Source organism: Dreissena polymorpha, chromosome 1 (assembly GCF_020536995.1).
Source record: "Dreissena polymorpha isolate Duluth1 chromosome 1, UMN_Dpol_1.0, whole genome shotgun sequence".
NCBI classification, from domain to species: Eukaryota; Metazoa; Mollusca; class Bivalvia; order Myida; family Dreissenidae; genus Dreissena; species Dreissena polymorpha.
Window position 1 is genome coordinate 133,281,257 of NC_068355.1, and position 72,089 is coordinate 133,353,345.

A 72,089-nucleotide genomic window follows, 5' to 3' on the forward strand; every position below is an offset into this window, starting at 1 on the left:
AACCGGCTGCCATTTGGGTTATGCAACGCCCCGGCAACGTTTCAACGACTCATGGAACATAGCATGGGAGACCTGAATTTGAGAGACTGCCTTATATACTTAGATGAAATCATCATTTATAGCTCTGGTGCTGAGGGCCACCTGGATTGTCTTGATGCTTTTCCACGCTTAGCGGAATACAACTTGAAAATCAACCCTAGAAGGTGTGAATTTGTCCAGCAGGAAACCACATATTTGGGACATGTAGTATCTTCACAGGGCATTAAAGCAACATTGACATGGTTTGAGTAACTTTAATGATTCGTTTCCTAGGACAAAACACTAAATGTCGACGTAGCTCAGTCGACATGTATTTATTTCGTATTGGATTCTTAATTGCTGATGAGTGATAACTGAAAGCAGTTATATTTATCAAAGATATTTATTTCATAGCAACAATCCGACCGTCGTATACAAAATATAAAAGGCAAATGCAATCATATATTAACGCGCATAATGGTAATTATAATATATTGCATAAACAATAATTGGAAAATACAATAAATACAATAAATGCACTAACCCGAAAGCATTTATATATATATATATATCAAAGATGTTTATTTCACAGCAACGATCCGACCGTCATATACAAAATATAAAAGGCAAATGCAATAGGTATTGCATTTGGTGATCGGTCGTGCGTAAAAGGTGAGTTGTTATTATGGAATAAATAACTGATTAGATGAATGTAATGAATGTAAGTGATAACTGGTCATCAGGGAAGGCTGTCAACTGTACAATAATTTATTAAAGCAACACTGACATGGTTTGAGTAAACTTAATGGTTTCGTCTCATATGACATACTTCCCCTGCTCATATTAAACGTCCCCTGACTCTTATGTACTCTTACTTTTAGATGCAAAAACATAAAGAGGAATTAATAAATATAAGAAAGTACGGATAAAAAATAGCTTATGTTATGTGCATGTTTGCTAGTCTCCAACTCAATATGTTAATGTTTCCTAATGTATCGAATACCATAGGCTATATTATTTAACATTTCAATATCAGAATATATGTGCTTAGTAAACACGCTCTATTTATTGAAAGATAAAAATACTTGAAGACTTGACATGTCGCATTTCTATCACAACAATAAGTACCAGTATACACGGTGTACACTAAAGTAATGCAAAACAAAATAAAGAGATATAATTTTAAAATATTGAATAACAGTTCATAGTAAAAGTAAAAATTTAGCACAATCACACTCAACACTCCAGTAATTGGTTTTAAAATATCCATCAAAGTCCGTATATCTATACTTCACAATCAACTAGAATTCAAGTTTTCCAATCACCACTTGTCAGCCATTTTGGTGGTCTGCGGTTCCTTTCGGGTCTCAAAAAATTTGACTGGTTTTAAACCCGTTGGTTTCGCATCGCAGGGATAACATATGGACCCACTTGACCGTCAGATGTGCCATCACTGTTCGAATGCTCCACAGTTGTTCGTGTATCTTCACCAGCATGTATATCATGCATGTACGATGTAAATCTAAATTTAGTTATACGGATCATTTTTAGTTGTGAGCGTTAGCTCACGACTAATGTAGCGAGGCAGTTGTTCAAGTCAGTCTGCAGTTAGCTACGCTAGGAACGATAACCGCAAGTCAGTCTGCTGTTAGCTACGCTAGGAACGATAACCACTGCCTGTTTATACTCCACCACGTATACACTGCTGCAGACAGCCTGTATGTAATCAATAGGCTTAAGAGCTTTTGCGACGATATTGGCCAGTCTAGTATTTATAACAGCTTGTGCGACGACATTAGCCAGTTTATCATTGAAATCTGTACATATTGGCTGCTTTCAGGGAAAACGGGGCTTAATGCTGCATTAAAAGTATGTAATGTGGGCAAAATTGTTGCTCAATAATTAAAAAAAAAATAGATAAAGTATTAGAAACACATAGCACAACACTTACATTATTATAGGCTTGTTATTCTTTAGCAAGGCAACACATATTCTAAAGATGGTTGCCAGTGCAGCAACCAATTGTGACAAAAAGAGACATATTGTTGTTATTTTTTCTTAGTTATCTCTATAACATAAATATAATGATAAACAGTGCATACACATCTCGACCTGTGCTTTAAGACACACTCTTCATAAATTTGAATGGGTTTTGTTCATTTCAAACTTGCGATATAAAAAGCTATTACATAATTTTGAAAACTGAGTTGCGTCTAAGATTATGCAATAGCCAACAACTTCAATGCCTTCAGCGCTTTGATTAAAAAATGCTGCACTATGCGCATGTTAGAACTTACGAATTGAGTGTGTCATTGGCATTTGCCCAAATCGTGAAACACTTTCTCCACATGAAAAACATTTATGGACAAATATTTTAAAAGGCCACAAGGAACGATGAATTTACAGTCCGGAAGAGCAGTTAAATGGCAAAACCATTGGCATTTCACTCAACAGTCAAGCGGATCGATGTAGACGTCGATCGACCCGACACCACTTGAGTGTTATTTTCGTTCGCCAGGGTTTCGGATTTGCGTTTTCAAAAGTAACTGTTAAATAATTCAATGTTATTATAAACTACTTCAACAGATTACCCTTAAGGCCGTATTGTTTAACAATCAAATGATGCAGATCGTGGAATGTTGAGTTTAATGAATGTAGATTCGAAATTATACAAGTTTAAAACATAAAATACAGAAAACGGACAGTCCGACTTGATCCAAGTGTTGCGAATGTGCATCGAAATTCGGTGTCACAGTAAATTAAAGGCATTTATTAAACGTACATTTAATTTGCGGCATTAACCGAAATACACGAATCTGGATTCGCTTACACTAATAATGTCACGATATTCAAAACGAACGTCTAGGCTCTGCTTTCGCTAAGTAACGGCTACGTTATGTAGCCTACATATTGAAGTATCAAACACGGAGTTCGTTTTATATGATAATATGATAACAGGTGCTACCTTATTTACGGGAAAAAGCTTATTTGATAACCATGGAATGTAATAAAAATTTGGACATTATTGTGTATGAAACATCATAATAGATTCAATACAAAAATAATGCATCTAAACAATTCAATCTTATTTTTTGATGGATGAAGCGTTTTACATCTACCAAGCTTTTAAATCTAATATTTTATAACGGTGTGCTTATTTATCCTCTGGAATTCAAAGATAGTTCCGCGGCTGCGGCTTAGTGGATATGGTGTCCGCTTAGCAACTCGGAGGTCTCGGTATTGATCCTTTAAGTGGAATCGTTCTTTAGATCAACCTTTAGAAACAAAAACTGGTCCTACAATGGAAACAGATTGTTTGTAGTATATCTCAATTCAACTGAAGCTGTTTATTCTTGTATAACCCGATTAAACAACGGTTATCAAAATAATGTTATGTGTCAAAACAGTTTTTATTGTCAGGATTATTAATGTATAATGATATAGAACTGAGGGACAGCATACTTGTATTGAATTGAAATAGTTCATACATATAAGTATCTAACAGGTTTTTCTATTGCAAACTTGTGTTGCCTTATTCAAAATCTGTCTAAAAAAATATAAATGTTAAAGCAATTCATAAATCACAGTCTTAACTGCATACACTTTGTTTGTAGCAGTATATGAAAGATTTGAATGCAAACAAATATGATTTTTATGTCAGTCATTGTCTTTCTATGATTAGCCGCTAGCAAAAGCATGTAAATAATGTATATATATTTATAAGATATATACAAACTTATATGGTAATGTATGGCTCTACAAAACACTTCACATAATTTATTTGAATGTAAAAGAATAGTAACACAATACAAAATACTAAATCACTGTCATCAACGTACACTAATTTTTACGAACATGTGCTTGCAAAGTGATAATGTATTTTGAAGAAAAAAAAAGAGGAATTAATTAATTATGTATTATAAACGATTCATTTCATGTATGAAAAGCAAGTATAATACAGCATAGCATGCAGTAAGTTCAATACCATATGGTAAAAATTGTGTTTCCTTTAAAATAATAAACAATGCTGCTTTCGTACCAGCATTTATTATACATTTATCATGGAACAACAAGTAACAACAAAACTATGTATTTCATAATAAACAGGAAATCATATTAATAAATTAATTTAACAATCTTGTTGCTACTGTACACTTTCATACTTAAAATGATCACAACACAATGCTTTTACATACTTGTCGAAAGTTTTTCATTACTAATTTAACATTTATTTGCAGGCACTGGTCGACATACAGACTAAATTTGCATGAGAACAATCGTTGTTTGTCCTCAAATCGTTAATTAAACAACCCGTTGACAATGTTTGAACATCTGATCTTTATAATTCCATAGCTGATTTTGTTTACAGACAGACACATATACGCTCTCTAAAAATCGATGCAAGTTCACATATCTTTAATCGAAGTAAACCAACAGAACCAATATATAAGATCACCATGGCTACTATCTTTATTCCTTTGGAAACTTTGAGTTCAGGAACTTCTCCTTTTTATCCCACTTTTACAGCAAATTCGGTTGACTAAAGCCCCGTTGATTAAATTTCATCTATAATCAACGGCACGTGCTATGTTGTTAGGCTACGTTGTAAACAAATGTAGTTCCTTGTATATAACAACTAAATGTTATATTGATGTTATAAAACTTTTAGATTTGCAATTCAATATGAATAAAATTGTAATAAATAACGCACGACTCTTTGTCACAGAACGATATTCTGATTTTAAAAAATTGTTCAGTGGTTATTTTTGGAACGCGGAGTAATACACGGACCTTGGTTACACTACAGTCATTATCAAAGTACGACAAACACGCATGCACTCGATTTTTTTAAATAAAAAGGTTTACTGAATAAACAGTGGGATAAATAGAATAATAGATTAGTGTTGATTATAGATCAGGTTTATCATGCTCGGCACGAAAACGAAAAAGCACTTGTCAAGGCTCGTGATAAATCTGATCTACAATCAACACTTACCTATTTTTCTCAATGTTTTTTTTTTATGGAAAAAGAATCGGTCGGTTTTTCTCAACAGTCTCAGAGTGGCTTGTGTGATGCCAAGCACTATGCAGAGTAGCTTCTAAGAAATGAAAACACACACAAAATCTTAAAATTTGATAAATGATGCAGAAATTTTTTGTTAATGTCTTTAATTTAGCGGTTTAAGGCCTAATATTTATATAGTGATATGTAACCTAACAGCTAATCGGCTAATTGCGAGCAGACGAAGTGTAAACAAGTTGAAAATAAGCTAAAATATTGAAAGATTAATTCAGAATATTGATACATTTTGTAAATAAACGTGTTACTGATGGATTTAAACCACAACTTACTACTATATCGCTCATTATCACATGTAAACTGCTTCTTAGAGCGAATGGAATTTGGGTCACAGAATCTGACATGTAAACAGCCCGTACAGCATAGTGGCGCAATTGCAAAACCGCAGGAAGTGCGATACACGCGAATACATATGCCGACTTTAATGTTTTTTTCAGATCATTGTATGAAACAAGCGTCAACTTATTTACGAGGAAAATAATAAAGCAATTAATAACGAATATATTGAAGCAAATAAATTCAAAATAAATCGGTAATCATGCTATACATTTAAGGCGGGTTATATTTACTAAAGTTGTGTTTTGAAAAAGTTATCGCGATTTGTGGTAAACCAGTATGTGACTATGGCTTATTCCCTTAATTTAGGCCGGGAAACAGAAAACAGGAAGCAAATCAAATGAGAGCAAAACGTTGTAGTTTGGCGCTGAAAACCTATAATGCAAGAAGATAAAGAACAATGCGCTACAAATAATGACTTTCATCGCGGAATTTTTCCCGAGGTATGAATATACGTGTGATATAGCATTTGATGGAGTGTCTATGTAGTTCAAGTGGCATATGAATGCATGGCGGAAATATATGACGCTGGCAGACAATTTTCGACTCTGATCCCCTGATTCATAAGCCTATATTGTTTTAGCAGAAAACCGATACAAATAACGGGCAATCCGATGTCGGGCGCACGCCGGGCGATAACCGTTCGTTGATCGTCCGATCTTTTTTCGATCTCAACTCGATTCCTTCCCGGTCCCGATGTCGGGTAAAACAAACTGTGATATAAAAAATTAATCCGGACGCCGCCCGATGCTACAAAATGACCCGATGTGCGTGCGATTATCGGCCGGCGCCAGCCCGATGAGCGAAAAAAAAAACGTCGGCCGCTGATCGGACGGTGATCGGTGTCTATTTGTGACTGAGGTTTTATACTTTGTCACTCATCGGACGGCGGACGGCTCCGACGTGTCCAGTCTTCCCGATGCCTGGAGATCGGACACATCGGCCCGCGACCGGATTATTTGTGACTTAGGCATTAACTATATAAAGCGATCAATTTTTGGTGCATATGGTTGAAAGGGCAGTAAAGTATGACGTCAGGCAGATTTTGGTTTCTAACAGTTACGACGCCTCGCGTATTTGGAGTAGGTTCGTATCAGCCGTTTGGTCAGCCTGCCATGAAAATATGTAAATAACAAATTATTAAACAGAGTTGAATAACAACTACATAAAGTGACTGGAAACTTGTGCTGCGTGTGTTACGCGCAATAAATTACCCTACGTAAGCATGTTGTGCTTATTTTGGCTATTTACGTGCTTTGATAGTAGTGCATAAATATGAGATCTAAAACACAATGATGGTTGCAATCTAGCATCGACTTTACTTTCGCATGGTATCATCAGTAACTGCGCCTAAACGAGCGACTGAAAAACTATAAATGTATAACCCATATAGCCTCTGTTATGCCTACAATTATATCACAAAAGAGAGTGATTAAAACTTTATGTTGTCTTCTTTTTGTAAAGAGACCAGTGAGCTGTTCTAGATTTATTACACATATAGTCTCCGATTTTAAATTTATGAAAACATCGAACTATTTCAGCATGATCACTCGTTGATAGTACATAATTCAGATAATACTCCTTAAATCAATCTCATAATGCCACCCAAACGTTTGTATATGAGCATGTATCAAAGACCAGCAGGCCATTCAAAGAGTATTAAGCTTGTCCCTACACTGATACATATTTCTTTTTATCCTACAGCTAAATGATTTTATAGAACAAATACGACTCATAAAGAAAAGATAAGGTTTTTTTATTGATATTTTTAGATCCGGTTTATAGCAGTTATTTTTAGAACATTACGTAGGGACTAGTTTTTTTGGCCTTTCACCCCTGATTGCGTCATTTAGGTCATTGGGTACGCAGTCGTTTAACGAGTTACGAGTGACGGTGTGTGTGTTTATGATGGATTACTGTAATATTATGAATGTGAAAAACACAGAGTTTGGATATAAAACTGGTGAGACTGCATTTTCGATTTAGTTCAAATGTCGAATGTACTCAAATAACGCGATGTTTTGTTGAACAATTGATGGATTAAATTTAAGAAAAGTGTCAGTGAATTGACCTTTCGACAGCTAGAGTGAAGCCACGCCCACCGATTTCAAGGGGGGTCACTCCGCCGAAGTCCGTCATAAAAATGGCTACGCGAATCGGCCGCATAAGTGAACCAAAAAGGCCTCATGGTATACCAGAAAGGCCATACAATAGTTTTTATTATCATTGAATAGTGGTGCTGAATATAACTATCATATCTATTAAATAGTCAAAACTTTTTTATTAGTCTACTTAAAAGCCGTTAAATTTATCATCAAAGTCGGCAAAATTATCGCCAATTATCGCATACAGTATGAATTGTTCGTTAGTCACAATATTTTTCCTTGAGTAATAGATGTTTCAGTTTTTTAATTAAAAGCCGTTAATTTTTGCAACCGATGGCAACATCGCAAATGTGGCACAGGTAAGTAAATTTATTATAATAGAAGACGAAGAACGTTTTTATTGAAATCCGATATAACACATATCTACAATGCGTTTGGTCAAAATGACCCATGAGCATTGTTATAATCGTAAAACATAGTCAAAGTCGTCAAAAAAGTAACATACACAATATATTATTATATATTATTATTTCCTCGAAAACTATCTTCTGCAATATTTAAAATATAAAAAGTTGAAAGAATTTTCATGTACAAAAAACTCGCTAATCAGACTGGGTTTTCAAAGGGTCATTCACGGTTTGCGGCATCTGTTTTGATAACGGATTAGTAGAAAGCCCACATATGGTGTAAAATGACACTTATTGGCCCCTATTGATAATTACTTGCGCATTTTAAAATAGTTTCTTAACTTACATTAAATTTGGAAGACTTAAACCGAAAGAAATAAAAAATGTTTTATTCTATGTGATATTATTAAAAATAATTACTGTTTGTCTTTATAATTACGCATTTCATTAGCATTTAAAAAACCTAGCAAAGTTTATAATGTCTTATTTATTTGCCGACTGCATTAGAATGTCAAATTTATTTAACGTTGGCCACCTTTGAAAAATGGTTTTAAATGTTCCTTTCTAATTTGTCTATATAGAGGATAAACAAGTACAAAGTTATACTCTTTTTTATAACGTGTCCGTTGCAAAACTTACATTTTCTATTTTCGCGTAGTATCTTTTTATAACGACTGTGTTTTGCTTTCGGGCGATCGCTTAATATGTTGAGATTAAGCTGTTCGTGTGGACGACCACAAAGACGAATCCAACGTTTGAATTTTTCAAGATTAGTACCCGGTTGAGGGAACGGAAAAAACGTACTTCCATCTTTTAACCATTCTGGATACCTTATGTCTGAATAACAAGTGCCATAACAGCACCTTTCAACCATTTTCTTTGTTTAAAACACAGAATTACGTATAAGCTTATGTGTCGGACAACGGCGAGTTTGACGGACAAAATGGCGGATAGTAACGGGCCTAATCTATGCTGTAATCTGATTGGTTAATAAGCCTGTCAATCAATCGGCTGTCGAAAGGTCAATTGTTCTTTAACTTTTCGAAGGAAATCGATGTCGAAATAAAATGGTAATTTCTTTGATGGTTTAGTCGTTCCTTTGTCAGTCGATCAAAGAATGTCTATCCACAAAGAATTGCCTGCTTACATCCAGTGCTTTAAAATGGAAAAGATGGATGGCGATGAAGAAATTTGTCTAGAATTTTAACTCGTCATGGAAGCAAATTAAACATTACAAAAATAAACATGGACGTGGTTATTATACAACTTTGGTGAGTAGAACAATAATTTTATGTAAGTAAGTATAAAGTGTGTAAAAAGAAGAGTTGTTTAAAGACTAAAATTAACAATATCGGCGGGAATAAATGCTGAATCAAGCTTCACGTAGCCACGGTATGTGTCTACACATTTTGTAAATTTCAAAATGGCAGGAGCCATGTTTGTTTTTTGGTTTTTTACAGTGGTGAAACAAGAATTGTAGTTTGAACACAACCGTCTGTGTTCTACTTGAGTGTGTTACATTTGGAACGCTTATTAAATTTGAATAGAGGCGTATAGCGATATTTTGTCTCGTTACTTTTCTTTTGCGTGGAATTTTTAAGGACTATTTCGATTTCCGTAAACAGGAAAGATCACAATAAATATTACTACGCATTGTTAGATTCAGTTAATTTAATGTGTTTTTGCTTTTATTTTAGGAATAAATTAAATAAAACAATATTGTAGGATAAATAGAATACTATGTAAGTGTGATCGTGTACTTAAATTTATCCCACTCGTGTCAGAAAGGCTTACAAGGCTCGGCAAGCCTCGCCATGTAAACCTTTCTTCACTCGTGGGATAAATTTAAGTACACAATCACACTAACATAGTAATCTCTATTACTTAACTCGAGAAAGTTAGGACGAAGTTTGAATTATAGCTGCAATGTTTTGTGTTTAAACTGAAAGATATATAATTTTTATGGTGTGGACTTCTTTTTGTGGGAAATCGGAGTACCCTGAGAAAATCCTAACTGTCCGGTATTGTGCACAGCGACCCTACCATCGTGGTGCCGTTAACAGGGATTGAACCCGGGTCGCCTATGTTGCGCTTACCAGACAGACACACAAAAACGGACAAACTGATTTATTTCTAGCGTTTTTTTGTTGTAGCATTTATAAAACAAAACAAAAAAGAAACATATTTCCTTATTCATATTTTGTTCAAGTATTGTATTAAGATTATATCATTCTTAAGAAAGTCAATGAACGAGAAAATAGACTGTTTTATGATTTCAACGAAACATAATTCAAAAATCAATACATATTAGTTCGTATTCCCATTTTCAAATAACACAAACTACTAGCTTTCCGTTTATGCTTTGATAAAACGGTATACAAAAAGGCGAGTGGCGTTATTGTCTTGGGAGGGGAGATAACTTAGGACAAGCATGTCACTTGCTATGAGGAAAATGTCACTTAACATCCTTAAGCGTGTTCCTTGTCCAACAGCAGGTAAAGTCTTCGCGCTCCGATTGCCCCCCCCCCCCCGCCCCCCCCCCGGAATAACGGATAGGTTTCGTGAGAAGAGTGTGATAAGTCAAAACTGGTTGGCCTTCTACAAGGTTTACACTATAAGCAGCAAGCTGGTCTTCTACCGACAGGGTTCACACGATAAGCAACACGCTGGTCCTCAACTGACAGGGTTCACACGATAAGCAACACGCTGGCCCTCAACTGACAGGGTTTAAACTATAAGCAACACGCTGGCCCTCAATTGACAGGGTTTACACCATAAGCAACACGCTGGTCTTCTACCGACTGGGTTTACACTATCAGAAACACGCTGGTCTTCTACTGGCATGTTGACACTATAAGCAACACGTTAGTCCTCTACGGACAGCGTCTACACTGTAAGCAACACGCTTGTATTCTACCGACAGGGTTTACATTATGAGCAATACGCTGGTCTTCTACCGACAGGGTTTACATTATGAGCAATACGCTGGTCTTCTACCGACAGGGTTTACATTATGAGCAACACGCTGGTATTCTACCGACAGGGTTTACACTTTAAGCAAAACACTGGTCTTTTACCGACAGGCTTTACACCATAAGAAAAGCGCTGATCTTTTACCGACAGGGTTTACACTATAAGGATAACGCTAGTCATCTACCGACTGTGTTTACACTATAAGCGATGTGCGTGTCTTCTGTCGACAGGGTTAACACTATAAGCAACACGTTCGCTGGTCTTCTACTTGACACTAGGAAATATGCCATACTCTTAAACAGTTGTTATAATGAATTTAAAACGTTATAGGGTCTTTATGAAGCCTTAATTGTTAAATTCTGAAATTCGTTCAGAAAAAGATAACTAATTTGTTGAAAATAGTTTTAAAAATACAAGTTACCAGTTATAACATTTTGCTTTCTGTTTAGTTTGTTAATCAGTGTTTGTTGTTCAATACGCTATTAGCACATTTAGAGCAATGCTAGGCCTCGGGAACTATCCATAGTAGCAGACAAACAGCTGTTTTGAAAAAAGTCAAATACTTCCTTTTAATTTGCTTGATTTAGGAATGGTAGAGTTTTGGGATGGAAAAATACAACAATTTTATCAAGGTTCTAATAAATAATGATATTGTATACCGTTCTTATTGTTGATTTTATATTCTATCAATGTGTTGTTGCATATGTAAACAAAGTGTGTGCGCGCTTACTAGCTTCGGGTATAAAAAATGTATTTCCGTGACTGATCGAAAAAGGTGGTTATAGAAAAACGGCAGTGGGGAATACATGTATGTTATATCATATTCATGTCGATCAGTCACTGAGTATAGTCAATGAAAGTGAATTTTTATATAAAATGCTCTATAACTTCAGTCTCTGAATACAGATAAAAACACCAGAATGCAGGATTTAACTATTCATTTTCAAAATTTTCTAGGGGAAGGATCTCCAAACCCCCCGATTGCAGGAGGAGACAACCCCTCCCCCACCTACCGCTTCGCCACTTCGTTGCTCAATAACAATCGTTGATGGGAAAATTCGCATCCCCCTTTTCAAAACTCTGGCTAGGGGCATGGTACTTGAGTCGTACTTGTTGCATTAAGTTGTGTATTAACATCGGTACACGACATTATTTAAAAAGCTCTGTCTTGTTATACTATTTACACATTACAACGAAAAACACATTAATTTATCGTCATGATAAAACTTATCTCATCACAGGTGACGGTGATTAGCGTCTGGCTACGATATTAATTAGTGAAAACATCATTTTGAATGATAAATAATCATATTATAGCGAAAAATCAACTTTTCTGAAAAAACAATTTTCACTATCAAATATACATATTACAAGGTATTCAACTCGAATTCACCCCAAAACAGGGTGCATCACTTTGAACAGCCATTACTTCATCAATTTTGCAGCGATTTTCACGATCTCGGTCTTATTCAACGTATAAATGAATTTCCTTTCTGGAAATGTACATGTCTTGCAATAGTTTTACAAATACTCGGTCAACTTTTAAGAAATAACATGATACACAACTCGCGTAACCCACTTGATATCGATCAGACATGATTTTAGACTGAAATCTTCAAAGAGTAAAGGGCATTTTCCCTGCAAAGTTCACGGACCTCGATACCATAATTCAATAAAACGTATGAAAAAAAACATTCTTACCGTGCTTGCGTTGCATTATGCATCAAAACTAACTGTCCAGCGCCGTTTTAAACCTTTGTTTACATACATTTCAACTAACTGACATTTTAAACACACGAGTGATTTGGTTAATCCAATGCAAGGTGTGTCTTTAAAACTGGAGATTTCATTCATGAATACTGTCTGATCGCCTTCAAGTCGGTCAAGCGAATTGTTTATTGTTTTATTTCTTAAAATTTGACCCAGCATGTGTAGAAATATAACAAGATATATACATTTCTAAAAAGGAAATTCATTTCTGCGTTGAATAAGACCGGGTTCGTGAACATCGCTGCAAAATTGATGAAGAAATGGCTGTTCAAAGCGATGCACCCTGTTTTCGGGTGATTTCGAGTTGAATACCTTGAGATATATATATATATATATATATATATATATATATATATATATATATATATATATATATATATATATATTTGATAGTGAAATTATTTTTTTCAGAAAAGTAGATTTTTCGTTATAATATGATTATTTATCATTTAAAATGATGTTTTCACTAATTAATATCATAGCCACTCGCTAATCACCTGTGGCCTGTATCTTGTTAGCCTACATTAGCGTAGCGACATGCTAATTCGCTGGGAACTAAGTCAGGCACGATGAAGCAATTATAACAAACGAAAACATACTCTTTTAAATATGTTCACACGCTTTACAATCGAATCCCGGGTATTTTCAGTTTTTTACAATGACAGTGCACGCTTTGCAGCAATGAAACGAAATGATGACATACTTGCTTTGCATATACTAGTACATGTATTCAAAAACGTTATTATCGAATACATGACATTAAAAGTATAAAGCACTCAAAGCTCACAATATGCAACCTAGAGTATGTCTTGTTACATGAAATCTTTATAAAAAAAATACGCCATAATAGCTGATGAGTCTATGGTTCGGTTTGTTCTTTGACTGCATCGTATATAGACCGAAGTAAACACTTCACAGAAAATCGTTAAGACATTGTAAATTCTCAATTTTTCTCACGATTGGTTTCACTTTATATCTTTAAAAAAAGTACACTAGTTCCGAACATAGCTGCATACAACGTGAGATGGACACTGTCGAATATTGTATACTTTCCTGGTCGATCTCTCTATGAACATTAAAAAGTGTTTCAACGCGAAACGATTGAATAATTTGAGTTGTGTTGTTGTCGTTGTATTTTGTGACACTACAAGGATTGATTATATAAAGTATAAAATTCATCATTCATTGTATGAACACGGATGGCCGAATGGCCTAAGTGTTAGACGTTTACTCAAGGGGTCAGGGGCTCGAGCCCAGTTTAGGGTTACTTTTTTTTCTTTCTTTAATTTTATTCTTTTTTTAATTGGAGCTTTTTAAATCCAATGTTTACATCTATAAATATAATATACGTGTATGTATTATTGCTTTATTTATTGTACTTTGACAATGAGCTGTATATGCTTATGTCGTAAATAAACTATCTGTTCTGTTCTGTTCGGTATAAAGCATTTGGTGACATATTTTAATACATGACAAAATCTGTTAAAAATTCCTCTCAAATAAGTCCAACTCATTTTAACATATTAAGAAAAGGTAGACCATTATCCACTTTCTTTATTTATTGTCGATTTTGCATTCTCTGATAATTTTATATTATTTTAAATACAAAGAATGTTAGAGATATACTTACACGAAATAACACAATAAGGATATGTTTGATAATAACTTACAATTAGAACTTTTCATTCTCACAATCGTATTTGGTTTAATGGCAAACACAACTCGAAAAAGGTAGTTATGTAAAACATTTTTTAATATATATTTTTAGATTAAATAAATCTAGAACAGTAAAAACTAGAATACTTTACTTCATGTTTTAAAACAAATAAGTATTTATGTATATGTAAAAAACTTCTATAATTATAACCCTTATCCAGAAAATACGAGACTGGTTGCAATGAAATAATTGCATAATTCACTTAAGGTAATCAAATAACTATTATTAAATTAACAGAAAAATGGTTATATTATTAAGCACATATACCAGTAATAAGTAAAATAAAAATACATGCATTGATGTTAAATGGTATAGCTGATGCCAGGAAAGTGAACTTATCGGTACATATATTAAGTGTCGGCGACTCACTATGTATGCTCGACCTTGTTAGCTGACGTGCCTTGTGTGCGTTATTACTTTATAAACTGAGATCAAATATCTTCAAAAAGTTATTGTTTTACAATTAATAACTCATAACCGTGCACTAAAGCAGGAAGAGCCTCTTTCCGCTGAAAGGTCTTTCAGTGAACGGAAATTGATTCGTTTAATTTTTCAACATTCTAAAAAAAGTTATATAATTTATTTGAATATTTTCATTGTATAAATGTCACCATCCTCATCAAGAATAAATGACTATGTAAAGGATTTTCCTGGCTGAAGAAGGTTAGGGCATTGGCCGAACACAATGGACAGGTATTTTTTGTATCAAACGTGAAAGGCGCCTTTACGTAAAAGAGCTTTCAGTGTCAAAAAGGGGCGACATTCATGTGCGTATTGTTAACATATTATGTTTTCAATGAGAATCGGTAATCAGTACATCGCATTTGGTATAATTAGACATTATGATTATTTCCAGATCAAGGCATTCATAAACTAAATATTTTAAACATCAAATTTTGTCAAATAAGTATTAGTTTGCACATATGTATGAGTGTTCAAAAGGTAATATGAATGGGGAAAATCAAAACGGAAAAGGGTTTGACAGTTCACTCCAGAAACATATTAGTAGACCTTTCTACCCCGGTATGCTTGTAGTTCGTAGGGAAGGGAAAGGATGTCGCTTTCGATCAAATGAATTGTATTGTTAATTAAGAAGAAATCCTGGCCTTTGTACATGAAATAACGTGTTTGCCATTCTAAGTATTAAACTAAATACATAATTATTCAATATTATTTATAAAATCTTGTTATCCTTTATATTTTTTACGAATGTTACTGATTTGCTAGTGTTTTCTTGACGGAATTTGCATTTATTACAACATCTAAACTTAACAATAAACATTATGGGTTCTTTGCGTGTTTGCGAATGCAAACAAAACAGATGTCACTTTTGCGAATGCGCAATAAAAGAGGCCCGGAAAGTGTTACACGACCCGGAAAGTGTTACACGAACAACCGTCATTTTCATAAATTCCTGCAACGATATTTATTCATACGACACACGAACACTTACTCCGATCCTTATAAAAAGACGAATGCTTCGGTTATTGCAGGAAAATATGTACGAAATATCTTAGTCAGAATCGGCTCGGGGCGCTAATTTGTCTTTGCTGCATTCTATGAAATTCGTCTTCAATGTATAATTTTAATTTTTCTTGCCTATTTTGTGTTATTGTAACATATTTTTATCAATACATTACAATTGAACACATATAAAAATCGTCTCACTTTAAATGCACGGCATTTATGCATATATTTGAGTCGTGTTCTGAGAAAACTTTGCATAATGCATGTGCATAAAGTGTCGTCCCAGATACGCCTGTGTGGACTGCACAGGCTAATCTGGGATGACACTTTACGCAAATGCATTAAGCCCAGTTTTCTCAGAACAAGGCTCATTTCTTAAACATAAGCCGGTATTATTTGGTCGCCTGAGCCAATTGCGTTTTTCTTCTATCGGTTCCGTTACGATTTAATAACTGCAAGCGTTGCTACAAGTATCCGTCAGTATCCGTCAGGAACATGTTTTTAAAATAAAACCGTGTTATAACCATGTATAGTTTGATAATATCAACCAATATTTATCATCAAATCAAGAAACATTTGACTGTTGCGATCGTGGTATAACAATATTAATCAAAAAGGACAGTGAGTTTCGCGAATTTACAAAAAAGCTTTCATTCGTTTGTTGTGAGGTTGGGCATGGCGGAGGTCATTATCAATAAGATAAGGAATGCATGGATGTTTGAACGAATGAACGAACGAACGAAAAAAAACGAACGAACAACGGAATGATCTTCATTTTTGATGTCAGTTCACTATAATGCCCGCCCGCGAGAGCTTTGCCCCCCCCCCCCCCTCTTCCCTGCCCAAGACAGGCGCGTCTGGGTGTGCCCCTGTGTTATACGTAATCCATATCGGAAGTGTCAATCTCACAGCAGAGTTGTCTTACGGGCGCCTGACATCTCGCCCCAAATATATTTTACAACTCGATCGCCCTTATCGAAAGCCAAATTGCCCCAATTTATGTTCTTATATATTGTGTCGTTGCATTTTTTAATTACTTTACCTGCATATTATTGTAAAGTTAGCGAGGCATGTATGTATTATAATAAACGAATAAACGCGTATTAGATTAGTATTTTGAATAAATCTCCAATAAACAAAATATAGGTCGCGTGAAATGAATTGTTATATTGTAAATGAAATATTTGTAAAGTTTGTTGTATGTTATTCGTGATTCTTGTCAAGAAAATGTAGTTAATTGCTGGTTTTTTTTCCGTTTCATATAGAAAAACTTTGCGATAAATTAATTTCTTACATACCTGATTGCTTTTAATTATAAATTGTAATTAGCATTTATATAATCGTGTTTATTAAAATATGCGTCACTAGAAGTCACTGGACCGTTACATTTGCGTTTTAAGGTTTATGTACACCGCTAATAGACAATGTCTTCACCCGACAATTAATGAAGTCATTTTTGAAATCTAACAATAAGTTTTGATTAAGTAGGAAATAATTTCAATCACTCAAACAACAGTACACCTTCCATTTTAGACGGCTTATTGCCTTATGGAGCGTTTCAAAGGCGTCATGGGCATCCTCCATAACGAATCTAAAGTGAAGGAGTTCATGGTAGACGTTGAAGCCGAAATGTGTCAAGGTCTCCGGGAAGTGTTCGTGAATCCAGCAATAAAAGGATGTGCCTTTCACTGAATCAGGCTGTATGGCGTCACGTGCAGAGCTTAGGTCTAAGGGGTAATAAATACAATGATATATGTATATAAATAATTTTATGATTATGCTTATGAATAATTAAATTTTCGCCGAGATATAGAAAAAATTAACACAAACAAATGCCCATGTTACATAACATGCATAGTATTTCATTGATTATACAGGTCGCTTACAGTCAACGCGACACTGTATTCAAATTTGTACGCTAAATAGTGTCTCTATCGTTCCTGTCGGCGGAACATGTACAGTCAGCGTTTATGAGGTAGATAGCTTATGTGACAAATATGCCCCCCAAAAAAATCAATGGTCACCATTCAAACTAAACCAAATTAAAATGATTTTCCTAAATAGCATTGTAACCATTCTCTGCATAAATGTTTATATTTATTTCATTTAAAATGCAATAATTGATGCTTTGTATGTTTTCATCATAAAAATGTTTTATATTGAGTATGCAATTGTTATAAATTATGAATATAACACATTTCTATCGTTTTTTTTTTGTTTTCCCCAAGTATTGTTCGTTTTTGTGTATTCGGCATATCTTTTAAAGTCAAAATTGTTATTTAATACATTTCTCCCTACAAAGAGTCTTCTTTGTATAACAAAACAATTTAGGGCGGGTTGTCATTTTATTTAGGGCGAGTTGTCACAATTTGGGGCGACTTGACCATATTTTGGGGCGAGTGGTCTTGGGCGAATTGGCTTTGGGGCGAGTTGTCTAGCGACCTTTTCGTTCCACCTCTCCAACGAGCTCAATGACAAGAAATTAGTCTTAAAGAACAAAATGCATTGAAGTACATTTAATTCGTTTTTTATGAATTATAGTGTAGAAATAGAGCAACATATATTTTTAATTTACCATACGTCGACCCAAGCCTGGTAGTATTGATGCATATTTTTCTTGCTCATTTACGCAGTACGGATAGTTCTGTTAAATTTGTAAAAAATGTTATGTAAAAATCTTGCAAGAGATTGTGAAAGTGAATTAAAAACTTTCGAAATTTGGTGCTTTTTAACCTATACCAAAGTTGCCTTTAACCTATCATGTGCTTACTTAGACATGTGTGTGTTTTTATAAAACGATCGTTCAAGAAGACAGTTTAGAGTTTGTCATGGTATATATTCATTGAAGCTTTTATATGCATTAACTGTATGTTTCATTTTTTATGCCCCCGAAAGTGGGCATATAGTGATCGCATGTCCGTCCGTCTGTCTGTCTGTCCGTCACACTTTGAGTTTATGTTTCGAAAAATGCTCATAACTGCTATGTCGCTTCAGATGGAACCTTCATATTTGGTATGCATGTGTAAATGGACAAGACCTTCCATAGCACACAAATTTTGACCTTGACCTTGAACTTGGGGTCCGCGTTTAGGTTTCGAAATCGGTAATGTAACGACTCGCCCGTTTAACGACTCGCCCCATAACGACTAGTTGCAATAATTCAACTCTCAGCTTAGGCTGAGAGTTGCATTGCTCTCTCTTGTCCATGGGTGCAAAATGTTATCAACAATTTAAGGTTAATGAACACTGAAACTGCTAGAGCTAACTAAAATTTACCTATCTAAACCACAAACTCATCCAAATGGTACCATTAAAGCAAGAAATAATTGATTTGTATTGACTAAGGTTTTGTTTTGTACGCTGTATCCGCCGTAAGCCGTATTAGAAAAATTGACCCAATATGGGTCAGGTCGCATTACACCAATATTTTGTACGTCGCGTTATGTGTTGGAGCCAAAAAGTCGATAACGATGTGGTATTCGATACAGAATACACTGTTTCAAATTTAAACATAACAATGTCAGCAAGAAAAGTGTGTTGAAACATCGTCGTGTTTTTATCAGATGCATGCAAAGAATAGCATCCGTAGGTTTCCATTCAGGTAAATTTAACATGGTTATGAAGTTTATTAATTATTTTCCTCAATTTGTCTCAAACGACCTCTGTAACTCTTTTTAGTGAAGCGCACGGATTCCGTGCGCTGAACTGCATTCATGTGTATGAAGGAGTGCATATGGACTCCCAGAGCCACCATAGCAAAAATTATCAAAGGTTCTGGGAGTCCGTTTATATGGACTACATAACGACTCGCCCCATGTTTTATAACGATTCGCCCCACCTATATAACTACTCGCCCCACATATATAACAACTCGCCCTACAAAAATAAAATGTTATAATATATATGGTAACATAAATGAAATCAATTCAGAATATGAATTTAAGGTTAGGCAAAGTTTGATAACCATCGTGATTCGGTTTAACACCATTTTCAGCCCTATATTAACTTAAATATATATTCATTATTGAAATTCTAGACACACTGTTAAGATCGCTGTATTCATCATTAAGATAAAACATATGTGGATAAAGCATAAAAATATGGCATTGTCCATAACTTACAAAAATTGAATATGAACTTATGTACACGACATGTCTAGAGATTAAATATCTACAATTAATTTATTATTGTAGCGGTGCTTCTATGAAAATGCGAATCAAAATCTTCTTAAATATTCAATTTGTAGCAGGCGACACAACAATTCATGAGAAATCAATACTAAGCTTTATTTGATGTATTTTTATACATGTATGTACAGTAACAATATTAACAATATTAACATATAGCATGAATTTTGTGATACTTAAGGACGATTTGATATCGGCACATTATCGGCACATTTGTTTCATGTCATACTTTCCTTTATATTAATAAAAAGAAGCAAAGTCTTAGAGCATACCGACAATTAAAGATTCCCAGGTTTAATTACATAATAATAAGGGGATTATGGTTATAAAAGAGACCGATCAAATAACAACATAATTGACACGTACATTGCGGGTGATGGCAATAAACAATACATGTGTCCTAACCGCGAAAGCGTGATAACCTTGCTTCGTGGTGAAGATATTTTCAAATATACGGGTATTTAAATGCAATACAGGCAAGCGTCTATGCAAACTGACTAGCTAAGGTTTTCGACATATAAATTATTTTCCTATGTAAGCTTGAACATATATTAACATAGAAAAATCGTTGATATGCAGGTAATAATTTGCCAATTTTTATGTCCCCCACTATAGTAGTGGGGGACATATTGTTTTTGCCCTGTCTGTTGGTTGGTTGGTCTGTTGGTTGGTCTGTTTGCGCCAACTTTAACATTTTGCAATAACTTTTGCTATATTGAAGATAGCAACTTCATATTTGGCATGCATGTGTATCTCATGAAGCTGCACATTTTGAGTGGTGAAAGGTCAAGGTCATCCTTCAAGGTCAGAGGTCAAATATAGGTGGCCAAAATCGCTCATTTTATGAATACTTTTGCAATATTGAAGATAGCAACTTGATATTTGGCATGCATGTGTATCTGATGGAGCTGCACATTTTGAGTGGTGAAAGGTCAAGGTCATCCTTCAAGGTCAGAGGTCAAATATATGTGGCCCAAATCGCTTATTTTATGAATACTTTTGCAATATTGAAGATAGCAACTTGATATTTGGCATGCATGTGTATCTCATGGAGCTGCACATTTTGAGTGGTGAAAGGTCAAGGTCATCCTTCAAGGTCAGAGGTCAAATATATGTGGCCCAAATCGCTTGTTTTATGAATACTTTTGCAATATTGAAGATAGCAACTTGATATTTGGCATGCATGTGTATCTCATGGAGCTGCACATTTTGAGTGGTGAAAGGTCAAGGTCAAGGGCATTCTTCAAGGTCAAGTATATGGGTCAAAATTGCGCATGTAATGTCACTTCTGCAATATTGAAGCTAGCAATTTTATATTTGAAATACGTGTGTATCTCAAGGAGCTGCACATTTTGAGTGGTGAAGGGTCAAGATCATCCTACAAGGTCAGCATCATATAGGGGGACATTGTGTTTCTTAAACACATCTTGTTAAATTTATTTTAATGTCAGTTCAAATTTTACGAAAACAATTCTCCTGTAAGATTATTTTTTATTTATAATCTTAAATCTACCATTTATAATCTTAAATCTACCTATTTGTTACCTGTTGATCCGAATACACTTCACACGTGTATTTAACAACCTGATAAAGATCGTAAAACATGGCATAGCTGCGGGTGTGCTAGGCAATGGCTTCATTCAATAATGAATGAAGGGGTCAGAGTAATTGAAGAAAACAACATCTGTTTAATGCATAAGCAATGTGTATCACAACAGGAATAAATGTATGCTGTCAATTAGAATAAAAAATGTACCTTTGATTTCTTACAAAAGTAAATTGATAATTGTCTATGAAACAATAACAGTTTCGTTCATTAGTGTCAATTCATAAATCAATTATGTAATGTACAGCTTCCCTTATTTTGTAACGTAATTTATGATGAAATTTGCAAACACGTTGTAGGCATTTCCGCGACAGAAAAAAATGTTACTTTGATTGCCTTTGAAAATTAATTGATAATTGTCTATGAAACAATAACAGTTTCGTTCATAAGTGTCAATTATGATTATTATGTTATGATGATGATAATTATGATGAATTATATGATGATGATTATGATGATGATGTTATTGAACTTGTTAATAAAATGAACAATTTATGTGCAGTAAATACGATACTGTATTGTATTGTTAAGACGTGTGTATTCCTTTTTATAATAACTTTAGAATTATCCAAATATATGTTATATACATAAATTTATAGTTTGTTTAATTTTCAAAGCCTTCTCAGACTCTTGTATCTAGTCTATAATAACGCCTAATTTGAGACGACGACATACCTGAAGCAAAAGACAATAGATTGTTTGTTCAAAAGGAATAATCTTCAATAAAGATAATATAATACTGTAATAAACAATATTACATAGTTTTAAAGAGTATCGACACACATATTTTCAACGATTTATTCAAATTAAAAATGGGGCTGAAAAAGCCTGATACTTGGAGATATTGTTCCGTACCCACCCACTTTTGAATGTTTCGTTTTTGTTTAAACACAATAAAATCGAAATAAAGCATGAACTTGACAAAATTGAATCAAAGATACTAGGCTATTTACAAATTAAAAAAAATCCTACCATATAAGCTATGATGGGGTGAGTCGTTATATAGGTGGGGCGAATCGTTATAAAACATGGGGCTAAATGAAAATGAACAAAATAAGGTTATTATACTGTGGGTATTTGCTGCATACAACAACAAATACACCTAAAGTCAAAAAAACTCTTTAAATAATTTTCCTGCCGTATGATTTGAAAAATGTTTATAAACAATAATTAACACTTACAATAAATAAATGCACTTAAAATTTTATCAAGGATCTACTAAAATAATTGAATTGGCAACTAAGTTCAGTGGATTAATTCACATGTAAAGGATGGGTGTTTTGAACACTGATGCAGTATATCAGTCTACCTAAATAAGTAAAATATTGACACCTTGACAAGATTAAGTTATCAACTTTAAAGTATTTGGGAGCAAAAAATCAAATACACCAATTTCCCAATATGAAGACTTCACAACGCCAATTTCCCCAATTTCAGAGTTTTTTTCAATTTTTCCTATTGGGCTGGTACCGGTACTTTTCCCAACTGGGCAAAATAATTTGCTGTACATACAACTAAACGAATAATATTAGAGTATGGGCATCAAGGCACTGAAGATGCGAATGATTTTGAATTAGTTACGCTTGAATAACCCTGTGTTACTATCACTGGATAATTTCAGTGGTTTTGTGGCAGTTTGTTGGCTTTGTTATACCTACCACACTAATCAGTCCCTTCGGTGTACTCCTCCACGATAAAATCTTGGTCAGTTACTTAGGAGATTGATGATGGAAACCTGGTGTAATGCTTGTTGAAATAGTGCATTTAATGCATAATATTCTCAAAAATTTTTATTAAGACATGCAAAGAAATTATTATTAAGTTAATGCCACACAACTGTGAATATTTAGTTGAACTCTAAAATGAGCATTATTAAATTGATAACCCAAAACACACTTCCAAATTTTTATGTTAACGAGACATAATCAAATTCTAGTTTCAAATAAACAGCACTAATGTATTTCGTGTTGATCCGTTGTCCCGAAAGTTAGCATGCAAAAATTATGTCGCATATGAACGTCATGTCGTCCGCAAAGAAAGCGTGGGTGTAGCGATTTTTGTTTTAAAACTTCGAAGCGCAGACAACATTAGGCTCTTTTAATTTCGGTTAAAATATTTTTTTGTTCATTTTCACAAAATTATATCGCAGTTACTTGCAGGCTGTTCAGGTTTTATGCTGTTGGCTGATCATCAGTATCTTAGGTACGGAAATTAAGCCTTAAAAACTTAAATCTAGTATGAAATGTTGTTAATTTAATTTTTTATTTTCTAAGGAACTACAAACCTGTTAAAATGCAGATCTGAGTGGGAAAGGTTTAACGGTACGATATCTTTGATACATGTATGGAACACTACATTCTAACTACATCCATTTGTTGACATTTGTGTGTTTGCAGGGTGATGAGGAGAAGCTGACAGTGTCCCTGAAGGGAGGGCTGAACCTTAGGGAGCTGAGAGAGAGCGCCACCAGGACAGGGAGCTACGGGGTCCTGTTTGAGGTGGAGGAGGAGGAGGCTCCCTGTGATGGTGAGAGCTCGCTCTGGAAAAACGGGGCTTAATGCATGTGCATAAATTGATGTTTTAAATAAGCCTGTGCAGTTCACACAGGCTAGTAAGGGCCGAAACTTTCCCCCTGAACTTGAGTTTTGCTAGGAAGAGACTTCCTCTTAAAGAGAACTACCATAAAAGTGAAATGTGTCGTCTCTGATTAGATGTGCAGACTGCACAGGCTAACCTGGGACGACACTTTAAGCACATGCATTAAACCCTGCTTTCCCAGAGTGAGTCTCTTAATTAGATTGAAAATAAGTCTTAAATAAATATTTTTCGGACTTTGAAGCATGTCTTTGAATTTCACGCTTTTGAATGATTGTCTTGATTAAACAGGTGCATGCATTTCAACATGTAGATTTTGTTTTATTTTGACAGTTCCATTTCCTGTAACTGTATTGGCTGTTAGGAAGTGTTGTTCCCTTAAAGTTACAATATAGCTAAACTCTATGACATTGGATTTTGAAAGTTCTGCACTGTCATAAAGTAGCATCCTCTTGAAGTGTGTCAAATTACAGCTTTATATGTCTAGTAACTTCACGGATGCAAAGGAATATAATAATGCAATCAACAATTGATGAAATTGCTTATCGTATGCACAACAATTTGTGCCATTTATCAAAATGTTTATACCAAGAATCCAAGATAATATTACCGCTAAATTAGGGTAGACCAAGTAAATCATACGAACATTTGATTTCAAAATCCCAGTTTCTTCTTTTTTTGTAACTGTACTATAGTTTGGTTACTGATACTGCAATGTTATAAACATCAGTAAAAACATGCATGTTATGATCTACCCTGTGATATGTTTCATTTACCTGCTATTACCCCCAAAATGCAATCAAGAACTAAAAACCTTCACAGTTTGAAGTGCTGAGTGTAAAACAATTGAAATTTTAAATTTTACAAAAAGTTATTATGCAGATATCACTTTATTCCAAGGAGCCCTTATTTCTTTACTCAATGTGCAGACAAAGTCAGCATCCCGAAGAAGTGGAAACAAAACCAGCCTCGTTCTTGGGAAATGGGGCTTAATGCATGTGCGTATAGTGCTGTCCCAGATTAACCTGTGCAGCCTGCAGTTGGTTTGATTATGAACCTGGAATGTACACTGGCAAAATCAATTCAGAGTTGGATGAAATCAGCCAAAGGCCGAAGGGACACGTTTTGGAACTAAATATTTGAGCCACGCTGTGCGAAAATGGGGATAAATGCATGTCTTGACAGGCTAATCAGGGAAGACACTTTCTGCCTAAATTATTTAGAACACTCTTCCTTTCAACCAAACATTCCATTAAAGTGGAAAGTGTGTCCCTGGTTAGCCTGTGTTGGCTGCACTGTCTAATCTGGGAAGAAACTTTACACATATGCATTAAGCCATGTTTTCCCCCGAAAGCAGCTCAAAATAATCTCTGATTGTTTGCCATTTATATGATTGTGTTGCATTTAAATGATTGTGTTCCATTTATGTGAATGTGTTGCGTTTGTGTGATTGTGTTCCATTTATATGAATGTGTTCCATTGTGCATGTGATGGTGTTCCTTTTGTAGAAGAGTTAGAGTATGAGTACCACAAGCATGATGTCTACAACCACCTGCTGCATGTTGAGGAGGAGGAGGAGGAGGAGGATGATGAGTGCACGCTGTTTGAGAAACTGGCCCGTAAGATGGAGGACATCTGTCCCTCACAGGACAAGGGCATTCTCAAGCAGGTAATTGGGTAAAACTTTTCAGGATTTATCAAAAGTTCAGTATTTAACAGGTCTTCCGCTGGCTGAAACAAATTTCAGCGAAATATTTGTCACGTTGGCAAAGTGTGTGTAATTTGGCATTTTTAGCCAAATGAGTCAATTTGTAAACATTGGCTTATTTGGCGATTGGCAGAGTAAGCCCTGTATTAGATATTGTATAAGCTATTTGTCCATCATAAAATATTATGAAATCTATGAGTCATTGGGTCCTTGTGAAATCTATGAATCTATGGTCAGTTACTGGGCATAAGCTTACTTAGTACTTGTATCACACTAAGATTGGCTAAACTTGCCCAGAAAATGTGTGAGGTCATTTGACTACTCTTATTTGACTTAAATACTGTAAGAACTGACAAGAATAATTCAGTATTCTGATATAATTATTTCAACACGATACAATATCTGGGAAAATGGTGCTTAATACATGTGTGTAGTGTTATCCCAGATTAGCCTGTTCAGTACCAGAGGTTAATCAGGGACAACACTTTCCACCTAAACTGGATTTTCGTTCAGAAAAGACTTTCTTTAAATGAAAAAATCCATTAAAGCAGAAAATATCGCCCCTGACTAGTCTGTGCAGACTGCACAGGCTAATCTAGGATTACACGTTCTGCTTTAATGGTATTATCTGCACATGCATTAAGCCTTGAGTGCTGCTCATGTGGACTGCACTTATCAGGGATAACACGTGATACACATGCTTTTAGCCCTGTTTTCTTAGAGCAAGGTTCATGTTGAAATCCTGAGATAAGAATAGTCAATTATCTTTGTCAACAAACAGCACTGCTTATATTTTGAAACTCATGTACTTTCCACGCTGCAGGTGCTGCGACCTGGTAGTGGACCCACAGTGACCGAGGGTAGCCTTTGTCGCATGCATTTCAACATCTACACGGAGCACGGGGATGAGCCATTTGACTCCACCAGGTATTCACGGCTTACAATTGAGCCACGCTCTGGAAATCTGGGCTTTAATGCATGTGTGTAAAGTGGTGTCCCAGATTGGCCTACGCAGTCTGCACAGGCTAATCGGGGACGACACTTTCCTCTTAAAATGGATTTTAAGATGAGACTTCCTTTAAACAAAAAATACCATTAAAACGGAAAATTTGTCCTGGATTATCCTTTGCCGTCTTTACAGGCTAATCTGGGATGACACTATATGCACATGTAGTTAAGCCCTGTTTTCCCAAAGCTTGGTTTATTTACTTGAAATGTTAGGACCAACAACCTAGACAAAGTTTAGCACATTGTCAATTACTAGTATATCAATTTATGAAACGAAATGACAGGGATGGTTTCTAGGTTAAGAAACAACAAACAAGATTGCCTAATGAAACTTGATGACTCAGATTGTAGAATAAATGTTTTCAGGGTGTCACAATATTGCCTTATGAAACAAGATTACTTGAGATGGTTGAAATTCTGTTCCCAGGTTATGTAACAAGATTGCCATATAAAATTGATTACTGAGATAGTTTACACAATGTTCCCAGGTGTTGTAACACGAATGCCTTATGACACTTTCGACCAAGATTGTTTACCTACTGTTTCCAGGCTACCTAACAAGATTGCCTTATAATCATTTATAAAACAAGATAAGTTGAGATGGTTGACACACTGTTGCCTTAAGAAAGTAGATGACCAAGATGTATTACCTACTATTTTTGGTTACGGAACATGATTGCCTTGTGGCACTAGATAGCTGAAATGGTTGACTAACTGTCTCCATGTTAGGTAACTTACGACACTAGATAGCTGAGATGGTTGACTTACTGTTTCCAGGTTAGATAACTTACAACACTAGATAGCTGAGATGGTTGAGTAACTGTTTCCAGGTTAGGTAACTTACAACACTAGATAGCTGAGATGGTTGACTTACTGTTTCCAGGTTAGGTAACTTACAACAATAGATAAATGAGATGGTTGACTAACTATTTCCAGGTTAGGTAACTTACAACACTAGATAACTGAGATGGTTGACTAACTGTTTCCAGGTTAGGTAACTTACAACAATAGATAACTGAGATGGTTAACTAACTGTTTCCAGGTTAGGTAACTTACAACAATAGATAACTGAGATGGTTAACTAACTGTTTCCAGGTTAGGTAACTTACAACACTAGATAGCTGAGATGGTTGACTTACTATTTCCAGGTTAGGTAACTTACAACACTAGATAGCTGAGTTGGTTGACTAACTGTTTCCAGGTTAGGTAACTTACGACACTAGATAGCTGAGATGGTTAACTAACTGTTTCCAGGTTAGGTAACTTACAACACTAGATAGCTGAGATGGTTGACTTACTGTTTCCAGGTTAGGTAACTTACAACACTAGATAACTGAGATGGTTAACTAACTGTTTCCAGGTTAGGTAACTTACAACACTAGATAGCTGAGATGGTTGACTTACTATTTCCAGGTTAGGTAACTTACAACACTAGATAGCTGAGATGGATGACTAACTGTTTCCAGGTTAGGTAACTTACAACAATAGATAGCTGAGATGGTTGACTTACTGTTTCCAGGTTAGGTAACTTACAACACTAGATAGCTGAGATGGTTGACTTACTGTTTCCAGGTTAGGTAACTTACAACACTAGATAGCTGAGATGGTTGACTAACTGTTTCCAGGTTTGGTAACTTACAACACTAGATAGCTGAGAGGGTTGAGTAACTGTTTCCAGGTTAGGTAACTTACAACACTAGATAACTGAGATGGTTGACTAACTGTTTCCAGGTTAGGTAACTTACAACACTAGATAGCTGAGATGGTTGACTTACTGTTTCCAGGTTAGGTAACTTACGACAATAGATAAATGAGATGGTTGACTAACTATTTCCAGGTTAGGTAACTTACAACACTAGATAGCTGAGATGGTTAACTAACTGTTTCCAGGTTAGGTAACTTACAACACTAGATAGCTGAGTTGGTTGACTTACTGTTTCCAGGTTAGGTAACTTACAACACTAGATAGCTGAGATGGTTGAGTTACTGTTTCCAGGTTAGGTAACTTACAACACTAGATAGCTGAGATGGATGACTAACTGTTTCCAGGTTAGGTAACTTACAACACTAGATAGCTGAGATGGTTGAGTAACTGTTTCCTGGTTAGGTAACTTACAACACTAGATAGCTGAGATGGTTGACTTACTGTTTCCAGGTTAGGTAACTTACAACACTAGATAGCTGAGATGGATGACTAACTGTTTCCAGGTTAGGTAACTTACAACACTAGATAGCTGAGATGGATGACTAACTGTTTCCAGGTTAGGTAACTTACAACACAAGATAGCTGAGATGGTTGACTAACTATTTCCAGGTTAGGTAACTTACAACACTAGATAGCTGAGATGGTTGAGTAACTGTTTCCTGGTTAGGTAACTTACAACACTAGATAGCTGAGATGGTTGAGTAACTGTTTCCAGGTTAGGTAACTTACAACACTAGATAGCTGAGATGGATGACTTACTGTTTCCAGGTTAGGTAACTTACAACACTAGATAACTGAGATGGTTGACTTACTGTTTCCAGGTTAGGTAACTTACAACACTAGATAGCTGAGATGGTTGACTTACTGTTTCCAGGTTAGGTAACTTACGACAATAGATAAATGAGATGGTTGACTAACTGTTTCCAGGTTAGGTAACTTATGAGACTAGATAGCTGAGATGGTTGACTAACTGTTTCCAGGTTAGGTAACTTACAACACTAGATAGCTGAGATGGATGACTAACTGTTTCCAGGTTAGGTAACTTACGACAATAGATAAATGAGATGGTTGACTAACTATTTCCAGGTTAGGTAACTTATGAGACTAGATAACTGAGATGGTTGACTAACTGTTTCCAGTTTAGGTAACTTACGACACTAGATAGCTGAGATGGATGACTAACTGTTTCCTAGTGTTGCAAGTTACCTAACCTGGAATTAGTTAGTCAACCATTACAGCTATCTAGTGTTGTAAGTTACCTAAACTGGAGATAGCTGAGATGGTAAACTAACTGTTTCCAGGTTAGGTAACTTACGACACTAGATAGCTGACATGGTTGAGTAACTGTTCCCAGGTTAGGTAACTTACGACACTAGATAGCTGACATGGTTGAGTAACTGTTTCCAGGTTAGATAACTTAACGACTCTAGATAACTGAGATGGTTGACTAACTGTTTCCAGGTTAGATAACTTAACGACTCTAGATAGCTGAGATGGATGACTAACTGTTTCCAGGTTAGGTAAATTAGGACACTAGATAACTGAGATGGTTGACTTACTGTTTCCAGGTTAGGTAACTTACAACACTAGATAGCTGAGATGGTTGACTTACTGTTTCCAGGTTAGGTAACTTACAACACTAGATAACTGAGATGGTTGACTTACTGTTTCCTGGTTAGGTAACTTACAACACTAGATAGCTGAGAGGGTTGAGTAACTGTTTCCTGGTTAGGTAACTTACAACACTAGATAGCTGAGAGGGTTGACTAACTGTTTCCAGGTTAGGTAACTTACAACACTAGATAGCTGAGATGGTTGACTTACTGTTTCCAGGTTAGGTAACTTACGACACTAGATAGCTGAGATGGTTGACTTACTGTTTCCAGGTTAGGTAACTTACAACACTAGATAACTGAGATGGTTGACTTACTGTTTCCAGGTTAGGTAACTTACAACACTAGATAACTGAGATGGTTGACTTACTGTTTCCAGGTTAGGTAACTTACAACACTAGATAACTGAGATGGTTGACTAACTGTTTCCAGGTTAGGTAACTTACATTACTAGATAGCTGAGATGGTTGACTTACTGTTTCCAGGTTAGGTAACTTACAACACTAGATAACTGAGATGGTTGACTTACTGTTTCCAGGTTAGGTAACTTACAACACTAGATAACTGAGATGGTTGACTTACTGTTTCCAGGTTAGGTAACTTACAACACTAGATAACTGAGATGGTTGACTAACTGTTTCCAGGTTAGGTAACTTACAACACTAGATAACTGAGATGGTTGACTTACTGTTTCCAGGTTAGGTAACTTACAACACTAGATAGCTGAGATGGTTGAGTAACTGTTTCCAGGTTAGGTAACTTACAACACTAGATAACTGAGATGGTTTACTAACTGTTTCCAGGTTAGGTAACTTACAACACTAGATAGCTGAGATGGTTGACTTGTTCCAGGTTAAGTGACTTATGACACTACATAGCTGAGATGGTTGAGTAACTGTTTCCAGGTTAGGTAACTTACAACAATAGATAACTGAGATGGTTAACTAACTGTTTCCAGGTTAGGTAACTTACAACACTAGATAGCTGAGATGGTTGACTTACTATTTCCAGGTTAGGTAACTTACAACACTAGATAGCTGAGTTGGTTGACTAACTGTTTCCAGGTTAGGTAACTTACGACACTAGATAGCTGAGATGGTTAACTAACTGTTTCCAGGTTAGGTAACTTACAACACTAGATAGCTGAGATGGTTGACTTACTGTTTCCAGGTTAGGTAACTTACAACACTAGATAGCTGAGATGGTTAACTAACTGTTTCCTGGTTAGGTAACTTACAACAATAGATAAATGAGATGGTTGACTAACTATTTCCAGGTTAGGTAACTTACAACACTAGATAGCTGAGATGGTTGACTTACTGTTTCCAGGTTAGGTAACTTACAACACTAGATAACTGAGATGGTTGACTAACTGTTTCCAGGTTAGGTAACTTACAACACTAGATAGCTGAGATGGATGACTAACTATTTCCAGGTTAGGTAACTTACAACACTAGATAGCTGAGAGGGTTGAGTAACTGTTTCCTGGTTAGGTAACTTACAACACTAGATAGCTGAGAGGGTTGACTAACTGTTTCCAGGTTAGGTAACTTACAACACTAGATAGCTGAGATGGTTGACTTACTGTTTCCAGGTTAGGTAACTTACAACACTAGATAACTGAGATGGTTAACTAACTGTTTCCAGGTTAGGTAACTTACAACACTAGATAGCTGAGATGGTTGACTAACTGTTTCCTGGTTAGGTAACTTATGACACTACATAGCTGAGATGGTTGACTAACTGTTTCCTGGTTAGGTAACTTATGACACTACATAGCTGAGATGGTTGACTAACTATTTCCAGGTTAGGTAACTTACAACACTAGATAGCTGAGATGGTTGACTTACTGTTTCCAGGTTAGGTAACTTACAACACTAGATAGCTGAGATGGTTGACTAACTGTTTCCAGGTTAGGTAACTTACAACACTAGATAGCTGAGATGGATGACTAACTGTTTCCTGGTTAGGTAACTTACAACACTAGATAGCTGAGATGGTTGACTTACTGTTTCCAGGTTAGGTAACTTACAACACTAGATAGCTGAGAGGGTTGAGTAACTGTTTCCTGGTTAGGTAACTTACAACACTAGATAGCTGAGATGGTTGACTTACTGTTTCCAGGTTAGATAACTTACAACACTAGATAGCTGAGATGGTTAACTAACTGTTTCCAGGTTAGGTAACTTACAACACTAGATAGCTGAGATGGTTGACTTACTGTTTCCAGGTTAGGTAACTTACAACACTAGATAGCTGAGATGGTTGACTTGTTCCAGGTTAGGTAACTTACATTACTAGATAGCTGAGATGGTTGACTTACTGTTTCCAGGTTAGGTAACTTACAACACTAGATAGCTGAGATGGTTGACTTGTTCCAGGTTAGGTAACTTACATTACTAGATAGCTGAGATGGTTGACTTACTGTTTCCAGGTTAGGTAACTTACAACACTAGATAGCTGAGATGGATGACTAACTGTTTCCAGGTTAGGTAACTTACAACACTAGATAGCTGAGATGGATGACTAACTGTTTCCAGGTTAAGTAACTTACAACACTAGATAGCTGAGATGGTTGACTTACTGTTTCCAGGTTAGGTAACTTACAACACTAGATAGCTGAGATGGTTGAGTAACTGTTTCCAGGTTAGGTAACTTACAACACTAGATAACTGAGATGGTTTACTAACTGTTTCCAGGTTAGGTAACTTACAACACTAGATAGCTGAGATGGTTGACTTGTTCCAGGTTAAGTGACTTATGACACTACATAGCTGAGATGGTTGAGTAACTGTTTCCAGGTTAGGTAACTTACAACAATAGATAACTGAGATGGTTAACTAACTGTTTCCAGGTTAGGTAACTTACAACACTAGATAGCTGAGATGGTTGACTTACTATTTCCAGGTTAGGTAACTTACAACACTAGATAGCTGAGTTGGTTGACTAACTGTTTCCAGGTTAGGTAACTTACGACACTAGATAGCTGAGATGGTTAACTAACTGTTTCCAGGTTAGGTAACTTACAACACTAGATAGCTGAGATGGTTGACTTACTGTTTCCAGGTTAGGTAACTTACAACACTAGATAGCTGAGATGGTTAACTAACTGTTTCCTGGTTAGGTAACTTACAACAATAGATAAATGAGATGGTTGACTAACTATTTCCAGGTTAGGTAACTTACAACACTAGATAGCTGAGATGGTTGACTTACTGTTTCCAGGTTAGGTAACTTACAACACTAGATAACTGAGATGGTTGACTAACTGTTTCCAGGTTAGGTAACTTACAACACTAGATAGCTGAGATGGATGACTAACTATTTCCAGGTTAGGTAACTTACAACACTAGATAGCTGAGAGGGTTGAGTAACTGTTTCCTGGTTAGGTAACTTACAACACTAGATAGCTGAGAGGGTTGACTAACTGTTTCCAGGTTAGGTAACTTACAACACTAGATAGCTGAGATGGTTGACTTACTGTTTCCAGGTTAGGTAACTTACAACACTAGATAACTGAGATGGTTAACTAACTGTTTCCAGGTTAGGTAACTTACAACACTAGATAGCTGAGATGGTTGACTAACTGTTTCCTGGTTAGGTAACTTATGACACTACATAGCTGAGATGGTTGACTAACTGTTTCCTGGTTAGGTAACTTATGACACTACATAGCTGAGATGGTTGACTAACTATTTCCAGGTTAGGTAACTTACAACACTAGATAGCTGAGATGGTTGACTTACTGTTTCCAGGTTAGGTAACTTACAACACTAGATAGCTGAGATGGTTGACTAACTGTTTCCAGGTTAGGTAACTTACAACACTAGATAGCTGAGATGGATGACTAACTGTTTCCTGGTTAGGTAACTTACAACACTAGATAGCTGAGATGGTTGACTTACTGTTTCCAGGTTAGGTAACTTACAACACTAGATAGCTGAGAGGGTTGAGTAACTGTTTCCTGGTTAGGTAACTTACAACACTAGATAGCTGAGATGGTTGACTTACTGTTTCCAGGTTAGATAACTTACAACACTAGATAGCTGAGATGGTTAACTAACTGTTTCCAGGTTAGGTAACTTACAACACTAGATAGCTGAGATGGTTGACTTACTGTTTCCAGGTTAGGTAACTTACAACACTAGATAGCTGAGATGGTTGACTTGTTCCAGGTTAGGTAACTTACATTACTAGATAGCTGAGATGGTTGACTTACTGTTTCCAGGTTAGGTAACTTACAACACTAGATAGCTGAGATGGTTGACTTGTTCCAGGTTAGGTAACTTACATTACTAGATAGCTGAGATGGTTGACTTACTGTTTCCAGGTTAGGTAACTTACAACACTAGATAGCTGAGATGGATGACTAACTGTTTCCAGGTTAGGTAACTTACAACACTAGATAGCTGAGATGGATGACTAACTGTTTCCAGGTTAAGTAACTTACAACACTAGATAGCTGAGATGGTTGACTTACTGTTTCCAGGTTAGGTAACTTATGACACTAGATAGCTGAGATGGATGACTAACTGTTTCCTGGTTAGGTAACTTACAACACTAGATAGCTGAGTTGGTTGACTAACTGTTTCCAGGTTAGGTAACTTATGACACTAGATAGCTGAGATGGTTGACTTACTGTTTCCAGGTTAGGTAACTTATGACACTAGATAGCTGAGATGGATGACTAACTGTTTCCTGGTTAGGTAACTTACAACACTAGATAGCTGAGATGGATGACTAACTGTTTCCAGGTTAAGTAACTTACAACACTAGATAGCTGAGATGGTTGACTTACTGTTTCCAGGTTAGGTAACTTATGACACTAGATAGCTGAGATGGATGACTAACTGTTCCCAGGTTAGGTAACTTACAACACTAGATAGCTGAGATGGTTGAGTTACTGTTTCCAGGTTAGGTAACTTACAACACTAGATAGCTGAGATGGATGACTAACTGTTTCCTGGTTAGGTAACTTACAACACTAGATAGCTGAGATGGTTAACTAACTGTTTCCAGGTTAGGTAACTTACAACACTAGATAGCTGAGATGGATGACTAACTATTTCCAGGTTAGGTAACTTACAACACTAGATAGCTGAGATGGATGACTAACTGTTTCCTGGTTAGGTAACTTACAACAATAGATAAATGAGATGGTTGACTAACTATTTCCAGGTTAGGTAACTTACAACACTAGATAGCTGAGATGGTTGACTTACTGTTTCCAGGTTAGGTAACTTACAACACTAGATAACTGAGATGGTTGACTTACTGTTTCCAGGTTAAGTAACTTACAACACTAGATAGCTGAGATGGTTGACTTACTATTTCCAGGTTAGGTAACTTACAACACTAGATAGCTGAGATGGTTTACTAACTGTTCCCAGGTTAGGTAACTTACAACACTAGATAGCTGAGATGGTTGACTTACTGTTTCCAGGTTAGGTAACTTACAACACTAGATAGCTGAGATGGTTGACAAACTGTTTCCTGGTTAGGTAACTTATGACACTACATAGCTGAGATAACTGAGATGGCTTACCTACTAATTGTCTACAGGTAAATAAAAAACCCTATGTTACTTAATGACCAGAGGTGGTTTACCTGCTGTTTGTAGGTTGCGTAACAAGATAGCGAAGCTTTGTCAAGGTCGTGGAGAGATGATCGAGGGCCTTGACGTTGGCCTGGCGACCATGAGGAAGGGAGAGGTGGCGCGCTTCCTCATCAAGCCCGACTATGCCCTCGGGAAAATGGGCGCTCCACCTAGAATACCTGAGAATGCTACACGTAAATGATTCATCTGTGAACAAGCATATTCTTACGCGATACAATACTGCTCATCTTGTAGACTTAGATAAAAAGAGCCTTTTTCTAGGAAAAATTCTCACAGGCAAATCAGGAACAATACTTTAAACTTACATGGAATTTTCCATTAAAGAAAGTATCTTATAAAAAAATCCAGTATAGGCGGAAAGTATAGTCTCTGATTAGCCTATGAAGACTGCACAGGCTATTCTGGGATGACACTTTATGCACATGCATTTAGCCCTATTTGCCCATAGAAAGGCTCAAATATATTTTTCTTAACCTGAACACTTAATAGTTTTACCTGAGCTCAAGATAATTTGCATGAAGGCGTTTCTACTAATTTAATTTAATAAAACACTTTTTAAATGCAAATTCCTTGCATTAAATATGTATAACAAAATGATAAGTAATCCACTTTTTTTCAGGCACTTAACTTTGTACGTGTAAAATAAACCAATTTTGGCACATCGAGAAACTCATAACCACTGAATTGTGTAGGCGCTCAGTACTACAAATAGCAAAATTAATTTGAATCATGACATGACTACATCTCATTGCTATTTGGAATGAGAATGCTTATTCAAAATTTAACCCTTTCCCACTCAGAAGCAAAGTGAAAATGGATATGTGCAAACAGCATAAAACCAGAACAGCCTGCGAGTAACTCACAGTCTGTTCAGGTTTTATGCTGTTTGCTGCTCATCAGAACTAAGGGTTGGAAATAAAGTTAAACCTTGAATTTAGTAAGAAAGGTTTTTAATTAAATATAACTTTCTTAGGGACTACAAATATGTGAAAATACGTATCTAAGTTGTAAATGGTTAAGCCCAGTTTTTGCAGACATGGCTAGTTTTATCTCTTATTCCAGTGTTGGCTGAAGTGGAGTTGCTGAGTTTCGTTGAGCAGGCCGACATAGACGACTACTTTGAAATGACAGAGGTCAGTTTCATTGGCCTAACACTAGGGCTTAAACAATAAAATTGGGTGTTTCTGGTAACCAAACCAACCTTATATCTTGACCATCCACTCAAAATCTTTTGTAAGAAAAATGAGATCATTTTTTAGTTGTTCAAATTTAGTGTTTCACTGATATTTTTACTAAGACATATTTCCAATGCAGAAGAAGGAAAGTAGCTGTAATTCAAAATTTCATGTACCGGTACTAAAAGTTGATAACAAAATTTTACTGTTCAGGTGGTGTTTACAAAGTCCAGCTACAAATAAACAGTGCCCACATTTTTAGCTCATCTATTTTTTGAAAAAAAAATATGACCTATTGTCATCACCTTGGCGTCGGCGTCAGCGTTGGCGTCCGGTTAAGTTTTGCGTTAAGGTCCACTTTTCTCAGAAAGTATCAATGCTATTGCATTCAAACTTGGTACTACTTACTATCATGAGGGGACTGGGCAGACAAAGTTAGATAACTCTGGCATGCATTTTGACAGAATTATGTGCCCTTTTTATACTTAGAAAATTGAAAATTTTGGTTAAGTTTTGTGTTTAGGTCCATTTTATTCCTTAAGTATTAAAGCTATTGCTTTCATACTTGCAACACTTACTAACTAAAATAAGGGGACTGTGCAGGCAAAGTTATGTAACTCTGACTGACATTTTGACAGAATTATGTGCCCTTTTTATACTTAGAGAATTGAAAATTTGGTTAAGTTTTGTGTTTAGGTCCACTTTATTCCTACAGTATCAAAGCTATTGCTTTCATACTTGCAACACTTATTAACTATCATAAGGGGACTGTGCAGGCAAAGTTATGTAACTCTTTTGACTGGCATTTGGAGGGAATTATGGGCCCTTTATACTTAGAAAATTGAAAATTTGGTTACGTTTTGTGTTTTGGTCCACTTTACCCCTAAAGTATCATAGATATTGCTTTCATACTTGGAACACTCGCAAACTATCAAACGGGTACAGTAAAAGGACAAGTTGCATAACTCTGGTTGTCATTTTTACGGAATTATGGCCCTTTTTTGACTTAGTAACTTTGAATATATGGTTAAATTTTGTGTTTCGATCCACTTTACTTCTAAAGTACATGTATCAAGGCTATTGCTTTCAAACTTCAAATACTTTCATGCTATCATGAGGTTACTGTACCTGGCAAGTTGAATTTTACCTTGACCTTTGAATGACCTTGACTCTCAAGGTCAAATTATTAAATTTTGCTAAAATTGCCATTACTTCTTTATTTATGATTAGATTTGATTGATACTTTGACAAAACTCTTACCTGACATACCACAATAGACTCCACCCAAACCATCCCTCGTGCCCTCCCCCCCCCCCCCCCCCCCCCCCCCCCCGAATCCCCCCCTCCATATTTTTTTTTTTTTTTTTAAGATCATCTAACAAATGACCACCACACCCTCACACTATCCCCCCCCCCCACCCCACCCCCCAATTATTTTTTTTGAAACTGCCAAAAAAACACAAATATTTATTTTTATTATTTTATTTTTGAAATATCGTCCAACCATCGCAACCAAGAATCCCCTCCCACCCCCCCCCCGAAATATTTTTTTTCCACATTTTTTGGAAGATAATGTAATAAATGTCCACACCCCCAAACTATACACCCCTCTTCACTCCACCCCTCCCTCCTTTGTGATTGAAATTGAGAGTCCCTTCACCTTTAAAAAGAAAATAGATGAGCGGTCTGCGACCGCAAGGCGGTGCTTTTGTTTTAAATAAATCCTTTGTCCTGATCAAAAGGTTGCAAAAGTTATACTGCATGAAGAACATTTCATGTGCGTAGAAAACATGGGGCCATTAGTAATTCTAATGTCCATCAATGATCATTTTGTATGTTTTTACAGGAACAGAAGCGCAATGTTTCGTGGGCAGACTTAAAGAAGGTTTACCACTCCATCACCAACAATGCCAAGGAACTTTTTGAGGATAACAAGATACGGCAGGCCTTCCCCAAATATAAAAAGGTTGGATGTGGAAACAAATCAATTGTTGTTTCTAACGATGTGCTAGGGTGTTTCTGTAATTATACTGTGTCATTTACCATTTCCCACTCAGCAACAAAGTGAAAATGGCTATGTGCAAGCAGCATAAAACCAGAACACCCTGTGATTAATTTGCAGTCTGTTCAGGTTTTAAGCTGTTTGCTGCTCATCAGTATCTAAGGGTTGGAAATGAAGCCTTAAAAAATTTAATATCGTGAGAAAGGTATTTAATTGAATGTAACTTTCTAAGGGACTACAAATGCGTTAAAATATGTATCTAAGTGGTAAATGGTTAAATATGTATCTAAGTGGTAAACGGTTAAATACATATCTAAGTGGTTAAGAGTTGAATACGTATATAAGTGGTAAACGGTTGTATACGTATCTAAGTGGTAAAGGGTTAAATACGTATCTAAGTGATAAAGGGTTAAATACGTATCTAAGTGGTAAAGGGTCAAATATGATCTAAGTGGTAAAGGATTAAATACGTATCTAAGTGGTAAAGGATTAAATATGTATCTAAGTGGTAAAGGGTTAAATATGTATCTAAGTGGTAAAGGGTTAAATATGTATCTAAGTGATAAAGGGTTAAATACGTATCTAAGTGGTAAAGGGTCAAATATGATCTAAGTGATAAAGGGTTAAATATGTATCTAAGTGGTAAAGGATTAAATATGTATCTAAGTGGTAAAGGGTTAAATATGTAACTAAGTGGTAAAGGGATAAAAGTTGTTATAGCTGACCAAAATTAATCTGACACTGACTTAATATATAAATATATGAAAAATGGGGCTTTATGCATGTGTGTAAAGTGTTGTACCAGATTCGCCTGTGCTGACTACACAGGCTTATTAGGGATGACTCTTACAGCCTAAACTTAATTTTTGCCAAGAAGAGACATCCTTTAAATAAAAAATAGAATACAAGGGGAAAGTGTTGTCTCTAATAAGCCTGTGTGGACTTCACAGGCTAATCTGGAACCACACTTTACGCACATGCATTAAGACCCGCAGTCCGCTTAAGCTAATTAGGGACAACACTTTCCACTTTTATTTTATTTCTTATTTAAAGAAAGTCTCTTCTTAGCGAAAATCAAGTTTATATGATATTCGTATGTCTGCCAATCAGGCTGCCACTGTGCTGGAGGATAGACACCTACGAGACCAGGATGAGGAGGCCGACTGGCGTGGGCTTCTTCTCAAGACCTACCTCAACCTGTCTGTGTGCGCCGTGAAGCTAGCCCACGCAGGCAGGGCCATCTACTACTGCAAGAAATGCTACGAAATGGACAAGAAACCTAATGCTAAAGTGCTGTACCTGCATGGCAAGGTATTGGACTTAATGCATGTACATAAAGTGTTGTGCCAGAAAAGACTGCGCTGTCAGCACAGGCTCATGAATGATGACACTGTTTGCTTGTTAATGCATTCAGAAGATTGACAAGTACACTGCTGAAGGTTTAAGAATTCTAACTTTATTAACTCGTGTACTATCCTGGTTTTGTTTTTGGTATGCATTGACATGGACACTAAACCTAATCTTCGATTATTTAACAATTCTATCTTTATCAACTCTTGTACTTTCCTTGTTTTGTATTTGCTATGCTATGACATGGACACTTAACCCAATCTTAGAAAATTATTGGAGTAAAAACTTTTTTTTTAAGTTTGCCAATCTTGAATAATACTTGGAGAAAAACTTTTTTTAAAGCGAGATTATATGATTTTTTTATGTGTTAAATTGTAATATATTGATAAAATATGTTACAATAACACAAAATAGGCAAGAAAAAATATACATTGAAGAAGAATTTCATAAAATGCAGCAAAGACAAATTAGCGCCCTGATCCGATTGTGACGAAGATATTTCGTACATATTTTCCTACAATAACCGAAGCATTCGTCTTTTGAGTTAGTGTTCGTGTGTCGATTGAATAGATATCGTTGCAGGAATTTAAAATGAACCGTTCAACTAAATTTAGATTCACATCGTACATGCATGATTTACGTGCTGGCGAAATTGACTGTACAGACATTTTCGATTTCAGAATTAAATATCTACCTTATTTCGCATCTTTCGACACATGTTCTTCTTAACTTTTATTTTAATTTATATTGAAATATATGTTCAATAAGATTTTTACACATTTTATATAAATTAATAAATATTTGACAAAATCGTATCATCTCGCTTTAAAGTATTTTTAATTGTGACAAGGCACTGAGGATGCAGTGTGACTTTGACAGAGCACGGGACTACCTGGTTAGGGCCCAGAAACTGAAACCTCGCAGCAGCGATATCAACAGCGAACTTGAGAAACTGGAGAGGTAAGTAGCTACATCAGTAGTGAACTCGAGAAACTGGAGACGTAAGTAGCTAAATCAACAGTGAACTTGAGAAACTGGAGACGTAAGTAGCTACATCAACAGTGAACTTGAGAAACTGGAGACATAAGTAGCTACATCAACAGTGAACTTTTGAAACTGGAGACATAAGTAGCTACATCAACAGTGAACTTGAGAAACTGGGGAGGTAAGTAGCTACATCAACAGTGAACTTTTAAAACTTTACACATAAGTAGCTACATCAACAGTGAACTTGAGAAACTGGAGAGGTAAGCAGTTAGACATCAACAGTTAACTTAATGTCAGGTTCCTATATTTTGGTTATTAGTCATTGACAACATATGCAGAAGGCTGACTCAAGGTCACAGTTCATGGTCAAACATTAGAGCATCAATTTGGTTCCATATCTCCTATGTAATTTAAAGGATTTGTATGCCCCCGGATCGATTGATCGGGGTTATATTGTTTTTGGCCTGTCTGTCTGTCATTGTATGTGTGTGTGTGTGTGTCTGTCACAAAACTTTAACCTTGGTCATAACTTTTGCAATATTGAAGATATCAACTTGATATTTGGCATGCATGTGTATCTCATGGAGCTGCACATTTTGAGTGGTGCAAGGTCAAGGTCATCCTTCAAGGCCAAAGGTCAAATATATGGCTTCAAATCGCAGTAGGGGGCATTGTGTTTCACAAACACAGCTCTAGTTTATTTAATTTCTCTCAAATAGTTTGCTAATTAAGATTACATGCAGGAAGCATAAGTCAGTCACACCAATTCAAGTTAAAAGTCAGGGTTGTATTTTGAGCCTGTTTTTTCATGTCTGTTCTATATCTCCTGTGATCTGTATTGGTTTTTCATGAAACTTGCCTCAAATGTTTATCACTTTGAGGCATTTTGCAGAAGGCATTAGGAAGTCACACCGCCTCAAGGTCAAGGTAACTCTATAAGGTTGAAAGGATCAGGGAGGGGGCAAAAGCTTTTGTTTGGACTTCATTGTTTACCAAGCCAATTCGCCTTGGGTATTCTTTTTATGCCCCCGGATCGAAAGATCGGGGGTATATTGTTTTTGGCCTGTCTGTCTGTCATTCATTGTGTGTGTCACAAAACTTTAACCCTGGTTAAAGTTTGGTCATAACTTTTTGAATATTGAAAATAGCAACTTGATATTTGGCATGCATGTGTATCTCATGGAGCTCCACTTTTTGAGTGGTGGAAGGTCAAGGTCATCCTTCAAGGTCAAAGGTCAAATATAAGGCTTCAAAGCGGCGCAATATGGGGCATTGTGTTTCTGACAAACACATCTCTTGTTCTTAATAGCATTTTGCTTTTGAGACTTTATTTGCAAAATGCACTTAACTTATTGTATAATAAATGACGATCCATTCCAGTTTGTGTAATTCAATGGTGAAACAATTAATCTTGTTTTAAAATTTGCTTGTCATTATACATTTGGATGAAACATTTAGGAATTAATTCTCAGTTGTTCTCAGTTGTTGTTTTTACGCCCCCTAAGGAGGGCATATAGTGATCGCACTGTCCCTCTGTCTGTCTGTCTGTCTGTCTGTCCATCTGTCTGTCTTGCCATCACACTTTTGCGTTTAGGTTTCTAAAAATGCTCATAACTTCTATGTGGCTTCAGATATATTCAATTCTTTATTTCGTACATATGGCCTCCGGCCCATATACAACATATAAGCATCATAATATACTATGGTTAGTCAAGGATAGAACATATTCGAAATAAGGAGAGCTTATAAAAAGACAATGCATTCTCAATTAATAAACATAGAGTAAATATGGAGTTATCACACCGCATGTCTATAATGTGAGTCGTCCGATATGCGTTGTCCATATTTTGCATGTATAATATGACAGGATATATAATTCCAATAAATTCAAAAAGCACCAAGTCTACACAGTTTCTCATTACTAGAAGCACATAATAAGCCAAAAATGCAAAGTATATATAAGCAATGATGATGAGTTACTCTGTACCCTTAATGAATTCATCTCGTTGCATGAAAGCATAGTATATATACATAGCTAAGTTACGGATTGTTTCCATATCTGTAGAGCAAAGTAAATTTATAAAATTGAAGTAGTGTTTGTTTTGTATATAGTAATGAGGAATATATTTTTGACGAATACTTTCATACAAGGGACAAATCAGAACAAAGTGGAATTTGTCTTCAACGACTATTTCACAGAAAACACATGTTCATACCATAAGGCTATGAGATGAACTTCTAAACATGGCTAGAGCTTTTCTAAACTTAGCAACGTCTACAACATCAATGTATAATTCCCTAGAAAATACTTGTTTGAAGTCCATATAATAGGTTAGTTTGGCGTTGTTAGCAACATTTCCCCTCCAAGTTTGAGTATACTGGTCTTTTAATCTATTTTAAAAACATACACAAGAAGTGTTTATTGTTTAAAACACCTTGATTTTCCCAGACATAGCCAAAGCCGCTTCAGTATAAGACATGTTTAAAGTCTGTAACCCAGCTGCATTGGCCGATAGAATCATAATATCTTAGCGTATTGTAACACAGCCTAACATATCTTAAATCAGGCAATGAAAGTATTCTTAGCCAATAAGCTATGCAACGTTTGGCAGTATAAATGTGCATTGGAAAACGACCAAGGTCACCTAGAACCGCATCGTTACATGCTCCTTGACTTACATTAAGGAATCTTTTACATGCATACATTTGTACATTTTCAACACATTGCCTTGGTTTCAAACCCCATATTTCTGAACCATACATTAAAATAGAACATATTTTTGCATCAAAAACTTTGAAAAATGTCTTTGCAGGTAGGTATGGCAATTCACAAAATAATTAAATAAATGAGCCAAAACTCTTTGAGCTTTAGCACACATATTTTCTGCCATTTTATATAGCGAGAGTCGATTTGTGAAAAATACACCGATATAACAGAATTCATGGATAACTTCCAGATTGTTGCCATTATAAAACCACTTTTCCTTTCTTGAAAGCTGACCACCCTTTTTAAAAACTATAACTTTTGTCTTTTCTGTGTTAACAGCTAATTTATTGTTTTGGCAAAAAATATGTAGCACATTCATTTGCTTCTGTAATACTGCTACTGAATCTGAGATACAAGCGATATCATCAGCAAACATCAACATTCATATTTCTATAATTTCTGGAAATAACTGGATTCCTCTTATTTCATTTGCAACCATGAAATCATGCAGCTCATTTATAAACATCGCAAATAAAATGGGGCTTAAACTACAACATTGTCTTAGTCCTATCGGGCATTCGAAAGACTCTGTATACGTGGACTGTGATCGAACTACTGCCTTGACAGAAGAATATATAGCTTGTATAGCCTTTAATAAGTTACCTTGTATATTGTTCTTTCTTAAGACTTCAATTAATATACCCCTATTTACTTAGTCAAATGCCTATTTGAAGTCAATAAAAGCCACGTATACTGGTCTGCGTTTTCTTCTTAAATATTTAGTCACGATAGAGTATAAAACAAAAGCATTATCTGTTGTCGAATACCCAGCACAAAAGCCAGACTGTGCTTCAGATAGTTTAGACAAAGCATCAGAATAAAATGTAAGCCTTTTTGTCAGTATTGAGATATATATCTTGCTAAAAATATCTAGCAGAGCAATACCCCTATAATTATCTGGTGAATTAATGCTTCCTTTTTTATGAATTGGAATTAGTATTGATTTTGACCAGGCCTCGGTAAACTCATTATTTGTAAACAAGCGATTGAATAACTTGCGTAGATATGGTAAAAGTGCTGGCATTGCATATTTAAAATGCTGTGGAGTAAGATCACCAGCTGCAGCTTTCTTACAGTTTATGCTTTTAACACTTTCAGTGATTTCCTCCTCTGTTATGGGGGAATTTAATATCATTTCCTGAATGGAATCTATTTAATCTGTTTGATCATGATTTTGGTCAATGGTTTCTCTATTTTGTTCTTCGTTTTTTTCATTGGCAAACAACTGCTGAAAATGGTCATACCATTGGTTAGGTGATATATTTGGGTTTACTTGTTTTTAGTACTTGTTAGAGTTTTAATTTGAGACCGAACGACTTTGCGTTATTTACTGAGCCGTCTAGTCTTGCAATAAATTCTTTTTCATATACACGTTTTTTATTTTTACATGTTAATTTGAAGTGTTTTTTGTCTGTGATATATTTATTCAAGTCCTCTACCTTTTTGCTAGCCGGAAAGTTTTTCAAGCTGTGGCTGGCTTTACTTTTCACCACTTAACAGTCTTTATCAAACCAAGTTTTATCAATGTAACGTTTATGTCTACATTCTGTACTTTTTAAAAACTCTGAGCAAGATAGAAGAACATTTTCAAAAGCTTTTAAAACATCATTCACATTCACATGTGTGTCATCAATCAAGCTATCAAGCACTTCAAACGACCCTGCTATAACTCTGTCAGAAACACTTTCACCATAGCTTTCACCAGTGTTCCATTTATAATACGTATATGTGTCATCAGCAGAGGATTCTGGGTGCTTATGGTCTATAGTACTATTCATTACCATTGAAATTGGCATGGGACAACTTTCAGGTATAGACAAAATATCAAAATCTGTTACACGTTTCATCAAAGTCGCTGATACTATAAAATAGTCTATAGTACTGCAGCCATTTTTATTAATAAATGTAAAGTCTCCAACCCGTGCATCCTTCCCACTTTTGCCATTTACAATCGAACAAGCATACATTCTACAGAAAGCCAAGAGATCCTTCCCAAATCTATTGATTACGTTGTCACGCGAATTTCGTGGTAATGAAATTTCATTCTCAAATATATCTGTAAACTCACTTAGCTCTGGAACATTAACATAGTCAAATTCTTCAAAGTCAATTTCATGCCCACTACGTGAATTTAAGTCACCACTCAGTATTAAACCAAACCTTAACAAATCCTTGTTTATAAGCATTTCTTCTAACAATCGCCATAACCTTTCTATTTGGTACATGTATGCATGTGTATATGGACAAGGCCTTTCCATATGCACACAAATTTTGACCCTTTGACCTTGAACTTACCGTCAACGTTCACGTTTCGAAATCTGCCTATAGGTTTCAAAAAATTGTTTTTCAGGGGCATATGTCTTTAGATGGAGGCAGCTCTTGTTTTAATTTCCTTTTAGCATATTGCACTTAGTGAATTCTGAATAGCTATTTGCCAGTTGCGTTTCGGGCTATTTTGCTTTACAAATTACATGTATGTGTTTATTAAGTGTTTGTGTGGTGTAAAGAAATACCAAAGTCCCCATGATTGCTTACATCTCATCAATTTGCAAAACGTAATTTGAAATTTCAAAAAACGCAATTCGCAAAAAGCATTTTGCGATTTTCAAAATACAATAAACAAATAGCAATTGGCATGGCCTATTTCCTTTCTGTAGCCTTTAAAAAAAATTGCGTATCATAAGATATAGGGCAATAATTTTATTATTATTTGAGCCACACTTTAGATAAAACAGGGAAGTCTGCACAGGCTAATCAGGGAAGTCTGCACAGGCTAATCAGGGATGGCAGTCTGCACAGGCTAATCAGGGATGGCAGTCTGCACAGGCTAATCAGGGATGGCAGTCTGCACAGGCTAATCAGGGTCAACACTTTATGCCTAAACTGGTTCTTTTGCTAGGAAGAGACTTTAAATAAAAAATACCATAACAGTGGACTGCACATGCAAATCTGGGATGACACTATGCACATGCATGAAGCCTAGTTTTCCTAGAACCAAGGTCAAATTTAGGGTCAAAATTATTTATATATTAAAGCTACTAACTTGCCTATTTCAGTGATGTGCTGAAGTACCGTATGACTGAGACGTCCATGTACAGGAAGATGCTCTCACAGCCTGTAGGAACCACTCAGGAAGGTCAGCATTGATTTGTGATCACATAGCATTCTCAGGGCTTGCAATGGCTCAAAATTTGTGTGAGCCAAATTTGCTTCAGGCAACAAAATACTTGCCATTTGCGTATTGAATGGGGTTTCATGAAGAAAAAGTTGTACCCAAATATAATTCTCTAACCAGAGTAGTCATTTTGTAGCCACTGGTTAATTTGGCAAATAGCAGAATAAGCTCTGATTCTGTTCTCAGACAGCAATGGACTTTGATTCCGAAAGTGTTGGCTAATTGCTTAGTTATTTCCCGTGGCCTTTGTGGCTACTTTCATCCTAGTTTCTATCATTTTGTTCCACCTGTGTCTCTTTCTGTTAATGTTTCCCAACTATTGATATTTGCTAGCTATAATTATTGTTGCATATTGCCATCTATGACACCATTTGTACATCTATGACATCATCTTTCAACCTATGACATCATATGTCCACCTATGACATCATCTGGCTGCTATTTAAGAGGAAGAGAAGGAGAACAGGCGGGTAGAGGCAGCCAAGAACAAGTCAGAGGCATGCAGCGAGGAGTTCCGTAAAACAGTCTCAGAGAAGCTCAGGTAAGCTCACAACAAATTTGTGTAAACAAACTATTTATACCTTATGTAGACCAATAGAAACTAAACACTTAACTTTTGCACATAGATTTGTTGTAATATTTTTACACCAAAATATTGCAAACAGTTTGGAGTATAGCTCAGTGATATCAAATTTCTTACGCTTTGTGCTCGTAAATTAATATACTTATTATCTCCTTGCCGTAGATTTATTAATCCTTTTTCACTCAGAAGCAAAGTGAAAATGGCTATTTGCTAACAGCATATAGCCAGAACAGCCTGGTAGTAACATGCAGGCAATACAGGTGTTATGCTATTTGCTTCTCATCAGTACATTAAGGTTGGAAATGAAGCTTTTAAAGCTGAATGTAGTAAGGAAGCTCTTACATTTCATTTGATTTTCTATGGGACTACAAATGCATCAATTGCATATCAGAGTGGTCAAGGGTTAGAACAATTTTTTTTTCCGCTAAAATGCAGTTCCTTGAAGTTTTACTAAGTGTACTTTACTAAGTTAGGAGCCATATTCACCAACCGAATCTAAGACTTAAGAAAACACCATAAGATAAAGTACAAAAGAGTGTTTGCAAATTTGTTGGAACAAGTTTTTACAAAAAAGTATTTTTGTTGGGGAATACCAATATTGAAATGAGCTGCACTCTCTGAAAATGGGACTTAATACATGTGCGTAAAGTGTCGTCCCAGATAAGTGTATGCAGTCCGCACAGTCTTATCAGGAACAACACTTTCCGTCTAAACTAGATTTTTGCTCAGAATAGACTTTCTTTATACGAAAAATATCATAAAAGGCAGTAAGTGTCATTTCTTTATCAAAACATCACATATTGAAACAACAAGTGTATTACGCTGTATGGTGGTTGTGTCGTCCCCTAGGGAGTTCAGTGCAGACCGGGACCTGACAGAGTTCCCCATCCCCAGCTACAACCTGTCTCACGGAGAGATCTACTGCATCATAGAAGTGGCAGAGAGTCTTGGTCTCGACGCAAAAGTCAGGGGAACAGTGAGTAGCTGTGAATACAATATACATGTTTCTAGTTTGATGCAACATATTCCCAGTTTGATGCAACATGTTCCCAGTTTGATGCAACATATTCCCAGTTTAATGCCACATATTCCAAGTTTGATGCCACTTATTCCCAGTTTGATGCAACATATTCCCGGTTTGATGCAAAATATTCCCAGTTTGATGCCACATATTCCCAGTTTGATGCCACATATTCCCAGTTTGATGCAACATATTCCTAGTTTGATGCAACATATTCCCAGTTTAAAGCAACATATTCCCAGTTTGATGCCACATATTCCCAGTTTGATGCAACATATTCCCAGTTTGATGCAACATATTCCCAGTTTAAAGCAACATATGCCCAGTTTGATGCAACATATTCCCTGTCTGATTCAACATATTCCCTGTTTGATGCAACATATTCCCAGTTTGATGCAACATATTCCCTGTTTGATGCCACATATTCCCAGTTGGATCATAGAGATGAACAGGTAACTGTCCTATCATTGTGTTAAAGATCAGGAGTGGCTTAGAATATTACATCGTCGAGGCTTGCCGAATATCCAAGTGTCATGAAAATCCTTCGATGGTTAGAGGAGATATGGACTGGACACAAGATAGAGGCTTAAAAAACGTTTGACCTTGAAGAATAACTTTGACCTTAAGCAGGCATTACATACTCATGCCTTCTGCACATTGTCTCAATGCCTTCAACATGTTAGCCCTTCTGCACATTGTCGCAATGACTTCAACATTTTAGCCCTTCTGCACAATGTCGCAATGCCTTCAACATTTTAGCCCTTCTGCACATTGTCGCAATGCCTTCAACATTTTAGCCCTTCTGCATATTGTCTCAATGCCTTCAACATTTTAGCCAATTTTGATGCAGATTCTTCAAAAGGTATAGGAGATATCGATAGGACAAAAATGTAAGCCTTAACCTGTGACCTTGAAGTACAAACTTGACCTTGGGCAGTCATGACTTACTTATCCCTTGTCACAGTCTCAATGCTTTCAACATTTCAGTCAATTTTCATGAAAATCCATCAAGGTATAGGAGATATGGAGTGGACACATAAGTTATACTGATAGACTTACTGACAGATGGACAAAGGACATTCCTATCATACCACCTACCACTTGGGGGGGGGGTATTTATCACTTATCACAAGCGTTTGCCAATCATAAGAAAAATAAATGTGCAATACCTTGAAGGTCATATTTAAAGTTAGTGCATGTACAACTTTACCAAATTGCAATTTAATCCTTCATCATGCAGTTTTCAAATGATTGCCACACATGTTCATCATGGTGGATGGCTTGTTTTTGTGTCTCCCAGTTCAAAGGTTATGAAAACACTTAAAGGTCATATTAATTAAAAGTTATTTTACGGAAATGTCTTCCCATTGGAGGTGTCACACGCAAGTCTTGTGCCCCTTTGACCAAGGTTGATGTCGCGGATATCAACGGTCAAATAAAGTGCAGCTTTTTAATTAATTACAAACATCATTTAAAATTGGAGCTACATGTTGCAGTCAGGCGTCAAGCTCATTTTTTCCTCCTGTATCCTAATAATTATGAAATATATTTTTATACATTATGGACTCAGATATGTTGACTTCCTTTTCCAGGGAAACAGTTCCCAACTTAGGGTAATGAAGAGACCTCGGTCCTCCACCTGAGGTGAGTGAATCTCAGGAAATGTGTGTGCCAGACTTCTGGCCTGGCATACCAAGTTCATGTATAAAGTTTGGAAACAAAGAACGGTGCTTTGTTTTGACTATTAGCAATATTAATTTGTGTAACTGATATTTTGAAACTTACTTTTACATTTGTTCAGGTTTTGCAGATTATCTGTTAAGTGGATCTTACAACACACTTTTGTATTTGATCATTGTAACCTTATTTTAACAAACATGAGCTGTGTTCTGTAAAAAAAGGAGTTTAATGCATGTGCGTTAAGTGTTGTCCCATTAAACCCCCTTTTCACAGAGCATGGCTCATGTATATCTAAATTTCAGACTGTCAATCATTGTATATTTGTTATTTTCATGTCATGTACAGTTTCTTTTCTTTTCTAAAATGTTCAATGTTCTTTTGTTCTGATATTATTAAAAATGCACATATAAACATTTATTCACACTCATTAGCAATCACAAGAGCCTGATACATGAAGAATTAAGTCTTATGTTTTTATCAGGGTACCAAATAATAAAAAGTTCAGAAAAGAGATATGCTGAAAAAGGAAAACATTCATGTCATGATTAATTGAGCCTCACTCTTGGAAAACTGGGCTTAATGCTTGTGCGTAAAGTATTCCCCAGATAAGCCTGTGCAGTCCACACAGGCTTATCATGGACGTCACCTTCAGCCTAAACTGGACTTCTGTTTAGAAAAAACTTCCTTTAAAGTCTATTATTCTATGAAAGCGGGAAGTGGGCAAACTACACAGGCTAATGTGGGACAACACTTTACACACATGCATTAAACCTAATCTTGAATCGGAGGTAGTAGAAAATGGCCATGTATCTCATTTCATGACCCATCTCCACAGTTTTGTGGCCAAGAGAGGATACGCACTGGTCAGTTTCTGGCATCAGTTTTGTGGCCAAGAGAGGATATGCACTTGTCAGTTACGGGCATCAGTTATCTGGTCCAGAGAGGATACGCACTTGTCAGTTACTGGCATCAGATATCTGGTCCAGAGAGAATACGCACTGGTCAGTTACTAGCATCAGTATGTGCACTTAGATCTGATAAGCCAGCGTACCCAGGAAAAGTGGTAGCATGTTAACTTACTGCAATGCTATGACTAAAATACTGCTGACTACGCCAAAAAATACAAACAAACAAACAATGGTATTGCTTATTTTTATAGTGGAAATTAAATGACAGCAAAAATTACCAGAAATACAATCAAAATTGTATGTTGGCATAAAGTTTCATTTGTGTTGGGAGTTTTGTTATATTTGGAATTGTTGATAAAGCGACTTGTTCACAGTTTGGCACAATGACAATTCTCAAAAAACAATAGTATGCATTATATTCAAACAACACAATTAAACCTCTGACTAATCAAAGTGTTAAAAAATATATGGTCATTTATGATTAATCATCCATCAAAATCTGGAAAATAATAAAGCATTTGTAACACTTTTCAACAATAATTTAGCAAAAACCTGTATTACCAACATAGCATTTAACCCTTTCCCCCATAAGAAGCAAAGTGAAAATGGCTATTGCAACCAGCATCAAACCAGAACAGCCTGCGAGTAACTCACAGTCTGTTCAGGTTTTATGCTGTTTGCTGCACATCAGTATGTACTGACTGGAAATGAAGCCTTAAAAACTTGAATCCAGTAAGAAATGTCTTTTATAAAATTTAACTTTACAAGGGACTACAAATACGTCAAAATACATATGTAAGTGGTTAAGGGCTGAACTACCTTCTAAACCTGAAAGCCTTGCTTTGAGTCATGGTAATGCTTTTGCCTCTAGAGTCTGTGTTCAAACCTGGAAAAGCATTTTTAGCTCATCTATTTTTTTAAATAAATTATGAGCTATTGTCATCACCTTGGCGTCGGCGTCCGGTTAAGTTTTGCGTTTAGGTCCACTTTTCTCATAAAGTATCAATGCCATTGCTTTCATACTTGCAACACTTACAAACTATCATAAGGGGACTGTGCAGGTAAAGATATGTAACTCTGACTGGCATTTTGAAGGAATTATGAGCCCTTTATACTTAGAAAATTGAAAATTTGGTTAAGTTTTGTGTTTTGGTCTCTTTTACCCCTAAAGTATCATAGATATTGCTTTCATACTTGAAAAACTCGCAAACTATCATAAGGGGACAGTAAAGGATAACTTGCATAACTCTGGTGGTCATTTTTACCGAATTATGGCCCTTTTTTGACTTAGTAACTTTGAATATGTGGTTAAATTTTGTGTTTAGATCCACTTTACTTCTAAAGTTGGAATACTTTCATGCTATAATGAGGGACCTGTACCTGGCAAGTTGAATTTTACCTTGACCTTTGAATGACCTTCACTCTCAAGGTCAGATTATTAAATTTTGCTATAATTGCCCTAACTTCTTTATTTATGATTAGATTGATACTTTGACAAAACAACTCTTACCTGACATACCACAATAGACTCCACCCAAACCATCCCCCACGCTCCCCCAAATCCCCCCCCATTTTTTTTTTAAAGATCATCTCACAAATGACCACCACACCCTCACACTATACCCCCCCCCAACAATTTTTTTTTTTTGAAACATGGTTATTTTTATTGTTTTGTTCTTGAAATACCGTCCAACCATCCCACCCAAGAATCCCCCCCCCCCCCCAGCCGCAAAACAAAAAAATTAATAGTTTTTTTTTTTGCATTTTTTTGCACTTTTGGAAGATAATGTAAGAAATGACCACAACACTATACACCCCTCTCCACTCCACCCCTCTCTCCTTTGTGATTGAAATTGAGATAAGTCCCTTCACATAAAAAAGTTACCCATTGGTTAATTTGTTAACGCACATATATTTGATAGTCCTTATACACTATCCTAAATCAGCATAAAATATTAACAAGATCTGCAGAATTTAGATTTTATAGCAAAGTTTATGCCAGTAAAGAACGAGACTCTCATGGAGTAGGCCATTGTTGAATGTTGAAACACGAACGACAACTCTGCTAGGAGAATGTAATCAATGACGAGCAATCTCCTACGCAGTGGCGAATGCAAAAGGGAAGTAACTGAAAAATCGAGTTATCTCAATCTGGCTCGGTCTTTTACATAGGTTGCCATTGTAAGAAATTTTTGTACGGTTATGATACCTTGGACGATGCTGTTCGCATCGTCAAAAAGAAAGTCACCAAAACGTTAACAGTTTCAAAAACAGGAGGTTTGGGAATATGTGAGGTTCTCAATTACCTTTGCATTTGATGTTTCAGGAGCAATCTTTGAAGGCTATAAGTATTTTAGAGTGTCCATAAAAATTGGAAGCTCTATTATATTAACTTCAAGAGTGACCTTGACCTTGAGCTGACGTTAATGGGCACTATTTCTGCACATTGTGTCCTTGACCCAAACATTTTAGCCACGTTTCATGAAAATCCTTCTAAGGGTACATGAGGTATGACGCAGACACGTAAATTGAGGCTCATATACTTGAACTTCAGTTGTGACCTTGAACTTCAATTATGAACTTGAACTTCATTTGTGACCTTGAACTTGAGCCAGGATAAATAGTTCTGGAAATAATCTCAATGATCCAAACAATCTATCAGTTTTGTTAAAATCCTTCAATGGCTATATGAACAAGAAGCTGTCATCCCTGGCCGTAATTTCAATGTTGTACGAAGGGTACAGTAAGAATTTGAGATTGAATTGATAAGAAATAAGAATTAGCTCAACTAACAAATGTAGAAAATAAAATGTTCTGTGAAGAGTTTGTGATGTTTGTGTAATCACTGTGGTTTTTATCAAGGTTTTTTACTATATAGAGAATATTATGTAAGTTTTGGCTAAAGATCAAGTTTATCATGCAAGGCTTAGAACCAATGTAGCGCGAAGCTTGCCGAGCGCTAACATGGTTCGTACTGAGCATGATAAACTTGATATTTATCCAAAACTCACATAATATTCTATTTATCCTATTATTTCCTCACATTTTCCATTAATAACTGTCAAATATGTCATTTTTTGACGATTTTGTCCTTCCATAGTTGACAAAAACAAATACTCCAATTTTTGGAAAAACCCAAATCTGATCTAAAATTAGCGATAGTATAAAAGTCATGTTTATACGATCGTTGTTATTCTATCGATTTTCATCTGGTAATAGGATAAAATCTCATCTCGCATCTTTGCCTGAGGTCCCATCTGGATCAACAAGCTTCCTCCAGGCGTTTGGTTCTGGGCGAGTCTCTCCAGCTAACCCCATGTTTGGCCCATCTGCTTAGCATCTGCATCAAGGTCACGGCGCCAGTTGTTTCTTGGCCATCCTCTCTTCCTTTTTCCTTGGGGGTTCCATTTGAGAGATTGCCTTGTCGTATTAGATGCAGGCTTGCGAAGAGTGTGGACTATCTACCGCCAACATCTCTGAAGGATGTCTTCTTCAACTGGCTGCTGCTTTGTTCTTCTCCATAATTCTTCGTTTGAGATATTGTCTGGCCAGTGGATTGTAAGGATCTTCCTGAGGCAGGTGTTGATGAAGACCTGTATTTTCTTTATGGTGGTGACTGTGGTTCTCTAGGTCTCTGCTCCATAGAGGAGTAGTGGATTTACGATGGTATTGAAGAGCCTAATCTTGGTGGTGATGCCAATTGCGCTTGATCCACAGATGTTCTTCAGCTGATGGAAATCTGCTCATGCTTTACCAATGCGGATTCAGACATCTGCATCCGTTCCTCCCTGGTTGTCCAGGATGCTACCGAGATATGTGAAGCTGTCCACCTCCTCCAGCGCCTCGCCTTGGACTGTGATGGGTGTGTTGTTGGATGCGTTGGTCCTGAACACCTTGCTCTTCCCTCTGTTGATGGTGAGGCCCAGTCTAGCTGAGTTGTCAGCTACTATGTTTGTCGTTTCCTGCATTCAATTCTACTTCTGCTTTGTCGATGTCTTCATTAATCACTCTATGGCCAGCAGGAACAGGAAAGGTGAGAGTAAGCAGCCTTGCCTAACACCGGTCCTCACTTCAAAGGCATCCGTAAGCTGTCTGCCATGAACGATTCTGCAGGTCATTCCCTCGTAAGACTTCCTGATGATGTTTGTGATCTTTTCTGGCACTCCGTAGTTCCTCAGAATTCTCCATAGTGACTCCCGGTCAACGCTGTTGAACGCCTTTTTATGTCCCCCACTATAGTAGTGGGGGACATACTGTTTTTGCCCTGTCTGTTGGTTGGTTGGTTGGTCTGTTGGTTGGTTGGTCTGTTTGCGCCAACTTTAACATTTTGCAATAACTTTTGCTATATTGAATATAGCAACTTCATATTTGGCATGCATGTGTATCTCATGGAGCTGCACATTTTGAGTGGTGAAAGGTCAAGGTCAAGGTCATCCTTCAAGGTCAGAGGTCAAATATATGTGGCCAAAATCGCTTATTTTATGAATACTTTTGCAATATTGAAGATAGCAACTTGATATTTGGCATGCATGTGTATCTCATGGAGCTGCACATTTTGAGTGGTGAAAGGTCAAGGTCAAGGTCATCCTTCAAGGTCAGAGGTCAAATATATGTGGCCCAAATCGCTTATTTTATGAATACTTTTGCAATATTGAAGATAGCAACTTGATATTTGGCATGCATGTGTATCTCATGGAGCTGCACATTTTGAGTGGTGAAAGATCAAGGTCAAGGTCATCCTCCAAGGTCAAATATATGGGTCAAAATTGCTCATGTAATGTCACTTCTGCAATATTGAAGCTAGCAATTTTATATTTGAAATGCATGTGTATCTCATGGAGCTGCACATTTTGAGTGGTGAAGGGTCAAAGTCAAGGTCATCCTTCAAGGTCAAACATCATATAGGGGGACATTGTGTTTCACAAACACATCTTGTTGTAGTCAATGAAGTTGACATACAACGTCGAATTCCACTCCAGGGATTGTTCCAGAATGATGTGCAATCTGCGCTCTGATCCGTGCACGATCTCTCCTTTCGGAAGCCTGCTTGCAGGTCTACTGCATCTTTCATTCGGTTAAGCAGAATGCGATTAAACACCTTTCCTGGAATGGACAACAGTGTGATTCCTTGGTAGTTGGAGCAGGAGCTGAGGTCGCCTTTCTTGGGAAGCTTGATGAGGTAACCCTCTTTCCACTCTGTTGGAATTTATTCCTCTTCGCATATCTTGCTGAAGAGTGGGTGTAGTAGCTCCACACTGGTCTCCACTCCAGCCTTAAGCACTTCTGCCTGTAAGCTGTCAGGTCCTGCAGATTTGCCGTTCTTCAATTGCTTGATGGCGCTGCTGATCTCTTCCTTTGTGGGAGTGCAGCATTTGATTGGCAGAATGCTTTTAGCTGGCAGAATCTCCGGTGGGTTTGCAGGAGCTGGCCTGTGGAGGAGGTCCTGGAAGTGCTTAATCAACTTCTTCTTCTGCCCTTCGTCTTCTGTTATTACTCCTTCATTTTTGTCCCTTACTAGCCTCTCAGATCTTTAGTTCTTTTCTCATGGGCTTTTCTTGTGCTGTCACTTTTGCGGCTCGTGTTCTGCTGTTGTTTACACTTACCTTTTTTTCTCAGTCTTTCCACAACTTTTTGAAGCGACTATGCTGATATCCACTCCTTGTTGGTGTAAGACTTGGAGCCCAGTACTTCTTGGCATGTTGAAGTCACTGCTTCTTTCACGTTGTGCCACTTCTGCTCTATCGTCTCTTCTTCAAGCAGCTTCTCTAGGACCTGAAACTTGTTGGAGAGTGTGACCTTTAACTGTTCTTGCTTACAGGTGTCTTTCAGTGTGGCAGTGTTGTAACTTTGGCGTTGGCTTGGCCCCCTGTCCCATTCTTCAGATTTAGTTTCAATCAGGGGACAAGGAGATGATGGTCTGAAGCCACGTGTGCTCCTTGCTTGACATCCTGAAGAGAGCGACAAAACTTCCTTGCGATGCACAAGTGGTAAATCTGGTTTTCCTTTGACAGTTCTGGTGACACCCAAGTTGCCTTGTGTATCCTTCTGTGATGGAAAACACTACCTCCGATGACCAGGTTACTTGTGGCGCACAGGTCAGCAATTCTCTCCCCATTGTCGTTTATCTTGCCTAACCCTTACTTCCCCATGATCTCATATCCTCAGTTGTCACTTCTGAACTTGGCGTTGAAGTCACCCATTATAATGATGATCTGTCTTGTATATGATTGTTTACAGTATATTGTAAAAATTGTCCTCATCCTCTTTACTGTCGTTTTTCTGGGCATAGCACTGGATTATGTCCACGTTGAACCTCTTCTTCTTTGTAAGGAAAGAGGCCGTCATGATCTGTGGTCCGACAGCCTCCCACCCGATGAGCGCTCTATGTGCTGACTTGGAAAGCATCAGGGCTACTCCCTGGGTGTGTGCTGCATCCTCCTGCTCATGCTCAGAGAACAACAGTAACTCACGGGAAGTCAGTGGATTCTGCCCAGAGCCAGTCCATCTTGGTTCACTGATCCCTTGGATGGTGAGGTTGAACTTCCTCATCTCTGCGGCCACTTGTGATGTCTTCCCAGTCTCATACATGGTTAGGACATTTGATGTACCTATGGTGGTTGTGGTCCTGGCGGAGATGATGGTCTCTGGCCTGATGGCTTCCAGCTGACACTGGCTCTCACCGTCCATCGTCATAAGTCCTCTAGTTATACATCCACCTTCTCTCAGGTCTGTGATGTCTGTTGTTATTCTGTTTGGTGTTTCTGTAGCGATAAGGTTTCAACCGGAAAGGGTAGCTAGCACTACGCCCAACCCTCATTTTTCAACGCGGGCTTCGGACAGTCCTTGGCGGAGTTTTTATCCCCCACCATAGGCGGAGGGATATTGTTTTGGCGTTGTCCATCCATCCGGCACTTTTGTGTCCGGAGCCATATCTTGGAAGTGCTTTGGGGGATTTCCTTGAAACTTGGTATGAGTATAAATATGGATAAGAGGATGATGCACGCCAAATTGCATTGTACACCATCGGATAATAACGGAGTTATGGCCCTTTGTGTCTTGAAAAAAAAATTGTGTCCTGGAGCCATATTTTGGAAGTGCTTTGACGGATTTCATTGACACTTGGTACGAGTATATATATGGATAAGAGGATGATGCACGTTGGCGTTGTCCATCCGTCCAGAAAACTTTTGTGTCCATAAGTATAATGGCGGGGGATATCAATTCAACGAATTTGCTTGTTTTACTATGTATGACGCATATTTGTGAAAAGTATAATAATAAATTGTATTTTTTTTATATAAACATACAAATAAAGTGTATATAAGGTTTCACTATAGCCATATAATGAAAACTTCTCGCCCCCAGATGGTCATGTTTTTCAAGGGACTGGAACCATTTTCCAACTCGGCCAAGATATTATTAGAACAAAATGTTCTGACCAAGTTGCAAGATTTAACTTGAATGTAAATTCTAGAATGTTTACCAGCTTTTTCTTTAATTTGACAAGTGACCTAGTTTTATATATCTCACATGACCCAATTTAAACTCTGTCGAGATATCATTAGAACAAATGTTCTGACAAAGTTTCATGAAGGTTGGACAATGTCGCAAAGAATGCGACTTCTAGAGGGTAAACAAGGTTTCACTATAGCCTTATAAGAAAACTTCCCTGCCCTTGGTGGCCATGTTTTTCAATGGACTGGAACCAAGATATCCTTAGACCAAATGATCTTTAAGGACAATAACTCCTTCTTAAACCAGAGGTCCATTGCGGCCTTGAGGGGCTTACCTGAGTTTGAGGAAAATCTGACCTGGTGACCAAGTTTTTCCAGACCTGTGACCCAGATTCAAACTTGACCTAGGTATTATCGAGATTAACATGCAAAGAAAGTTTCATCAAGATGAGGAAAAGGAAATGTCCATTAATTTGTGTTTATATGTTATACTGATATACATGATGTTCTAAATTGTCATATAATAATATGTGTATATGATGTACTATGTACAAATCAAATAAAATATCTGTTCTGTTCTACTGGCAAAGGACAATGCACATGGCAAGTATCAAGCAACTTGGTCAATCCGTTCACAAGTTCTACTGACTGACATCCAGCAAAACAATATACCCCCTGTTCTTCGAAGGGGGGCATAACAGTTGTAACCCAGTTTCATCAATACTGAGTCATAAATCTTGCCTCTTCAAGTTTAACAAGATTTTCCTACAATTTGACCTTGTGACCTAGTTTATAGACAAACATAGTCCATATTCAAACTCAGCCTAGATATTGTCAAGATAAATATTCAGACAAAGTTTCATCAAGATATAAATAAATGTGGCCTGTACTGTAATAACGTGATATTTCTAAGATTTAACATGATGACCTAGTTTTTTAGGCATACATGAACCAGGTTCAAATGTGGCCCCTACAGTGGTAATAAGGTTTCTCCAAGACTTCATGCTCAGGGGAGCTAATAACTAATTGCAAAACCTTGGTAATATGCACTGTACCACTTGATAATTCTGTAAAAAAATAAATAAGAAAATTAATGAACAAGACTATTGCCAAGCAATATATGTCCCCTACAGGCTCCACCATTGTCAGATTATTTTTTTATGCCAAAGCAACCAGATTGTTTGACGTAGGAACAAAATGAAATGACTTGCATAATGTCAATATTGCCATCTATCCATGTTTAAAGTTTTATTAACAAATATTAAGAACTTTTTAAGTTCTCGCAGGATCCAGAAAAGTGTGACAGACTCGACAGACTGACGGACACATAGAGCTGTAAACCATAAGTAACCTCTGGTGAAACCGGTAGGGGAAAAAATGTAGGAGTTGTACACAAAAGTGTAATGTGAAGGATGCAAGCCCACACACAGGCACTGCTCACTAGCACCAATTGAGAGATTCCTACCATGTCTATATCCCTTTGCCTTTCAGCAAGTGATAATTACGGAGCTGCAGATAAGTGATTTCTATAACTACGCTGCAGGTGATAAGTAAATAATTACAACAACTGAGCTGTTTCATGTTTAATAATGTATTTCTCATACAACATAAACAAAGTAAAAATTGGAATTGACTTCTATCATATGCAGTTAACAATTAAAAAAAAGAACACAATAATAAATATCATGTATAAAACAAATATAACACGTACTGCTTACTTACATTAAGTTACAATCATAAATGCAGAATACATACATGTGGTCAAATTATTTCATCTGCGAGTCATGATCAATATACCTATGAAGTTTCATGATCCTAGGCGTAAGCAATCTTGAGTTATCATCTAGAAAACATTTTTCTAAGTTGTGTCACCGTGACCTTGACAGCCATTGTGTGAATACGTTATTTGGCACTGTGACCTTGACCTTTGACCTAGTGACCTTATAATCAATAGGGGTCATCTGCGAGTCATGATCAATATACCTATGAAGTTTCATGAACCTAGGCATAAGCGATCTTGAGGTATCATACAGAAACCATTTTACTATTTCAGGTGACCTTGACCTAGTGACCTGAAAATCAATATGGGTCATCTGCGAGTCATGATAATTGTACCTATGAACTTTCATTATCCAAGGCATAAGCGTTCTTGAGTTATTATACAAAAACCATTTTACTATTTCAGGTGACCTTGACCATTGACCTAGTGACCGGAAAATCAATAGGGGTCATCTTCGAGTCATGATCAATGTACCTATGAAGTTTCATGATCCTAGGCATAAGTGTTTTTGAGTTATCATCCGGAAACCATTTTACTATTTTGGGTCATCGTGACCTTTACCTTGTGACCTGAAAATCAATAAGGGTCATCTACGAGTTATGATCAATGTACCTATGAAGTTTCATGATCCTAGGCCTAAACGTTCTTGAGTTATCCGGAAACTATATTACTATTTCGGGTCATCGTGACCTTGGCCTTTGACCTAGTGACCTGAAAATCAATAGGGGTTATCTGCGAGTCATGATCAATGTACCTATGAAGTTTCATGATCCTTGGCATAAGCACTCTTGAGTTATCATCCTGAAACCATCTGGTGGACGGACAGACCGACATGAGCAAATCAATATACCTACGCTTCTACGAAAGGGGGGGGGCATAATGAGAAAACTGCCCCCCTCCCAGCAGCCATGTTATTCAACTGACTGGAACCATTTTTGAACTCAACTCTCGTACATTTTATCAAAGAAACAAATGTTTTGAGCAAATTTCATGAAAATTGGGCCAAAAATATGACTTCTACTGTGTTCACATGTTTTCACTATATACATAAAGAGAAAAATGCCCCGCCCACTGGCAGCCATGTTTTTTCACCAATCCCGACCATTTTCAAACTTGTCCGAGATATCAATAAAACCAATGTTTTGACCAACTTTCATGATGATTGGGCAAAAATTGTGACTTCTATAGTGTTTACAAGGTTTCTCTATAGCCAAATAGGGAAAACTGCCACTATACATATAGAGAAAAATGCCCCGCCCACAGGCGGCCATGTTTTTTCACCAATCTTGACCATTTTCGAACTCGTCCGAGACATCAATTGAACCAATGTTTTGACCACCTTACATGATGATTGGGCAAAAATTGTGACTTCTAGAGTGTTTACAAGGTTTCTCTATAACCAAATAAGGAAAACTGTCCCGCCCACTGGCGTCCATGTTTTTCAACGGATCAGAACCACTTTTGAACTCAACCAAGATATCATTAAGACAAACATTTTGACAAAGTTACATGAAGATTGGGCATGAAATGTGACTTCCACAGTGTTTATAAGGTTTTTCTTTTTTTTGACCTAGTGACCTAGTTTTTGATCCCGGCACAACCCAGTTTCAAACTTGGCCGAGATTTTATTAGGGGCAAAGCTTTTGGCCAAGTTTCACAAAGATGGGACAAGAAATGTGGCCTCTAGAGTGTTTACGAGCAAATGTTTATGGACGGACGGACATACGACGGACAAAGACCGGTCAGAAAAGCTCCTCAAGGTGTCATTTGTTGCAAGATATTTTAAAATTGCAAAATAAATGAGCAAGTAACAGTGTGCACAAGCTGTTTGATGGCAAAGTTTGACATTTGACCTTAAAAACTGACCTTGATCTTTGAAGAAGGAAGATGGGTTAAACGGGCGACAGGCCATCTATTCATGGTGATTTATAGTGTAGTTATTTTGATTAAAATTGCATATCAAATGAAATGACATAGGTAGACTCCATATCAGCTGTTTTATGGCAAAATTTGACAAATTATCTGTAAGTGTGACCTTGACCTTTGAGGTCGGGAGACAGATGTTACACATGACATGTTGCATCATGATGGTTAACATTTGCAGTACATAATCATAAAATTGCATGATGAATAAACAAGTTACAGTTCCGAAAAGGTCATAAGCATGCGCACACACGTACAGTCGACTGCTATATCATACTTTCTACTTTTAACAATTGCATTATACACTTTTTGACAATAATCTGACTAATTTACACGTTTATGTAAGTAAATGAACTCCATGGAACCTACATCTTCGAGTCAAAATCAAATATAAAAGCTAGAACACAACATATAAGAAACACAAATGAAACTTATAATGTTTACAAGTTATACAATAACATAGACAAGCCGTCTTAACATGTTGTTTATTCAAACATTGAGGGAAGTAAGGCATTATCTTTTACCTTTTCATTAACTTTAATCATTAGAACTTCTTGTTTACATTAAATTATGCAAACCAGCTGTTTTCATGTAATTCTTTTTATTTAATCAAAGAGAATGTGAGGGTCACCAAGGTCAAAGCATCTTATAAATACACACATATACATTCTGCAAACCTATCTTCCAGTTGCTATGGCAATGAAATGGACAACCAAGCCAAAGAGGACCTTAAAGAAGGTGAAAAATATTACAACGTTGCTTAGACACTGTGATTGACTGTTTAGAGGGGCTTTTAATGAAGAGTGCCTGAATTACTCGGGGGTCTTTAATCAGCTCGTGCTCCACAGTAACTCGGCGCAAAAATTGTTACGCATTTAAGATTATCTGCAAAAAAATGTGACTTTCTGGACTGCTTTGCATAAATCCAAGATTTAAAAGGTTTTTGGAAAAATTATGCTCGTATCCGAACAACTAATTTATGAAGATTGAACACTAGACCAGGAAAAACAAATTGATAAATCACATGAATATTCTCAACATCAACTGACGTCTATGCAGACCAATATTTTAAGTGTGTCAAGCCATAACAAAAAACATTGCAACAAGAGGCATTCTGGGACCAAGGCAGTCAAATCAAAGACAAGAGTATTTGTTCGCTTTCCCCTAATTCATGATTCGGTACCTAAGTAATACTGATACCTGAGCAAGAGGAAATGATATACATCATTTTTGTGTATAATAATGTTGTCTAGTTCAGTTTAGTTTCATTATACCAATCTGATAATACACTGCTAATTTGTCATTCACAATACACAATATCTGTACCTTCAAGTTAATTGAAATTTCAACAAAAGCTGTGTTTGTGAAACACAATGCCCCCTACTGCACTTTGAAGCCATATATATATGACCTTTGACCTTAAAGGATGACCTTGACCTTTAACCACTCAAAATGTGCAGTTCCATGAGATGCACATGCATGCCAAATATCAAGTTGCTTTGTTTAATATTGCAAAAGTTATGACCAAGGTTAAAGTTTTGGGACGGACACACACATACAATGACAGACAGGCCAAAAACAATATACCCTGATCATTCAATCTGAGGGCATAAAAAAAAATAACGTCACTAAACCGCAGGCTTAAAAGTTTTCCAGTTTGTGCCCGAATTTCCGTTTTTCAGGGCGCCAAAATGTTGTTTTTGTAATTCATGTGGGGTATGGGGAGAATTAACCCCTAAGCCAAGCAACAAGAATCGTTTATCGAGAAAAAAACCCAATGCGGAACTTAAAATAGACTACTACTGTTCTGTTCTACTGGCAAGGGACAATGCACATGGCAAGTATCAAGCAAATTGGTCAATCCGTTCACAAGTTATTATTCTGAACTAAACTGGTCTACTGACTGACATCCAGCAAAACAATATACCCCCTGTTCTTCGAAGGGGGGCATAACAGTTGTAACACAGTTTTATCAATACTTAGTCATAAATCTGGCCTCTTCAAGTTTAACAAGGTTTTCCTACAATTTGACCTTGTGACCTAGTTTATAGACAAACGTAGTCCATATTCAAACTCAGCCTAGATATTGTCAAGATAAATATTCAGACAAAGTTTCATCAAGATATAAATAAATGTGGCCTGTACTGTAATAACGTGATATTTCTAAGATTTAACATGATGACCTAGTTTTTTAGGCATACATGAACCAGGTTTAAATGTGGCCCCTACAGTGGTAATAAGGTTTCTCCAAGACTTCATGCTCAGGGGAGCTAATAACTAAATTGCAAAATCTTTGTAATATGCACTGTACCACTTGATAATTCTGTTAAAAAAAAAGAAAAGAAAATTAAATGAACAAGACTATTGCCAAGCAATATATGTCCCCTACAGGCTCCACCATTGTCAGATTATTTTTTTTGCCATAGCAACCAGATTGTTTGACGTAGGAACAAAATGAAATGACGTGCATAATGTCAATATTGCCATCTATCCATGTTTAAAGTTTTATTAACAAATATTAAGAACTTTTTAAGTTATCGCAGGATCCAGAAAAGTGTGACAGACTCACGGACTGACGGACACACAGAGCGTAAACCATAAGTCACCTCTGGTGAAACCGGTAGGGGGGAAAACATGTAGGAGTTGTACACAAAAGTGTAATGTGAAGGATGCAAGCCCACACACAGGCATGCTCACTAGCACCAATTGAGAGATTCCTACCATGTCTATATCCCTTTGCCTTTCAGCAAGTGATAAATACGGAGCTGCAGATAAGTGATTTCTATAACTACGCTGCAGGTGATAAGTAAATAATTACAACATCTGAGCTGTTTCATGTTTAATAATGTATTTCTCATACAACATAAACAGAGTAAAATTGGAATTGACTTCTATCATATGCAGTTAACAATTAACAAGAAATATCTTTAAAAAAGATATACGGCGTAAATAGTTTAATGAATGAGATCAAGGATAGCGAATGTCTTTTTCTGTGCAGTTCTTAGCTGCATCACACGCAGTACGGGATGTTACGCGGAGTTTTCGCGGCTTATTTTACATTATAACATATTGCTATTCATAAACCTATAGATACAAAACAGAAAACCAAAAGAACAATGGAAGTGAAATTTAAACATATGAGTCAACCGGCCACACAAGAAGTATCCGTATTTATAGGCGCGTTCTTCGAACAAACCTGTTTTAGTGGTTTGTCGGGCATTGCTATTTGATTCGATTATTAACAGTATCGAGAATCATCGTGCCCATGCTTAAAGTAATATTATGGGCATTTTGCACTGTTGAATTGAGCTGAAAAGAATTAACAGGTCAAAATAGTTAGTTAAAATGTGGTTACTGATCAATTATCTGCAACTCACCTTGCTACCAGTTGTTTATAAAAATACAAATTTATATTCGATATTCTTACGTGACCCACCCAGTCCTGTAAGCCGAAATGATCCGTAAAACAATATTGTGTCTTTGTGTCGTATGAACAAATCTGCACTAAAACTAAATTTAGGTTCAACTCGTAAACGCATGATCAGTTGTCAAACGAAAGTACGGTTGATATTCAAATGCATTATTTTTCTCTTTCTGGTATATTGTTTTAGTATGTTGATGCTGCATTAATTAATATAAGTGTATATGAAGTAGAAACATCAACAATAATCAACCGTTGCGATAGACACCTATAAACTGTTACATGCTCATAATATTACTTTAGTATATTAGGCAATATGGTGGAATAATTATTGTTAAATTTATCAAAAATAATATTTATCATTGTATTGTTGAAAACACATTAAGAATCTATTATTGACATACCATAATTATATTGCTGAATATCTTCATTTAACATATTTCTGGTCTAAAGAAAATTCCAGGTCACCTAGTTCACGGATAGCGTCTTTATTATATAACGATTATTTTACTGGCCGCGAACTCCGGTGATGACCTGTATATAAACTCTGTATGTCCGCGAATTGACCCGAAAACTCGCGGGTTGAAATGCAATGCTTTAAAGTGAGGCCTCGCTTCCGCTGCTCTTTATACTTTTACATGTTAACATGTTGACAGGAATATGTAAGTAAGTACTAAATATGAGAACATAGCCTTTTAAGTATAAACGCTTTTGCGCTGGTAATACTATGAAAATAAAAGGTGTACGCACAAACTGTATTAATGTCGAGAATTGAGTGTAAAACTGTTCTATCTATTAAGCCTTTTCATTAGAGATAAAATTGTTTCATATAGTAAAACAGTGTTACAAAGACGCGGATATGTTTCCAATGTTCTGGTGGTATACTCAAATCAGCCAATCGAATAAATTAAGTGTATTCATTCGTACCTAGCCGCGGGAAATTTTATTTGAATTTTATTGGACACTTACAAAGGTCAGGCTAAGGTGAAAAGTTGGCTTAATACAGCTTACGCCGAAAAAAAAGAACACAATAATAAATATCATGTATAAAACAAATATAGCACGTACTGCTTACTTACATTAAGTTACAATCATAAATGCAGAATACATACATGTGGTCAAATACAAAAGAAACACTCAATTTTGTTACCTCAACACATCTTTAGAGTTAACATTTGTTAAATCTCAATAGCACATGCAAAATGAGACTAGATGCTTGACATTTGTTCATGGGGTAAACCATCTCCACATGGTGAACATTTTTGGTAAAATATTTTTTTGGAATTGCCTGATGAATAAAGAAGCAAAAGACAAGCCTTTTTATGGCTTAATTTAATCTTTTACCTTAAAGTTTTACTTACTTTGACCTTGAGTAGGATGAAAAAGTTTACAAGTGACATATCTTCTTTTCATGTTTGACATTTGCAGTAGTTATTTTATAATTGCATGATACATGACAAAGTAAAAGTTAAGACCAGTTGTTCTATGGCCAAATTTGACCTTTCACCTCTTAATATGACATGGACCTTTAAGGTAGGGTGGTGGGTATTACACTTAAACAAGAGGGCCAAGATGGCCCTAGTTCGCACCTGAGAGGAGTCGGTTCATTCAATCTTTACCAAATGTCAAACTTGACCTAGATATTGTCCAGACAAACATCCTGGTCAAGTTTCATCTTTATTTCATCTGGGAGTCTAGAAAACATTTTTCTAAGTTGAGTCACCGTGACCTTGACAGCCATTGTGTGAATACGTTATTTGGCACTGTGACCTTGACCTTTGACCTAGTGACCTTATAATCAATAGGGGTCATCTGCGAGTCATGATCAATATACCTATGAAGTTTCATGAACCTAGGCATAAGCGATCTTGAGTTATCATCCAGAAACCATTTAACTATTTCAGGTGACCTTGACCCAGTGACCTGAAAATCAATAGGGGTCATCTGCGAGTCATGATCATTGTACCTATGAAGTTTCATGATCCTAGGCATAAGCGTTCTTGAGTTATCATACAAAAAACATTTTACTATTTCAGGTGACCTTGACCTAGTGACCTGAAAATCAATAGGGGTCATCTTCGAGTCAGGATCAATGTACCTATGAAGTTTCATGATCCTAGGCATAAGCATTTTTGAGTTATCATCCGAAAACCATTTTACTATTTTGGGTCATTGTGACCTTTTCCTTGTGACCTGAAAATCAATAAGGGTCATCTACGAGTTATGATCCATGTACCTATGAAGTTTCATGATCCTAGGCCTAAGCGTTCTTGAGTTATCCGGAAACCATATTACTATTTCGGGTCATCGTGACCTTGGCCTTTGACCTAGTGACCTGAAAATCAATAGGGGTTATCTGCGAGTCATGATCAATGTAGCTATGAAGTTTCATGATCTCGGCATAAGCCTTCTTGAGTTATCATCCGGAAACCATTTTAATGCTTTGGGTCACCTTGACCTTTGACCTAGTAACCTGAAAATCAATAGGGGTCATCTGCGAGTCATGATCAATGTATCTATGAAGTTTCATGATCCTAGGCATAAGTGTTCTTGAGCTATCATCCGGAAACCATTTTAGTATTTCGGGTCATCGTGACCTTGACCTAATGACCTAAAAATCAATAGGAGTCATCTGCGAGTCATGATCAATTTACCTATGAAGTTTCATGATCCTTGGCATAAGCGGTCTTGAGTTATCATCCTGAAACCATCTGGTGGACGGACAGACCGACATGAGCAAAACAATATACCTACTCTTCTTCGAAAGGGGGGGGGGCATAATGAGAAAACTGCCCCCCCTCCCAGCAGCCATGTTATTCAACTGACTGGAACCATTTTTGAACTCAACTCTCGTACATTGTATCAAGGAAACAAATGTTCTGAGCAAATTTCATAAAAATTGGGCCAAAAATGTGACTTCTACTGTGTTCACATGTTTTCACTATATACATAAAGAGAAAAATGCCCCGCCCACTGGCAGCCATGTTTTTTCACCAATCCCGACCATTTTCAAACTTGTCCGAGATATCAATAAAACCAATGTTTTGACCAACTTTCATGATGATTGGGCAAAAATTTTGACTTCTATAGTGTTTACAAGGTTTCTCTATAGCCAAATAGGGAAAACTGCCACTCTATACATATAGAGAAAAATGCCCCGCCCACAGGCGGCCATGTTTTTTCACCAATCTTGACCATTTTCGAACTCGTCTGAGACATCAATTGAACCAATGTTTTGACCAACTTTGGGCAAAAATTGTGACTTCTAGAGTGTTTACAAGATTTCTCTATAACCAAATAAGGAAAACTGCCCCGCCCACTGGCGTCCATGTTTTTCAACGGATCAGAACCACTTTTGAACTCAACCAAGATATCATTAAGACAAACATTTTGACAAAGTAACATGAAGATTGGGCATGAAATGTGCCTTCCGCAGTGTTTACAAGGTTTTTCTTTTTTTTGACCTAGTGACCTAGTTTTTGACCCGGCACAACCCAGTTTTAAACTTGGCTGAGATTTTATTGGGGCAAAGCTTTTGACCAAGTTTCACGAAGATGGGACAAGAAATGTGGCCTCTAGAGTGTTTACGAGCAAATGTTTATGGACGGACGGACATACGACGGACAAAGACCGGTGGGAAAAGCTCCTCAAGGTGTCATTTGTTGCAAGATATTTTAAAATTGCAAAATGAATGACCAAGTAACAGTGTGCACAAGCTGTTTGATGGCAAAGTTTGACATTTGACCTTAAAAACTGACCTTGACCTTTGAAGAAGGAAGATGGATTACACGGGCGACAGGCCATCTATTCATGGTGATTTTTAGTGTAGTTATTTTGATTAAAATTGCATATCAAATGAAACGAAATAGGTAGACTCCATAACAGCTGTTTTATGGCAAAATTTGACAAATTATCTGTAAGTGTGACCTTGACCTTTGAGGTCGGGAGACAGATGTTACACATGACATGTTGCATCATGATGGTTAACACTTGCAGTACATAATCATAAAATTGCATGATGAATAAACAAGTTACAGTTCCGAAAAGGTCGTAAGCATGCGCACACACGTACAGTCGACTGCTATATCATACTTTCTACTTTTAACAATTGCATTATACACTTTTTGACAATAATCTGACTAATTTACACGTTTATGTAAGTAAATGAACTCCATGGAACCTACATCTTCGAGTCAAAATCAAATATAAAAGCTAGAACACAACATATAAGAAATACAAATGAAACTTATAAAGTTTACAAGTTATACAATAACATAGACAAGCCGTCTTAACATGTTGTTTATTCAAACATAATAAAAACTTTGAGGGAAGTATTAGGCATTATCTTTTACCTTTTCATTAACTTTTATCATTAGAACTTCTTGTTAAAATTAAATTATGCAAACCAGCTGTTTTCATGTAATTCTTTTTATTTAATCAAAGAGAATGCGAGGGTCACCAAGGTTAAAGCATCTTATAAATACACACATACACATTCTGCAAACCTATCTTCCAGTTGCTATGGCAATGAAATGGACAACCAAGCCAAAGAGGACCTTAAAGAAGGTGAAAAATATTACAACGTTGCTTAGACACTGTGATTGACTGTTTAGAGGGGCTTTTAATGAAAAGTGCCTGAATTACTCGGGGGTCTTTAATCAGCTCGTGCTCCACAGTAACTCGGCGGAAAAATTTGTTACGCATTTAAGATTATCTGCAAAAAAATGTGACTTTCCGGACTGCTTTGCATAAATCCGAGATTTATAAGGTTTTTGGAAAAATTATGCTCGTATCCGAACAACTAATTAATGAAGATTGAACACTAGACTAGGAAAAACAAATTGAAAAATCACATGAATATTCTCAACATCAACTGACGTCTATGCAGAACAATATTTTAAGTGTGTCAAGCCATAACAAAAAACATTGCAACAAGAGGCATTCTGGGACCAAGGCAGTCAAATCAAAGACAAGAGTATTTGTTCGCTTTCCCCTAATTCATGATTCGGTACCTAAGTAATACTGATACCTGAGCAAGAGGAAATGATATACATCATTTTTGTGTATAATAATGTTGTCTAGTACAGTTTAGTTTCATTATCTGATAATACACTGCTAATTTGTCATTCACAATACACAATATCTGTACCTTCAAGTCAATTGAAATTTCAACAAGAGCTGTGTTTGTGAAACACAATGCCCCCTACTGCACTTTGAAGCCATATATATATGACCTTTGACCTTAAAGGATGACCTTGACCTTTCACCACTCAAAATGTGCAGTTCCATGAGATGCACATGCATGCCAAATATCAAGTTGCTTTGTTTAATATTGCAAAAGTTTTGACCAAGGTTAAAGTTTTGGGACAGACAGACGGACACACACAATTGTTCAATTATTTTTTTTGGCAAACCCGCGCTAAAATCAAAAATACTTAATGAAATCAGGAAATGAAGTTCTTTTATCTGAATTCAAGCTCAATTTGTGCTTAAAGCGGATGTAAAGAATAAATGGCGAAGGGAGTGGTTGGCTGAAAAAGATGGATGTGGAATTAAATTTGACGAATGGTTAAAAAAACAACAGACATCCCTGGTGTGTGTTTTTGTGTTGCGGAAAAACAATTAGTTATAAATCATCCGGAAAAAGGCAGTTTAAATCCCATGCAACCAACAAAACGCACAAACACAATGTCAAAATCATGAAAACTAACCAGGTAAGTCAATGTTTGTGATGTATATTTGTCCAATGCATGATGGAAAGCCAAAAAAACATTGGGTGATAAGAAAATCTCACGAAGTGACATGGTGAGCTTATGTGACCGTGTGATGTCCGGCGTCCGTATGTGTACTGTGCATGCGTCTGTCAACAATTTGTTTGTGTAGACTATAGAGGTTACAGTTTTCATCCAATCTATATGAAATTTGGTCAGAATGTTTATCTTGATAAAATC

General features: G+C 36.5%; 1 protein-coding gene and 2 long non-coding RNA genes across 6 annotated transcripts; 2 read left to right on the forward strand and 1 right to left on the reverse strand.

Moving 5' to 3' along the window:
• Positions 1-18,606: 18,606 nt before the first annotated feature.
• LOC127850703 (inactive peptidyl-prolyl cis-trans isomerase FKBP6-like) lies at positions 18,607-51,884 on the forward strand. Of its 2 annotated transcripts, XM_052383975.1 has the most exons (14): positions 18,607-18,704; positions 24,063-24,192; positions 25,770-25,930; positions 26,793-26,896; positions 35,916-36,085; positions 36,975-37,045; positions 38,934-39,053; positions 40,200-40,400; positions 41,290-41,399; positions 47,250-47,329; positions 47,816-47,909; positions 48,801-48,927; positions 50,565-50,616; positions 51,488-51,884. In XM_052383975.1, the coding sequence occupies exons 1-13, from the start codon at positions 18,702-18,704 to the stop codon at positions 50,613-50,615; spliced, it is 1,422 nt and encodes a 473-aa protein (XP_052239935.1). In that variant the 5' UTR covers positions 18,607-18,701; the 3' UTR covers position 50,616; positions 51,488-51,884. The 2 variants fall into 2 exon arrangements, with proteins under 2 accessions (XP_052239935.1, XP_052239925.1); XM_052383965.1 differs by lacking the exon at positions 51,488-51,884 and having other exon boundaries at positions 50,565-51,063.
• LOC127850855 (uncharacterized) lies at positions 28,150-35,874 on the forward strand. Of its 3 annotated transcripts, XR_008035487.1 has the most exons (6): positions 28,150-28,178; positions 28,815-28,867; positions 29,557-29,662; positions 31,625-31,677; positions 32,526-32,574; positions 35,739-35,874. It is a non-coding gene; the product is annotated as an uncharacterized LOC127850855 (long non-coding RNA). The 3 variants fall into 3 exon arrangements; XR_008035509.1 differs by lacking the exons at positions 28,150-28,178; positions 28,815-28,867; positions 29,557-29,662; positions 31,625-31,677; positions 32,526-32,574 and adding exons at positions 33,520-33,573; positions 34,422-34,470; XR_008035498.1 differs by lacking the exons at positions 28,150-28,178; positions 28,815-28,867; positions 29,557-29,662; positions 31,625-31,677; positions 32,526-32,574 and adding exons at positions 33,520-33,573; positions 34,524-34,572.
• An 8,698-nt stretch (positions 51,885-60,582) lies between the features above and the next one.
• On the reverse strand, positions 60,583-69,573 carry LOC127850815 (uncharacterized). The gene is made up of 2 exons (XR_008035461.1): positions 68,453-69,573; positions 60,583-61,484 (listed from the first exon to the last, which is right to left on the reverse strand). It is a non-coding gene; the product is annotated as an uncharacterized LOC127850815 (long non-coding RNA).
• Positions 69,574-72,089: the final 2,516 nt, after the last annotated feature.

What these genes read in the sequence shown, in the direction of transcription:
- LOC127850703 (XM_052383975.1), top strand. An exon ending in ACAAGGGCATTCTCAAGCAG is followed by an intron (nt 25,931 to 26,792) that starts GTAATTGGGTAA and finishes TCCACGCTGCAG; the next exon opens with GTGCTGCGACCTGGTAGTGG. An exon ending in CCTTCCCCAAATATAAAAAG is followed by an intron (nt 39,054 to 40,199) that starts GTTGGATGTGGA and finishes TCTGCCAATCAG; the next exon opens with GCTGCCACTGTGCTGGAGGA.